The sequence below is a fragment of the Lepidochelys kempii genome, chromosome 28 (assembly GCF_965140265.1).
Source record: "Lepidochelys kempii isolate rLepKem1 chromosome 28, rLepKem1.hap2, whole genome shotgun sequence".
NCBI classification, from domain to species: Eukaryota; Metazoa; Chordata; order Testudines; family Cheloniidae; genus Lepidochelys; species Lepidochelys kempii.
Window position 1 is genome coordinate 1,531,854 of NC_133283.1, and position 70,102 is coordinate 1,601,955.

A 70,102-nucleotide genomic window follows, 5' to 3' on the forward strand; every position below is an offset into this window, starting at 1 on the left:
CCTCCCACCCCTCAGCCTCATGCCTGCCTCGCCCAGGTGGAGCCATAGCTGGTCAGTTTCACCTCGGTCAAACCCTGGGTGCCTGATCAGATGTGCTCCCTGCCCTGAGCCTGCCTTGCGGCCACTGGCCCTCAGGTGCAGACCATTGTGAACGAATACAAGGCAGCCACCCTGGCCATCGCTCGCAGTGCCCAGCAGATCAGCGAGGCACTGCTGGTGCGGATCACCGGCAAGCGGGTCTACAACGACTTGGAGTTTGAGGAGGACCAGAAGGAGCACCGTGCCTGGGTGCAGCAGAAGCTGATGGATATCCACGAGGAGGTCACCAGCATCATGCGGCAAACCTATGAAGTCTTCAAACACGATAGCACCGAGGTAAGGCCAGGGCCGGGCCAGGCAGCTCCCAGCAGGCCGTGCTCTGTCCGCCTCCTGGCGCAGGTCCCAGCATGCAGTGCTTGGTTTTGATTCTGTTAGGAGACCTGTGTGTAAGGACCTGTGTTCTCAGAGACCTTCTTCTGCCACCTGCAACTTCTCCTTCTTCTCCAACAGCTGACCCTGCCCACCCACCTATCTACCTGACTCCATTCACTTGCCTCCCTCCCTCACCACCGCCTCCCCAGCAGCACTGAAGGGTCAGGGCCCAGGTCATAGAGGTATTCTGGGTTCTTTTTCTGCCTTTGAAGCGTCAGAGGTCGGCCACAGCCAGAGATGGGACACAGGGCCGGTGCTCTCTGGTGGTCCAGAGAATCCTCTCTCTAGTTGCCTGGCCAGTGGGTCTAACTCACCTGCTCAGTGCCCTACCAATCACCAGATTTGGGGTCAGGAAGGAATTCCCCCCCAGGTCAGATTGGCAAGGACCTTGGCATTTTTAGCATCCTCTGCAGGATGGGGCATGGATTGCCTGCTGAGATCATCTGGGCATGCCTCACCTAGTCAGTTCCCGGTCGTCACAGGGGCTTTGGACATGGCTGGCTCGTCGGTCTTGCCCGTTTTCTCCCTGTAGGGCCCAACAGTTTAGTCTTACGAAGACTGAGGTACTTTAGTCTAACTCGGTATAAGGGCACTGGGTGAAATGTAGTGAACTGTGATATACAGCAGGCCCTTAGGGCTTAAATTCTGTGGCCCTCAGTTTCTTTCTGCAGCAAGTTGTGGGCATATGGCCTGTCATAAATATAAAGGGAAGGGTAAACCCCTTTAAAATCCCTCCTGGCCAGAGGAAAAATCCTCTCACCTGTAAAGGGTTAAGAAGCTAGGATAACCTCGCTGGCACCTGACCAAAATGACCAATGAGGAGACAAGATACTTTCAAAAGCTGGGGGGAGTAAAAAACAAAGAGTCTGTCTGTGTGATGCTTTTGCCAGGGACAGAACAGGAATGGAGTCTTAGAATTTAGTAAATAATCTAGCTAGATATGCTTTAGATTATGATTTCTTTAAATGGCTGAGAAATTAAGCTGTGCTGAATAGAATGGATATTCCAGTCTGTGTGTCTTTTTGTAACTTATGGTTTTGCCGAGAGGGATTCTCTATGTTTTGAATCTAATTACCCTGTAAGGTATTTACCATCCTGATTTTACAGAGGTGATTCTGTTTTACTTTTTACTTGTATTAAAATCCTTCTTTGCAGAAACTGAATGCTTTTTCATTGTTCTTAAGATCCAAGGGTTTGGGTCTGTGGTCACCTATGCAAATTGGTGAGGATTTTTACCAAACCTTCCCCAGGAAGTGGGGTGCAAGGGTTGGAAGGATTTTGCGGGGGAAAGACGTTTCCAAACAATGCTTTCCTAATAAATAAACCCAGATAAACGTTTGGTGGTGGCAGTGGAAGTCCAAAGGCAAAGGGTAAAATAGTTTGTACCTTGGGGAAGTTTTAACCTAAGCTGGTAAAAGTAAGCTTAGGGGGTCTTTCATGCAGGTCCCCACATCTGTACCCTAGAGTTCAGAGTGGGGAAGGAACCTTGACACGGCCCCTCTGGGCATGGTATGAGGTGACATTAGATTAGGGAGGAGGAGGTTGAGTTGCCCAGCAAATTGTACCAGCATCTAGCTGCTCTATTTTACCCTGCCCCAGTGCCCCAGCATCTGGCACTACTTCCGACAACAAAGTAGGACATTCCCTGGTTGCTTCTACCCAAATGAGTGGCAGTGAAACAGTTAAATCTGGTGTCATTTAATTTAGCACTAGCCTTTGGTGCTAACCCCCACTGAGATGAATGGGAGCAGTTCCCACCTTTCCAAGGTGGACAGACCGAGGAGCTACTTGGGTCACAAAGTGAAGGTCACCTTTGCAGCCAGAAGGGCCAGTGGCCAGAGTCAGGAGCGCAGTTCTGCAGCATTCACTGTCTTTTATCCTGGCTGCCCCTCGCTCTGGTGGCTCCTCCTTGTCTACGCTGCCTTTCTCAGCTGGTTTGTCTCTCCCCTCAGGTGCAGCAGTACTGGATGGCCTACACCATCAAGATGAACAGAATGATGGAAGAGGCCTTCAGGCTCAATGTCAAATGGTCCCTACTGGAACTTTCCAAGGCCATCAATGGAGATGGCAAGACTACACCTAACCCCCTGTTCAGGGTCAAGGTGATCCTGCAGAACAACTACCCAGCGCCATCTGCACAGGTGAGCCCTTCCACTACAGCTTCCAGTCCACTGCAGCCCTCAGACACCCAGCTGAGCCCTGCCCCAAGGTCCCAGCCAGGAATTAGCAGCATGTCGGGGAGGGGTTAAGGCAGGAATTGAAAATGGTTCTAGGTCTGGGGCTTGCTGTGTTCAGTCCTGAATTCGTGTCCCCGCCAAAGCACAGCTTGACCCAGGGCCGGGGAGAGAGTTCAGAGCCAATATTATGCATGCCATCAGGGTCAGAAATGAATGCTGGGAGGCTGGGATTCCCAGCTGCTCAGTCATGCCAGGATAACACATTCACTTCAAGCCTTGTCCAGGACAAGATATTTGACCTCAAAATCACGGCTGTCTGATTACCTTCTTGCTTTTCTTTCTCCCTCAACGGGCAGCTGCGTGGGCTAATCCTACCCCCCCAGGACCCTGGGTAAATCCACAGGTGACAGCTGCCTGCACTGTCATAGCTTCCCTGCTGTTGTTACCCGAGCTAGCTGGAGCGATCAAAGCTAGCTCGGGTCTGTCTACACGTGCTGCAGTCAGACCTCTCCACTGCAGTGTAGACAGACCCTCAGAGCCGGGCAAGCTGACCTTAGTGCCAGAGCAGCACCAAGCAGCTGCAGAAGGGCTTCTGCTGCATGGGGGGTGGCCAGGGGAGAAGGGAGCATGGCTCGATCATCACTGTGGCCTGTCCTAGCTCTTCTTGGCTGGCAGCACGGGCCCGCGATGCCTTTGACCACTACTGTGGCTTTGTTGAGTCTTGTGTTGGAAATATGAGTTGTCATTAATATAAAGGGAAGGGTAACCACCTTTCTGTATACAGTGCTATAAAATCCCTCCTGGCTAGAGGCAAAGTCCTTTTACCTGTAAAGGGTTGAGAAGCTCAGGTAACCTGGCTGGCACCTGACCCAAAATGACCAATGAGGGGACAAGATACTTTCAAATCTGGAGGGGGTGAAAGGCTTTTGTCTGTCTGTGTGATACCTTTGCCAGGAACAGATCAAGGATGCAAGCCCACCAACTCCTGTAAAGTTAGTAAGTAATCTAGCTAGAAAATGCATTAGGTTTTCTTTGTTTTGGCTTGTGAAATTCGCTGTGCTGGAGGAAATGTGTATTCCTGTTTTTGATCCCTGATTCTCTGTGTTTTGAATCTGACTGCCTGTAAGATTATCTTCCATTCTGATCTTACAGAGTTGTTCTCTCTTATCTTTTTTTTTGTTTGTTCTTCTAATAAAGTTCTGGGTTTTTTGGGTCTTAAAAATCCAAGGCTGGTTTGTGCTCATCTTGTTTATTCTCAAGCCTCCCCAGGATAGGGGGTGTAAGGGCTTGGGGGGATATTTTGGGGAAATAGGAACTCCAAGTGGTCCTTTCCCTGTTCTTTGTCTAAATCACTTGGTGGTGGCAGCATACTGTTCAAGGACAAGGTGAAATTTCTGCCTTGGGAAAGTTTTTAACCTAAGGTGGTAAAAATAAGCTTAGGGGGTCTTTCATGAGGGTCCCCACATCTGTACCCCAGAGTTCAGAGTGGGGAGGGAATCCTGACATGAGCCAGTGCAGATCATCCCCAGGAACAAGAGACCCATAAAGGTGGCTTTAAGCCACCTTTGCCCTGGTCTTGCCCCAAGCAGAGCTGTTGGACTGGGGGATTTGGCCTGTAACCTCTAGCTGCTGTGTGTGGGAGCAAGGTGAGGAAGGGGGTAGCAAGATGAAAATCGGAATGGTGGGATTTTCAGGTCCAGGATCTTGCAGCCTGCTTTTGCTTTTGCAGATGTGGGAATGGAATAGATTTTCCAGCGCTCACCCCGTGGATCAGTTTGTGTTCGCTGAGCAGTTGTTGCCTCTCTTCTGGGTTGGGTTCCTCTCTCTACTGGACCTGCTGTTTTGTGTTTCCAGGTGGAGTTTCCCCAACTCTGGCCCAGCTCGTGAATATGGTCAATGACATCAGCAGCCACCTCATCACCAGCATCTCTGTCTTCTGCCACCTGCCGGAGATCCTGACCAAAGGCAGATTCCTCCACGATCCCATCTCGGTTCTCGTGGGTAAGGAGACCGCCCCTGCACTCACACGCTCCCTGTGGGGGCCCTGCAGCTCAGGCTAAAGGAGTCTGCAGCTGCCTTGCCGAGTTGTGCATCCACACTGTCTTGTTCCCTGCAGCCCCACGTTCAGGCACTTCCTGGGTAGACCCGGGCTCTGAGTCTCGCCGCTGTGGGATTGAAAACCCAGTGTAGTGATACCCTCTGTGTTCAGACCACAACGAACCGGCTGCGGTAACTTGGCTGGATCCTTTCTCCCACCCTATCCCTGGAGGAGACGATTCCCCAGCCTGGTATTCAGCTGTCATTCCCCCTTAGCTCAGTTTCCTTGCCACTAACACTGTGGCACTTGGTAGCTGGCTTAGCAGCTACTGCGAGTCACATGTTGAGTCTAGACAGACACTGCCTGAGTATAGCCTGCATCTGTCATGGAACGAGTTCCTGCCTGTGTACACCCAACCCCCTAGAAGTCATTTCCCCTTTCTGTGCCTCAGTTTCCTCCCCTTCTAACATAGGGACAATATTTCCCAGGGACTGGTGAGGCTTTGCAAAACCAGCATGGAAGAGAAGCAAGGGGTTCTGATTGACTAGGACTGGCTGTTTGGGCATCGAAACAGCTGATCACCATTCTATTTGTCCTCCCTCCACACTCAGAGCGTGATGAAGATATCAAGAAAATCCAGGCACTGATCAGTGGTGGTATGCAAGCGAACGCCATGCACCTCCAGGCATACCTGAAGACCTGGGATGTGTACCGTGAGATCTGGGAGGTCAACAAGGACTCCTTCATTAACCGCTACCGGCACCTCAACCCACTCGTGTCTTCCTTCGATGCGGACACTGCTCGGTAAGGGAGGACCTGTGTCCATGGATGCTCGAATCCTGCAATGCCCTTCATTGAACAGACGGGTCTCTTGTACCAGTAAGGATGAGGGCCAAGACCCTTCAGATTCAGGGAAGTCCGCCCTCTTACCCTTCTGAAATGGACAGAGTTCACAAGCTAAGTCGGGCCCGGCCTGTTTAATATTGAATGTGAGACCCCAGGGAAAATCAGAGTCCTGCCGAGAAGGGTGGGTGGGTCGGTAGGGGGCCCCTTGAGGTGCCAGGGAGCAGTGTGGGTGGGTGGGTGGGTAGGTAGGGGGCGCTCTCCCCACAGACAGCACTGATCCCCGTGAGGTGCAGGGAGCAGTGTGGATGGGTGGGTAGGTAGGGGGCGCTCTCCCCACAGACAGCACTGATCCCCGTGAGGTGCAGGGAGCAATGTGGGTGGGTGGGTGGGTCGGTAGGGGGCGCTCTCCCCACAGACAGCACTGATCCCCGTGAGGTGCAGGGAGCAGTGTGGGTGGGTGGGTCGGTAGGGGGCGCTCTCCCCACAGACAGCACTGATCCCCGTGAGGTGCAGGGAGCAGTGTGGGTGGGTGGGTCGGTAGGGGGCGCTCTCCCCACAGACAGCACTGATCCCCGTGAGGTGCAGGGAGCAGTGTGGCTGGGTGGGTCGGTAGGGGGCGCTCTCCCCACAGACAGCACTGATCCCCGTGAGGTGCAGGGAGCAGTGTGGGTGGGTGGGTGGGTCGGTAGGGGGCGCTCTCCCCACAGACAGCACTGATCCCCGTGAGGTGCAGGGAGCAGTGTGGGTGGGTGGGTGGGTCGGTAGGGGGCGCTCTCCCCACAGACAGCACTGATCCCCGTGAGGTGCAGGGAGCAGTGTGGGTGGGTGGGTGGGTCGGTAGGGGGCGCTCTCCCCACAGACAGCACTGATCCCCGTGAGGTGCAGGGAGCAGTGTGGGTGGGTGGGTCGGTAGGGGGCGCTCTCCCCACAGACAGCACTGATCCCCGTGAGGTGCAGGGAGCAGTGTGGGTGGGTGGGTGGGTCGGTAGGGGGCGCTCTCCCCACAGACAGCACTGATCCCCGTGAGGTGCAGGGAGCAGTGTGGGTGGGTGGGTCGGTAGGGGGCGCTCTCCCCACAGACAGCACTGATCCCCGTGAGGTGCAGGGAGCAGTGTGGGTGGGTGGGTTGGTAGGGGGCACTCTCCCCACAGACAGCACTGATCCCCGTGAGGTGCAGGGAGCAGTGTGGGTGGGTGGGTCGGTAGGGGGCGCTCTCCCCACAGACAGCACTGATCCCCGTGAGGTGCAGGGAGCAGTGTCGGTGGGTGGGTGGGTCGGTAGGGGGCGCTCTCCCCACAGACAGCACTGATCCCCGTGAGGTGCAGGGAGCAGTGTGGGTGGGTCGGTCGGTAGGGGGCGCTCTCCCCACAGACAGCACTGATCCCCGTGAGGTGCAGGGAGCAGTGTGGGTGGGTCGGTCGGTCGGTAGGGGGCGCTCTCCCCACAGACAGCACTGATCCCCGTGAGGTGCAGGGAGCAGTGTGGGTGGGTGGGTCGGTAGGGGGCGCTCTCCCCACAGACAGCACTGATCCCCGTGAGGTGCAGGGAGCAGTGTGGGTGGGTGAGTGGGTCGGTAGGGGGCGCTCTCCCCACAGACAGCACTGATCCCCGTGAGGTGCAGGGAGCAGTGTGGGTGGGTGAGTGGGTCGGTAGGGGGCGCTCTCCCCACAGACAGCACTGATCCCCGTGAGGTGCAGGGAGCAGTGTGGGTGGGTGGGTCGGTAGGGGGCGCTCTCCCCACAGACAGCACTGATCCCCGTGAGGTGCAGGGAGCAGTGTGGGTGGGTGGGTCGGTAGGGGGCGCTCTCCCCACAGACAGCACTGATCCCCGTGAGGTGCAGGGAGCAGTGTGGGTGGGTGGGTCGGTAGGGGGCGCTCTCCCCACAGACAGCACTGATCCCCGTGAGGTGCAGGGAGCAGGGTGGGTGGGTGGGTCGGTAGGGGGCGCTCTCCCCACAGACAGCACTGATCCCCGTGAGGTGCAGGGAGCAGTGTGGGTGGGTGGGTCGGTAGGGGGCGCTCTCCCCACAGACAGCACTGATCCCCGTGAGGTGCAGGGAGCAGTGTGGGTGGGTGGGTGGGTCGGTAGGGGGCGCTCTCCCCACAGACAGCACTGATCCCCGTGAGGTGCAGGGAGCAGTGTGGGTGGGTGGGTGGGTCGGTAGGGGGCGCTCTCCCCACAGACAGCACTGATCCCCGTGAGGTGCAGGGAGCAGTGTGGGTGGGTGGGTCGGTAGGGGGCGCTCTCCCCACAGACAGCACTGATCCCCGTGAGGTGCAGGGAGCAGTGTGGGTGGGTGGGTCGGTCGGTAGGGGGCGCTCTCCCCACAGACAGCACTGATCCCCGTGAGGTGCAGGGAGCAGTGTGGGTGGGTGGGTCGGTAGGGGGCGCTCTCCCCACAGACAGCACTGATCCCCGTGAGGTGCAGGGAGCAGTGTGGGTGGGTCGGTCGGTAGGGGGCGCTCTCCCCACAGACAGCACTGATCCCCGTGAGGTGCAGGGAGCAGTGTGGGTGGGTGGGTCGGTCGGTAGGGGGCGCTCTCCCCACAGACAGCACTGATCCCCGTGAGGTGCAGGGAGCAGGGTGGATGGGTGGGTCGGTAGGGGGCGCTCTCCCCACAGACAGCACTGATCCCCGTGAGGTGCAGGGAGCAGTGTGGGTGGGTGGGTCGGTCGGTAGGGGGCGCTCTCCCCACAGACAGCACTGATCCCCGTGAGGTGCAGGGAGCAGTGTGGGTGGGTGGGTCGGTCGGTAGGGGGCGCTCTCCCCACAGACAGCACTGATCCCCGTGAGGTGCAGGGAGCAGTGTGGGTGGGTGGGTCGGTCGGTAGGGGGCGCTCTCCCCACAGACAGCACTGATCCCCGTGAGGTGCAGGGAGCAGTGTGGGTGGGTGGGTCGGTCGGTAGGGGGCGCTCTCCCCACAGACAGCACTGATCCCCGTGAGGTGCAGGGAGCAGTGTGGGTGGGTGGGTCGGTAGGGGGCGCTCTCCCCACAGACAGCACTGATCCCCGTGAGGTGCAGGGAGCAGTGTGGATGGGTGAGTGGGTCGGTAGGGGGCGCTCTCCCCACAGACAGCACTGATCCCCGTGAGGTGCAGGGAGCAGTGTGGGTGGGTGAGTGGGTCGGTAGGGGGCGCTCTCCCCACAGACAGCACTGATCCCCGTGAGGTGCAGGGAGCAGTGTGGGTGGGTGGGTCGGTAGGGGGCGCTCTCCCCACAGACAGCACTGATCCCCGTGAGGTGCAGGGAGCAGTGTGGGTGGGTGGGTCGGTAGGGGGCGCTCTCCCCACAGACAGCACTGATCCCCGTGAGGTGCAGGGAGCAGGGTGGGTGGGTGGGTCGGTAGGGGGCGCTCTCCCCACAGACAGCACTGATCCCCGTGAGGTGCAGGGAGCAGGGTGGGTGGGTCGGTAGGGGGCGCTCTCCCCACAGACAGCACTGATCCCCGTGAGGTGCAGGGAGCAGTGTGGGTGGGTGGGTGGGTCGGTAGGGGGCGCTCTCCCCACAGACAGCACTGATCCCCGTGAGGTGCAGGGAGCAGTGTGGGTGGGTGAGTGGGTCGGTAGGGGGCGCTCTCCCCACAGACAGCACTGATCCCCGTGAGGTGCAGGGAGCAGTGTGGGTGGGTGGGTCGGTCGGTAGGGGGCGCTCTCCCCACAGACAGCACTGATCCCCGTGAGGTGCAGGGAGCAGGGTGGATGGGTGGGTCGGTAGGGGGCGCTCTCCCCACAGACAGCACTGATCCCCGTGAGGTGCAGGGAGCAGTGTGGGTGGGTGGGTCGGTCGGTAGGGGGCGCTCTCCCCACAGACAGCACTGATCCCCGTGAGGTGCAGGGAGCAGTGTGGGTGGGTGGGTCGGTCGGTAGGGGGCGCTCTCCCCACAGACAGCACTGATCCCCGTGAGGTGCAGGGAGCAGTGTCGGTGGGTGGGTCGGTAGGGGGCGCTCTCCCCACAGACAGCACTGATCCCCGTGAGGTGCAGGGAGCAGTGTGGGTGGGTGAGTGGGTCGGTAGGGGGCGCTCTCCCCACAGACAGCACTGATCCCCGTGAGGTGCAGGGAGCAGTGTGGGTGGGTGGGTCGGTAGGGGGCGCTCTCCCCACAGACAGCACTGATCCCCGTGAGGTGCAGGGAGCAGTGTGGGTGGGTGAGTGGGTCGGTAGGGGGCGCTCTCCCCACAGACAGCACTGATCCCCGTGAGGTGCAGGGAGCAGTGTGGGTGGGTGGGTCGGTAGGGGGCGCTCTCCCCACAGACAGCACTGATCCCCGTGAGGTGCAGGGAGCAGTGTGGGTGGGTGGGTCGGTAGGGGGCGCTCTCCCCACAGACAGCACTGATCCCCGTGAGGTGCAGGGTGCAGGGTGCAGGGTGCAGGGAGCAGTGTGGGTGGGTGGGTCGGTAGGGGGCGCTCTCCCCACAGACAGCACTGATCCCCGTGAGGTGCAGGGAGCAGTGTGGGTGGGTGGGTCGGTAGGGGGCGCTCTCCCCACAGACAGCACTGATCCCCGTGAGGTGCAGGGAGCAGGGTGGGTCGGTAGGGGGCGCTCTCCCCACAGACAGCACTGATCCCCGTGAGGTGCAGGGAGCAGTGTGGGTGGGTGGGTGAGTGGGTCGGTAGGGGGCGCTCTCCCCACAGACAGCACTGATCCCCGTGAGGTGCAGGGAGCAGTGTGGGTGGGTGGGTCGGTAGGGGGCGCTCTCCCCACAGACAGCACTGATCCCCGTGAGGTGCAGGGAGCAGTGTGGGTGGGTGGGTCGGTAGGGGGCGCTCTCCCCACAGACAGCACTGATCCCCGTGAGGTGCAGGGTGCAGGGTGCAGGGAGCAGTGTGGGTGGGTGGGTCGGTAGGGGGCGCTCTCCCCACAGACAGCACTGATCCCCGTGAGGTGCAGGGAGCAGTGTGGGTGGGTCGGTCGGTAGGGGGCGCTCTCCCCACAGACAGCACTGATCCCCGTGAGGTGCAGGGAGCAATGTGGGTGGGTGGGTCGGTAGGGGGCGCTCTCCCCACAGACAGCACTGATCCCCGTGAGGTGCAGGGAGCAGTGTGGGTGGGTGGGTCGGTCGGTAGGGGGCGCTCTCCCCACAGACAGCACTGATCCCCGTGAGGTGCAGGGAGCAGTGTGGGTGGGTGGGTCGGTAGGGGGCGCTCTCCCCACAGACAGCACTGATCCCCGTGAGGTGCAGGGAGCAGGGTGGGTCGGTAGGGGGCGCTCTCCCCACAGACAGCACTGATCCCCGTGAGGAGCAGGGTGGGTGGGTCGCGAGGCACCGGAGAGCCAGAGCGTCAGCTTGCGGGAGCGGCGAGCCCCAGCCATGGAGGAGCCGGCATGGCGCAGGGGGGCAGCATGCAAAGGCCGTGGTGCCGCCAGCGGGGAGCAGCCGCACCCCCCGCCCCTCCTGCCCAGGCTGAGGCCCGGCTTTCCCCCTCCTACCCCCCCGGGGGCTCCTGTGGCGGATGCATGCGGGCGGTGGCCCCCGTGCGCCCCCCGGCTCCTCCCTCGCCGCGCTCGGGTTCTGCGGCTTCCGGGCACGCTGCCGGGGAGGGGCTGTGCGCGCAGCAGCCCGGTGGCGTGTCTGCCTCCGGGTGGAGCCAGCGTCTGACCGGCATGGGGGGGCAGTCAGGGAGCAGGGGGAGGGTTGGATGGGTCGGGAGTTCTGGGGGTCCTGTCAGGGGGCAGGGGTGTAGATAAGGGTTGGGGCAGCCAGGGGACAGGTAGGGGGGAGAGTCCTAGGAGGACAGTTAGGGTGGGGGGTCCCAGGAGGGGACAGTCAGGGGACAAGGAGCGGGGGGGTTGGGGGTTCTGAGGGGGGCAGTCGGGGGGGTGGGAAGTGGGAGGGAGTGGATGAAGGCAGGACTAGGGCAGGGCTTTCCCCCTCCCCCGTCCTCTTTTTTGATTGTTGAAATATGGTAACCCCAGGTGAGGGGGGAGCCGGGGGGCGCACGGGGTCCGGCGTCCACATGCATCCACTGCAGCCTGCAGGAGCCCCTGGTGGGGGGCACCAAGCTGCAGGAGGGGCGGGGGGTGCGGCTGCTCCCCATTAGTGGTGCCGCCGCCTTTGCAGGGCTGCTGCCCCCCTGCGCCTCGCCGGCTCCTCCATGGCTGGGGCTCGCCGCCACTGCAAGCAGGACGCTCTGGCTCTCCCAGTGCCTCTGGAAGGCAGCTCCTCCCTGCTGAGCTGCTGCATTGGACCAACCCAGCAAGACCAGTGAGTGGACTTGGGGTGGGGGCCACTGGGGTGGGGTGGAGAGGGCTCGTAGGGGGGCTGTGCACCCTCCAGGGGGTGGGGAGGGGGGAACCTGGTCTGGGGAGCAGCCCCTGGGCACAACTGGCCCCTGGGCAGGCTGGCCCTGGGGTCTATAAAGGCTCATTGGGATTTGCCCCTTGAACCTATGTGCGGGGGGGGGGGGGGAAGGGGGTTGCAAGGTGGAAGTTTCGCCTAGCTCTGCTGAGCCCCTCTGCAGGGCTTTTCCTTCACAGGAGTGTGTTGTCAGCCCTGGATTACCAACTGGGAGACAACCAGAGACCTCTTTCTAATAGCCGTTGACTTGCGGGGGGCGGGGGGGGGTTGTGATGGAGGCTTTACGGAGTAGGAAGCTACTGTACCATCTCAGCTTGTTTGCTTTTCTTCTTCAATAGCCTTAGCCCAAGGCAAAGCAGACAGACGCTCTCTAAGGATAGAAAACCGCTTGTTTCATACTAAATCTACAAAAATGTGGTCAAAAACCCTCCTTATTTAGAATAATAAGGAAACTGACCCTTGAAATTATTAGTAATAAAGCATTCAGGGAAGCTCCAAATTATTAATCAATTGTTTATAAAATACATTTCATATTGAACTTGCTTTCAGGCAAAAACCAAAGCTCTCTCAGCTTTCTGCATTTCAAACATTAATTATCCTATGTTTACCTAGCTTCCAATATGGGGCTTAAAATAGATCTTTGAATTAAAAAATGTGTCTAACAATTGTGTAACTGTGTCAAATATTTTTCTCTTTAGAGGAGGATTAACCTTTTGATCTAGGGAGATCATAGAATATCAGGGTTGGAAGGGACCTCAGGAGGTCATCTAGTCCAACCCCCTGCTCAAAGCAGGACCAATTCCCAATTTTTGCCCCAGATCCCTAAATGGCCCCCTCAAGGATTGAGCTCACACCCCTGGGTTTAGCAGGCTACTGCTCAAACCGCTGAGCTATCCCTCCTGAAGCCAACCATTGCTGTGCTACATTTACTGTCTCTGCACAACATCATTGCTTTGCTACTCTACTATTATCTGAGAAATTTTTCACCAGCAATTATCAGTAATGAGATTCTTTTTGCTTATAATTTTCAAATTCCCAGATGATGAGAACAGACTCCCGACTTCTTTAATATGGAGATTGTCTGTGGTCATCAATGATCAGTAATGAGATTCTCTTTGCTTATAATTTTCAAATGTTCAAATTCCTGAGTGATGGGAACAGACTCCCAGCTGCTTTAGCATGAAGAGTCTCCGAGAAGGGCTAGAGCACCCAGACCCCATGGCCAGCAGCGGTAAGGCACAACAGCAGTGACACCCAGTGGCCAGTCGGGGTAAGGCACACCCTGTGTTCTCAGGAACAGCAGTGACACCTGGTGGCCAGTCGCGGTGATACAGAAAGAGACTAGTTGTGACAAGCTGCGGCCATCAGGGGCAGGCGCCAGCTTCTTCCCGGTGGGGAGGTGAGGTGGAGTAGGCAGATGCTCCCCCCGCCATGAGTCCCGGTCACTCTCTGTGGCCCTCAGTGAAGTGTCAGCCCCGCCTCCTCCCCTCTGAGGCCCTGCCCAGGTCCCAGGCCAGAAGGCAGAGCTGGACAGGGCGGGGCAGCTGTCGCGCTAGCTGGTGCCATGATGACAGGGATTCTGGCACTGAACCTAGGGTGACCAGCTATCCCGATTTTATAGGGACAGTCCTGATTTTTGGGTCTCTTTCTTCTATAGGCGCCTATTGCCTGCCCCCACCCACCCCCTGTCCTGATTTCTCACATTTGCTGTCTGGTCACCATAACGGAACCGCTCACGAGTCCCGTCTGGCAGTGTCCTTGATAAAGGAGGAGCAGGCCCCGGGGCCACATAATTTCCAGTCTCTGTCCCTGGTTGGACTCTAAAGGCGCGCGTAGCAAGACAACAATATGTTCTGGTCACTGTTCCCCGTTGGATTGTAAAGGCACGCGCACCGTGGCTACATAACTTCCGGTCACTGTTCCCGGATGGACATTGAAGGAAACCTTACAGGGACAATATAACTTCCGGTCGCTGTTCCCTGTTGGACTGTAAAAAGGCACTCTCCAGGGCAACATGACGTCTGGTCACTGTTCCCGGGTGGACCTTAAAGGTGCGCGCACAAGGGGAAAATAAGTTCCGGTCACTGTTTCCGGTGGGATTTTTAAGGTGCGCGCACAAGGGAAAACATAACTTCTGGTCACAGTTCCCGGAAGGACTCCAAAGGAGCGCGCACAGGATCAACGTATCTTCTGGTCACAGTTCCCGGAAGAAGAACAGGAGGACTTGTGGCACCTTTATTAGAGCATGAGCTTTCCTGAGCTACAGCTCACTTCATGGGATGCATCCCGTGGAAACTGCAGCAGGCTTTATATACACACAGAGACCATGAACCAAAACCTCCTCCCACCCCACTGTCCTGCTGGTAATAGCTTATCCAAAGTGATCATCAGGTTGGGCCATTTCCAGCACAAATCCAGGTTTTCTCACCCTGAACCCCCCACACACAAATTCACTCTCCTGCTGGTGATAGCCCATCCAAACTGACCACTCTTTACACAATGTGCATGACAATCAAGTTGGGCTATTTCCTGCACAAATCCAGGTTTTCTCACATCCCCCCCACCCCCATACACACACAAACTCACTCTCCTGCTGGTAATAGCTCATCCAAACTGACCACTCTTCAAGTTTAAATCCAAGTTAAACCAGAACATCTGGGGGAGGGGTAGGAAAAAACAAGAGGAAACAGGCTACCTTGCATAATGACTTAGCCACTCCCAGTCTCTATTTAAGCCTAAATTAATAGTATCCAATTTGCAAATGAATTCCAATTCAGCAGTTTCTCGCTGGAGTCTGGATTTGAAGTTTTTTTGTTTTAAGATAGCGACCTTCATGTCTGTGATTGCGTGACCAGAGAGATTGAAGTGTTCTCCGACTGGTTTATGAATGTTATAATTCTTGACATCTGATTTGTGTCCATTTATTCTTTTACGTAGAGACTGTCCAGTTTGACCAATGTATATGGCAGAGGGGCATTGCTGGCACATGATGGCATATATCACATTGGTGGATGTGCAGGTGAACGAGCCTCTGATAGTGTGGCTGATGTTATTAGGCCCTGTGATGGTGTCCCCTGAATAGATATGTGGGCACAATTGGCAACGGACTTTGTTGCAAGGATAAGTTCCTGGGTTAGTGGTTCTGTTGTGTGGTATGTGGTTGCTGGTGAGTATTTGCTTCAGGTTGCGGGGCTGTCTGTAGGCAAGGACTGGCCTGTCTCCCAAGATTTGTGAGAGTGTTGGGTCATCCTTTAGGATAGGTTGTAGATCCTTAATAATGCGTTGGAGGGGTTTTAGTTGGGGGCTGAAGGTGACGGCTAGCGGTGTTCTGTTATTTTCTTTGTTAGGCCTGTCCTGTAGTAGGTAATTGGATACTATTGGATACAAATTGGATACTATTAATTTAGGCTTAAATAGAGACTGGGAGTGGCTAAGTCATTATGCAAGGTAGCCTGTTTCCTCTTGTTTTTTCCTACCCCCCCCCCCAGATGTTCTGGTTTAACTTGGATTTAAACTTGAAGAGTGGTCAGTTTGGATGAGCTATTACCAGCAGGAGAGTGAGTTTGTGTGTGTATGGGGGTGGGGGGGATGTGAGAAAACCTGGATTTGTGCAGGAAATAGCCCAACTTGATTGTCATGCACATTGTGTAGAGAGTTGTCACTTTGGATGGGCTATCACCAGCAGGAGAGTGAATTTGTGGGGGGGGGGGGTGGAGGGTGAGAAAACCTGGATTTGTGCTGGAAATGGCCCACCTGATGATCACTTTAGATAAGCTATTACCAGCAGGACAGTGGGGTGGGAGGAGGTTTTGTTTCATATTCTCTGTGTATATATAAAGCCTGCTGCAGTTTCCACGATATGCATCTGAGGAAGTGAGCTGTAGCTCACGAAAGCTTATGCTCTAATAAATTGGTTAGTCTCTAAGGTGCCACAAGTCCTCCTTTTCTTTTTGTGAATACAGACTAACACGGCTGTTACTCTGAAACCTGTTCCCGGAAGGATTCCAAAGGACTGCGCACAGGATCAACATAACTTCCGGTCACTGTCCCCAATTGGACATTGAAGGAGACCCGGTTGGACTAAAAAGGAGCTCTCCAGGGCAACATAACTTCCGGTCACTGTACCCGGACGGACTCCAAAGGAGCGCACAAGGGGAAACATGACTTCCGGTCACTGTTCCCAGTGGGATTTTAAAGGTGAGCGCACAAGGGGAAATATAACTTCCGGTCACTGTTCCTGGTGGTAGTTTAAAGGTGCACGCACAAGGGGAAATATAACTTCCGGTCACTGTACCCGGACGGACTCCAAAGGAGCGCACAAGGGGAAATATAACTTCCGGTCACTGTTCCCGGTGGGAGGTTAAAGGTGCGCGCACAAGGGGAAATATAACTTCCGGTCACTGTTCCCGGTGGGATTTTAAAGGTGCGCGCACAAGGGGAAATATAACTTCCGGTCACTGTTCCCGGTGGGATTTTAAAGGTGTGCGCACAAGGGGAAACATAACTTCCGGTCACTGTTCTCGATTGGAGTATAAAATAGTGAGTGAGTTTGTGTGTGTGTGTGTGTGTGTGCGCGCGCGCGGGGGAGGGGGGTGGAGGGTGAGAAAACCTGGATTTGTGCTGGACATGGCCCACCTTGATTACCATGCACATTGTAGGGAAAGTGGTCACTTTGGATGAGCTATTACCAGCAGGAGAGTGAGTTTGTGTGTGTATGGGGGGGGGGCGGAGGGTGAGAAAACCTGGATTTGTGCTGGAAATGGCCCAACCTGATGATCACTTTGGATAAGCTATTACCAGCAGGACAGTGGGGTGGGAGGAGGTATTGTTTCACATTCTCTGTGTATATATAAAGTCTGCTGCAGTTTCCACGGCATGCAACCGATGAAGTGAGCTGTAGCTCACGAAAGCTCATGCTCAAATAAATTGGTTAGTCTCTAAGGTGCCACAAGTCCTCCTTTTCTTTTTATAAAATAGCGGTTACCGGGACAATGTAATTTCTGCTTACTGTTTCCGGTCAGGCCGCGCCTGCTGGGGCCCTGCCCTGCCCGCAGTGCTGTCGACCCCGGTGAGCGTGGCTGGGGCAGGTTCCCGCCTGGGAGCAGCCACCGCCTGGGCAGGGCCCTGCTCCAGGGCACCAGGGTTGGCACCAGCCCAGCCAGACCCTCCCTGGCCCCGGCGTGTAAAGGCCCCGGCCTGGCCCTCCGTGCCCGCGGCGTGAACAAGCTTCCAGAGCTACCCCGGGGGAGCAGGGACAAGCAGCCTACAAAGGGGGGCGGAGGGATTGCGGTCAAGGGGGTTCACCATCCGCATGGCTCCCTGCGCGCCCCCTGCCCCCCCCCGGCGGCCCCTGCCCGCCCCCTGCCCACCCGCCCGCCGGCCCCTGCGCGCCCTCTGCAAATAACACTTCCTTGTCTACTTTCTTCACACCAGTCGTGCATTTATAGACCTCTATTATATTCCCACTTAGTCGTCTCTTTTCCAAGCTGAAAAGTCCTAGTCTTAGTAATCTCTGCTTATACGGAAGCCGTTCTATACCCCTCATCATTTTTTTTGCCCTTTTCTGTACCTTTTCCAATTCCAATAGATCTTTTTTGAGATGGGGCAACCACACCTGCTTGTAGTATTCAAGATGTGGACGTACCATGGATTTATATAGAGGCAATAGGATATTTTCGGTCTTATTATCTATCCCTCTCTTAATGATTCCAAACATTCTGTTCGCTTTTTTGACGCTGCTGCACACTGAGTGGATATTTTCAGAGAACTCTCCACAGCGACTCCAAGATCTCATTCTTCAGTGGTATCAACTAAGTTTTAGGTGTATAGTTGTGATTATGTTTTCCAATGTGCATTACTTTGCATTTATCAACATTGAATTTCATCTGCCATTTTGTTGCCCAGTTTTTGAGAGATCCTTTTGTAGCTCTTTGTAGTCTGCCCCTTCTGCAGATTTGCCATCACTTGGAGAATTTACCCAGCCCTGGTTGCTAAATACTTCTTTTCTCCCCAGGGAAAATTTGTATGGAAATTAGCTTTGGATTTTCTGGAGGTTGCTTTTGGGGGGGGGGGTAGGGGAGGTTTGGTCAAAATTTTTAGTGGAAGTTGTTGTCCTCAAACTGTAATCCGAAGGTTTTTTGGCCAACAGTCTTTGAAAAACCACAACATTTTCAGCTGCAAACTGAGCAAATGAGAACGGTTTTGGCCCAAATCATCCAAACCCAGAAAATCTTCTGAGGAAAACTGCTCAGAACCAGACATTTCTGGAAAAAAAATGAAAAATGTTCTCTTTTCAGATTCTAATTTTCAAAATGAAAACAGAAAACAAAAAGCAATGTTTTTAGAAGAAAGTTAACATGTCCCACAAACTTCCATTTTGTTGAAAACAAATTTAAAAAAAAAAAAAAAGTTTGAATGGAAAATGTCCAGCCAGGCATAGCCTTTCCATTGGATTTGGATGTCTCTTTTAAAAAGCGACTCTTTAGCTCAGGTACAACTTCTTGGGCTCAGTTCAGGACTTTCTGGGTGAGATTTTGATGTGTGGGTTGGACAGGGGGACAGAGTAGGTGATTGTAGGGGTGTTAACTTCCAGGAATCACGAAATCACATCAGTGCTGTTAGCAGCATCCTGCCACTGATACAAATATCTTTGTGTGGAATCACAAATGCTGGGCACATCTGGGGCACAGATGTCCTTGGGCACAGCTGGCACACGGCTGTTTGCTGGCCAAAGGTGCACGAAGGACGTGAGAGTCGTACCCCAGCTTCTCCCAGGAGCCCGTGCATGCGGAGAAACCCTTCAGCTTCAGCTCCAGTTTCCTTGGGACAAGAGAGCCACTTAGAGGAGAGACTGGCCAGTAAAGACGAAGGGGGCACGGCCAGAGCGCCGTCCCCAGGCAGGCATGCGCAACCAGCTGCCCAATTGAAGGAAGGGCCTTGCAAGGGCCCCATTGTGACAGCACTCCATATATGTGAACATATGCTAATGAGTGTGAATATGACGTAACTGGAATATTCTCCATGCAAAAGGTCTCTTGTAAGGTATCGTTACAAAGTTTATAATCTATTGAGCGTGGTCATCCTATTTGTATAAATGTATCACTCTTGTGTCTGAATCTAGAAATATGAACTATAACTCTGAGGTCCCATTGCAAATATGCAAAGTGTGGGCCATTAATGGTGGCTTGGAATCGTGATGTTTCCCATTAACCAGGACAACTGACTGTAGATGGCTCTGTCTACTTGTAAGTCTTCCTGTATACCTGTGTGCTGGCAAGTGGGTAATAAAGTCTTACAGTGACATGTGATTGTGTCACCGGAACTGGAATCCATCTTTAACCTGGTGCTTTTCCACCTATAGGGAGGGGTGGAAACCCAGAGAGGGACAAAGAATTCCTGCCTTGTGCAAAATATATATAAGGGAGTGGAACAGAACAAAGAGGGCTACAGTCATGAGAAATCGTCTAGCTACCACCTGAGCTGGAACAAAGACTGGAGCAGGGGAAAGGACTGGACCCAGACTAGGAAGGCATCCAGTCTGTGAAAGAAGCTCATTGAAACATCTCTAAGGGTGAGATTTTATCTGTATTCAGCTTCTTACTGTATTAGGCTTAGACTTGCGTGTTTTATTTTATTTTGCTTGGTAATTTACAGTACTTTGTTCTGTCTGTTATTACGTGAGGTAGAAAATTAACCACGGGTTGTGTTTGGATCAGAACAGCCTGAGACTCCTTTATTGTAATACAAGCATGCAGGGAGACACAGCTAGCCAGGAGCTGCTCTGCCTGGTTCAGGAAAATTTAACAACGTATAAAGGGTTATGTTCATGCTCAAAGGAAGCATACTTCCCCGTTAGTATTTTTCCTACTTAGCAATACAGCAAAGATCATCTTTTCCTTACATGGCAAACACAAGCTTTTCCTGTTCTTAATAGTTGGTTCTTTTGCGGTTGGTGGTTGTAATATGGCTAGCTGTTGCAGCTACATGTTGCAATTGCATTACTCAGAGCCCCTCCCCCCCAGCCCCCTCCCCCCCCCCGTGCTCTTGTCACATACACAGTCAGACTGGTGAAAGTTTGGCTAGCTTGACCAAAGTCTAGGCCCACGCAATTTTGCCTCCACGATCCCCACTTTTGTTCTTTTTATAGCACAACTATTACTCTTAAACCTTTATTTTTATTAAATCTTGTATTTCTGGTTCTAAATGAAAGGGATCGACCTTATAAACCTTAGCTGGATACATTAATAATGCATGTTTAGTACGAACATGAAAGGCGTTCCCATTATTACAGTTTTCACAACAACAACACATTCTCAAACTACACAACAAAAATACAAGCATTAATGCTCCATTGTAACACTACACTGGGGTTATTTTATAGCCTTAGTTACATGATGCAACACATTATAATCAGTACCTAAGGTAGACACTTTATAGGCTGTATGAAAAGCATGTTTTTCAATTTGATATATATTTTGAAGGACATGAATTTGACCTTGCAATTCAGAAATTTTTCGGATCTTTGGTAGGAGCGAAAGTAGATTTTGAAGTCGATCAGGTACTAAAATGGTCCAGTTAAAAGATATTTTAAATTTAAAAGCTACCTGCCGGAACTTGTCTGCAGGCCAATAAATAATGTGATTTCCTGCAGCAGTGGAGAGATTGAAATGCAGGTCTTACAAGGTGGTGGCCTTAACATTTACACAGCTATTATTAGCTTGAAAAAGCAGGTGTCCTATCAGGGTAGTTTCTTGTCCAATACCTTCCCAGCAAACACTGTCATAAACAGTGGTAACTTCCCCTGGCTTCAGCTTTTGTATACACAAAAGGGCCAAAATGGTCATTGATTTCCTATTCTTATTTAAACGTTGGGTGTTATTCCAGGAGCACTGACAGCAAATTGTCCAGGCATACCAGGTGGTTTAATTTCCCAGATGTCACAGTGAATAATCCAGTCCCACATGCATCCTCCCCACAGACCTGGCAGGATTTGGTGTGTGGGAACCCACCCCCCCGACTGGCCCATATGCTTGGAAGGAGCTCTGCAGGTACTTGCAACTCCACCCTGAAAATTGTCAAGTATGTCTCCATGGCCACAGATTAGATGGTCCTCCTGAAGCACTAGTAAGGGCAGTGGGCCAAGCCTGATGCTCAAGATGACTCCGAATGGCCATGAGCTGGTCATCCAGGAAATCCTGAATTTCTGAACATGCTAGATCCCACCGCAATTCTTTTCCCGCCTTAGTGACATTTAACACCATCTTTGTTAGCAATTCCTGGGTCATGGAACTAAGGGTGGAAATAACATGTAATTTACCAAATTCAGCCTGCACCCGGGTTAACTGAGCTCCCGTAGCCTTTTCCAGCTGCCCCAATTTCTTATCATGTTATTGACCTTTATAAATATTCCAAATCGCTGCTGAACGATTTGCACCAGCCCATAGGCGTCCAGCCAAATTTCTTTTCCTTCTAGAGGAAACCCATGCCCTCTGCTGTGCTAACTGAAGAGCAGCCCCCTTGGGAGCAATTTGGATACATGGAAGTAATTTGAAAGCTGGATAAGGGCAGGATAAATTTTACAGTTCCTAGGGTAGCATTAATTTCTGTTAGCTGGTATCCTGAATAGTACTGTACCACATCTGTTGGTGAAAAAAATTTTGATATACTTTTGTGAGGCATTAATATTAAGAGCATAGGAAGGGGTATATTGCAATATGGTACAGGTTAAATTATTTCAATACAGGTAAAATTTCCGGTGACAGAGCACACTTTTTTTTGAGTATGAGTTTGATTATTTACGAACTGGGTGAATAAACAACAATAAGGGCCCATTGCCGCTGATACGCTGCAAAGCCCCGGAATGGCCATCCTATCAACTTCCTCATAGAACCCATCAACCTCAAATTCAGAGTCCTGGGGCTTGTGTGTTGGGGTATTATAGTCTTCTATTTTTACTGACCCATTTGTTCTCCACTTAATTGTTTGCTCATATGACATTTTATACCTGGGAAAATAAATGTTTTAAACAATATTTAAATAGATCACTAAGATGTGAAGGTCTTGGCCTTTCTTGGTCTGAACCTTGGTCTGGGTTTCATCAGAATATATGGTGCTCTCGGTTTCTGGATATATTGGAGGGGACATAGTGGTGATGGGGGAAATGGCAGGGGTAGTGGCAGCAAAACGCTTTTGATATTTATCATCTGAAAGCCAAGTAGGGGGAGCAGTACACGCAGAAGGTACTTGTTCAGAAATACAAGGCACATCCTGTGGAATAAACCCCAATATCCAATCAGTACCACATTCCCAAGAGGGGGACCCCCAATTTCCTCCCTGCCAGTGTATAATGCTTCCTTTCTTTCACCAGGGCCAGTTTTTAATGTCCTTTGTAGTCAGGAACTCCTGGGCCTTGGCAGGTTCAGCGGAGCGAGCATTTCTTTCTTCTTTCCTGGAACAGTCGTGGTTCAGTGTCATACAGGGGAGAGGTTGCCAGCACATCACCCTGTAGTGCTTTGGTTTCTGCAGCAAATGCTGAAGGCACGATAATTCTATCAGTGGACAAGGGAGAGGTAACTAGCACTTCACCTTGTCCTTTCCCTCCTGCTGGCCTTGTTGTTTTGCAGAAGCTGTGAGCACTGTCCTTGGGCGGGGGCCAGCATTTTCTCTTTGGACTGAGCTTGCCAGCTACAGTGTTGAGTTTACTCGTTCTTGATTCTTTTCTTCTTCTTTTCCCCTTCTCAGCCTTTTGTAACCTACAAAGGAAACTTCCATTCTCCACTCACACACCTTTTCCCAAAAATTAACATATGCACATTACATTGCCCATTATACAGCATTTTAGTCTTATTATTTAATTCATGCCACATACACCCTTCTGTGAAATGTCTTTATTACAGAGCTTTGGAGCAACAGTTCAGCACAAGCACACCCACTTCTGAGGAGTCCACTCGGTACAACCTCTGGTGTCTAATAGCTTTCCTCCTTCCCCAGCCCTCTGGCTTGAGATCCAGGGTAGCCAGAAGGATCGCATGTGCAATACAGGGAGTGGGCTAACTTTTCATGTCTTTGCTTCCAAAGTCTGTTGGTTTGCAATTTTAACAACAATTTTCCCAATTAAAAGGTCTGGCCATACTATGCTACCAACATACTGTACCCGTTTGTACTGATAAGTCTCAGTAATTTTTCTTTTCCCTTGCTTTAGCCCATGCACTAAACCCCTAGTATTTCGTGATAGTCGCCAAAACGTTTTGTATTCAAGTTGAATAAAACAAGTATCTGCGTTTTTGGTCTGAGCCTTCCATTTGGTTTTGAACTAGACTGTCCTGTGGAAAATTAAACACAACAGTCCTAGCCATGCCGCAAAACAAAACACCACACGACAGGACATAAAACATAAAACACAATTTTCATCATGCCAGTAAATTCATGATATGTTGGATTGTTCCTCAGCTGAAATTAGCTTTTTCTGATTTTCTGAAAGACAAAAGAACATATTTCTACCCCTTTTGGGGGCAATTAGTTATTGCTTAAAATATTTTTCTTTTATACAAATATCCGTTCTGAGTGCAGGCTAAACAGAGGAATGACCCCCATTTTTCCTGTGTTTGTTTCATAGGCAGGCTAGTTTCAGTAGCTTTTATCAGTTAGGTAATTTGCATGAGCACACACATGCTTTTTTGCTTGCTTTTGGATCCAGAGCCATTTACAATTAAAAACTTGTACTTAATTTTTTTTTTAGCGTTCTGATTGCCTTTTACTTTTAACGCTTGCTTTCAAAATACACAGTGATCTAAAGAGAAACCAGCACCTATTATAGCCCCTTGGAGCCTAATCGGATTTTAACTAAGTAGCACTGTGTAATTGCATTCCTTTTATACATTTGGGGCGGCTAAGTTGATGTTCTTTTAGCTAATTTGACTAAATTGTTCGTAGTCAAATGATTTCAGTTAGATAGCCTTTTGCCTGGACCATTTACAGACACTCCCTTGGAAAATGGCCCATTTTGCCTTCAGAATGGCTGCAAAGAAACCAAAACTTCTTTTACAAAATTCAACTTCTTAAATCCCTCCAGCACCTACAGAGTAAACATTTCACTTTCTTTCCTGTTTTTTTAGCTGTTGCCTGCCTGCTGGCCTGGGTCTGATCTTGCTTTTCTCGCTAAACCATTTCTTCTGCTTTTTAGATCATGTTGTCGCACTCCTGCACAGTTCGTTAATATAAGTTTTAAGATCTTTTAATCACTTGAGATTTCATGTTACCCAAACCAGCACTGGATCACATGCGTGGAGTGAGACTCCCCGAGTCCTCCCCTCCACCAACCTGGACTTCTACAACTGGGAGTATACCCACTTGCTCCTGAGCCCGGAACCTTGCTAAACCTTTCCCCGGTTCTCAGACCTACTGCGGCTGAGGGTGGGCACACATTCATTCAATCCTTAACATGTAATACCAACCATGCCAGACCAAGCAAATCTGAAATACCAAGGGCAAATACCAACTGTGCCTCAGTTGATCAGGCTCAGACCTCAGGATCTTAAGAGCAGAGATGAAGAGAACACACCATGTAATTAAATTTAAAGCTTATTAATAAAATAATAAAAGGAACAGCCACTTCATGCAAAGAAAAAAGAAAGGTTTCAGAGTAACAGCCGTGTTAGTCTGTATTCGCAAAAAGAAAAGGAGTACTTTATATATAAAGTCTGCTGCAGTTTCCACGATATGCATCTGATGAAGTGAGCTGTAGCTCACGAAAGCTTATGCTCTAATAAATTGGTTAGTCTCTAAGGTGCCACAAGTACTCCTTTTCTTTTTGAGAAAAAAGAAAGGTACCTTCAGTGGGAATTGTTTAGATGGATCATCATGCTTGTAAGAATTCCAATTCTCTAAGTACTTACAAGTCCCAGGACTATAATACACATACATAGAATAAGCAGGTGTGCCCTTCGGCTGAGCGGGAATAGTTCTGAACTGATTTCCACCATTTTCCAATCACATAGGGTGTCCTGTCCACCGGGATTAGCGGCTTATACAGCTAAAATTACCAGACCCTTCAGGGAAAGGTTGTCACTCTTTTTCATTCTTGCTGGGTCTGGAGGTTGGGCTCAACCCCCCCCCCATTGCATTCAGGACTCCCTCACTCAGAAAGTGAGGGCCCTAGTGCAGCTGAAGCTGGCTCAAGCCTCAGACCCAGTCAGCAGCATTCACCTCTCATACATCACTCGCATTTATTCATTCCCATAGCTACATAAAGCTTCATTCAGAATGGAATGGCTCTTTGTAATTTTGGGTCATCGTTGGTACGCCAATCCCATTTTTCGAAGAACTTGCAAGTAACAGGACTGTAATTTAAGTACATGTAACGCATAGGCATGCCTTTTGGCAGGACAGGGAGCCTTTTTGAGCCGCCGGCCCCCATCCTTCCTTTTGTGGCAAGTTGTGCCGGTCTCCCACGGGGGACACTCACACCGGAAAGGTTTTGTTAAGGATATCCACGATCCTCCTACACCTCCCTTCAGCAAAGAGCATCAGCTAGTCTCAGAGAGAATGGGGCCGCTTACTCTGTTGCTTCGGGCAAGCTGATCAGACCAGTCAGTGGCTCGTGGTCCGCCGTTGGATGGGGAGGGGAGCGGAAAGAGGTTACAGGGTCATCCTAAAACAGAGAAGCGTAGGTCACACACTCACCGGGGCCCCCTGGACCATGCTGGATCCACCAATTGAGGTGGAAAATTAACCTCACATTGTGTGTGGATTAGAACAGCCTGAGACTCCTTTATTGTAATACAAGCATGCAGGGAGCAACAGCTAGTCAGGAGCTGCTCTGCCTGATACAGGAAAATTTAACAACATATAAAGGCTTACGTTCATGCTCAAAGCAAGCATACTTTCCCGTTAGTATTTTTCCTACTTAGCAGTACAGCAAAGATCATCTTTTCCTTACATGGCAAACACAACCTTTCCCTGTTCTTAACAGTTTGTTCTTTTGCGGTTAGTGGTTGCAATACGGCTAGCTGTTGCAGCTACATGTTTCAATTGCATTACTCTGAGCCCCTTCCCCCCCCCCCCCCGTCCTCTTGTCACATACACAGTTAGACTGGTGAAAGTTTGGCTAGCTTGACCAAAGTCTAGGCCCACGCAATTTTGCCTCCACACTTGGAACCACTTAAATCCTACTTTTTGTACTTAATAAAATCACTTTTTACTTACTAATTAACCCAGAGTAAGTATTAATACCTGGCAGGGGGGCAACTGTGCATCTCTCTCTAACAGTGTTACAGAGGGCGAACAATTTAGGAGTTTACCCTGTATAAGCTTTATACAGGGTAAAACGGATTTATTTGGGGTTTGGACCCCATTGGGAGCTGGGTGTCTGAGTACTGGAGACAGGAGCATTTCTTAAGTTGGTTTCAGTTAAGCCTGCAGTTTGTGGGGGATGTGGTTCAGACTTGGCTCTGTGTTTGCAGCAGGCAAGCGGGTCTGCCTCAAACAAGGCAAGGTTCTGAAGTCCCAAGCTGGCAGGGAAAACGGTCTCAGAGGTAGTCTAGGCACATCAGGTGGCAGTCCCAAAGGGGTTTCTGTGATCCAACCCCTCACCCATAACCACAGCACAGTGTGTCCCAGCCATGGCCACGATGCACCCCCTCTGGGCCCTGGGAGGCAGGGAATAGCCACAGTGCAGAGCTCTCTCACCAGGCCCCCAATCTTCCACATAGCAAGATAGCTATATCATACACTTGGTGGGGAAGTTTACATGACTGGAGCACTGTCATGGATGGGTATAAACTGTTCAGGAAGGACAGGTACGGTGGGGAAAGGTGGGGGTCTTGCATTGTATGTGAGAGAGCGGTATGCTTGCTCAGAGCTCCGGTATGAACTGGAGAACTGTTGAGAGTCTTTGGGTTAAGTTTAGAGGCGAGAGCAACCAGGGTGATGTCACGGTGGGCGTCTGCTATTGACCACCAGATCAGAAGGAAGAGGTAGACAAGGCTTTCTTCGGAAGCCTAGTGACAGATGATTTTTTTGCCTCAGTCTTCACAGACAAGGGCAGCTCCCAGACTGCTGCATTGGGCAACACAGTATGGGGAGGGGGTGAGCAGCCCTCAGTGGCGAAAGAACAGGTTAAGGGCTATTTAGAAAAGCTGGACGTGCACAAGTCCATGGGGCTAGGTGCTGAGGGAGTTCACTAATGTGATTGCAGAGCCATTGGCCATTGTCTTTGAAAATTCATGGCAACTGAGGGAGGTCCCGGAGGATTGGAAAAAGGCAAATGTAGTGCCCATCTTTTTGAAAGGAAAGAAAGAGAACCCGGGGAACTACAGCCCCACTTCCGTCCCCAGCAAAATCATGGAGCAGGTCCTCAAGGAATCCATTTTAAAGCACTTGGAGGAGAGGAAGGTGTCATGGAGGGTGGGGGAGTCTGGGGCTTGCACCCCTCTTCCTGGGAATCACTGTGACTCCTAGCCAGCCAGTAAAGCGGAAGGTTTATTGGACGACAGGAACACAGTCTAAAACAGAGCTTGTGGGTACAACCAGGACCCCTCAGTCAAGTCCTTCTGGGGGCAGGGAGCTCAGACCCCAGCCCTGGGGTTCCCTGCGTTCCACCACCCAGCACCAAACTGAAACCAAAACCCCCCAGCAGGCTCCCTCCTGCAGCCTTTGTCCAGTTTCCCGGGCAGAGGTGTTACCTCCCTCTCCCCCTCCTGGCTCAGGTGACAGGCTCTCAGGTCTCCCATCCCCAGTGAAACTCCCCTGCCACATTCCCAGGTCAACACTCCCCCCTCCCTGCTGCATCACATCTCTCCCCCCTTCGAGACTGAGCTGAGCGGGGTCACTCTGACCAGTGACCTGGGGAAGTTCGGGGCCCCCTCTCCAGGACAGCGCATCTGCTATCAGGTTGGCACTTCCCTTCACGTGGACCACGTCCATGTCGTAATCCCGCAGGAGCAGGCTCCATCTCAGGAGTTTGGCGTTGGCTCCTTTCATCTGGTGCAGCCAGGTCAGGGGAGAGTGGTCGGTGTAGACGGTGACGTGTCGCCCGAAGAGATAGGGCTCTAGTTTCTTGAGGGCCCACACCATGGCCAGGCACTCCTTCTCGATGGTCGCGTAGTTCTGCTCCCTGGGTAGCAACTTCTTGCTCAAGTACATGATGGGGTGTCTCTCCCCCTTTTCATCCTCCTGCATTAACACCGCCCCCCAGTCCGGTGTCTGCGGCATCGGTGAACGCCATAAAGGGCTTGTCAAAGTCTGGGTTTGCCAGAAGTGGGCCACTGACCAGAGTCTCCTTCAGTGCCCGGAAAGCCTCCTGGCACTGCTCGGTCCAGACCAACTTGTCTGGCTTCCCCTTCTTGCATAGCTCAGTGATGGGGGTAGCTATGGCGATAAAGTGGGGCACAAACCTTTGATAGTATCCTGCCAACCCAATAAAGGCTTGGACGTGCTTTTTGGTGTGGGGAGTGAGCCAGTCTCTGATCACCCCCACCTTAGCTGGTTCCGGCTTTAGGCGGCCACTCCCCACCCGATGGCCCAGGTAAGATACTTCCGCCATCCCCACCTTGCACTTCTCTGCTTTTATGGTCAGCTCAGCCTCCTGGAGTCGGTCCAGCACTTGTCTAACCTGGGACACGTGGTCCTCCCAGGTCTGGCTAAAGACACAGATTTCATCAATATACGCCATGGCAAAACTCTCCATCCCCCTCAGTAGCTGATCCACCAGATTCTCCCTGGCCAGGCCTATGAGTTCAGCAAGTCTCTCTCAGAAGATCAGGACATACTCCACCACTGACTCTCCACTGGGAGTGGCCTTCCCCTCCCATTTGTCTCTCATCAGGTCCAGGGGGGGCCCCTTACCCTCCTTCCATATAACAGTTCGAAAGGCGAAAATCCGGTAGACTCCTGGGTACCTCCCTATACGCGAACAGCAGGTGAGGTAAGTACTTGTTCCAGTCCTTTGGGTGCTGGTTCATAAAGGTTTTCAGCGTCATCTTTAGCGTCCCATTGGTTCAGCCCATTGGACTGGGGGTGATAAGCTGAGGCCCAGTTGTGCCGGACTCCACATTTCTCCCACAAGCACCAGAGCAGGACCAACATGAAGTTGGATCCTTGGTCTGTCAAGACTTCCTTGGGGAACCCCACTCGGCTGAAAATGGTCAGGAGCGCATCTGCCATGGTGTCTGCTTCAATGGAAGCTAAGGGCACTGCCTTGGGGTAGCGGGTGGTGAAATCTACCACCACCAGAATGTATTTCTTCCCTAACCGGGTTGTCTTGCTGAGAGGCCCCACGATGTCCATGGCCACCTTCTGGAAAGGCTCCTCTATGATGTGCAAAAGTCTCAAAGCCGCTTTCCCCTTGTCCCGGGCCTTTCCCACCCTCTGACAGGGGTCACAGGATCGGCAATACTGCCGGACCGTGGTAAAGACCCCGGGCCAGTAAAAGTTCTGTAGCAACCTCTGCTGGGTGCGCCGGATTCCCTGGTGCCCTGCGAGGGGGATGTCATGGGCCAGGGACAGGAGCCTGCGGCGATACTTCTGGGGGACCACCAGCTGCCTCCTAATCCCGCAGGACTCCACTTCCCCCTGGAGGAGCCCATTCTCGGTACAGGAACCCCTTCTCCCACAGGAACCTCTCCTGGCAGCCTCTCCTCATGGTCCGTACCACACTGAGGTCAGCCAGGTCCCTGAGCTTCCGCGAGGAGGGATCTCTCTGCAACTCGGCCTGGAACTCAGCGGCTGGGGAAGGGATGGGGACCGGTTCCCTCTCACTGGCTGGGTCTGAGGCCACAGCCTCTCTGAGCCATGCCTCTCGGTGCTTCCTCCCCACTACGGTAGGGTCCTGTGCCTCTGGTGTGGTGCCCTCCCCAAGGTCAGGGCGCAGTGCCCCTTGCCGGCTCTGGCTATGGGTCACCACCAGGGTGTTCTGGGGATTGCTTGGCCAGTCCTCCAGGTCCCCCCAATCAAAACCTCAGTGGGCAAATGGTGGTGCACCCCCACGTCCTTGGGACCCTCCTTGGCCCCCCATTTCAGGTGTACCCTTGCCACGGGCACCTTGAATGGAGTCCCGCCCACCCCCGTCAGGGTCAGGTAGGTGTTGGGCACCAGCTGATCTGGGGCCACCACCTCGGGCCGGGCCAGCATCACCTCTGCACCCGTATCCCAGTATCCATTGACCTTCCTCCCATCCCGTCTGCCCCTCGTCCAGCTGGGTCCCTGCCCAGTTAACCCTGGGTAGGTTGTATCTGTTCAGTCTGTCCCTGAGCCTGGGGCACTGGGTCCGTACGTGGCCTCTCTGGCCACAGTGATAGCAGCTCAGGTCACGTTGGTCCCCTCGAGCAGGTCGGATGGTCCTGACACCAGGCATTCCTCTTGGCAGGGGGTTCTCCATATTTCCCCACTGGGAGGTCCCATGGTGATTCTCTCTCTGCATCGTGGGGGGCCTGTTCTTTTGGGACTCCTCCCAGCTACCCCCTGACCGACTGTTCACAAACTCGTCGGCCAGCTACCCTCCCTGCATGCTGTGGGTTCTCTAGCTTTTTGTCCACCAACCATAGCCTCAGGTCAGAAGGGCACTGTTCATACAGTTGCTCCAGTACAATTAGATCAAGCAGGTCCTACTTAGCTTGGGCCCTAGCTGTCCACTTGCGGGCATATCCCTGCATTCAGTTGACCAGTATGTGACCTCAGGTGTTTTACACTGACTCCGGAACCTTTTCCGGTACATCTCAGGGGCCAGTCCAAACTCATGGAGCAGGGCCTTTTTGAACAGTTCGTAGTCCCCTGCCTCCGCCCATCATTCGGCTGTACACCTCCATGGCTTTGGGGTCCAGTAAGGAGGTGAGAAACTGGAGCCTGTCTGCAGGGTCAACCTGTGCATCTTGCAGGCATTCTCAAAGGCCATCAGGAAGCTATCTATGTCCTCCCCCTCCTTCTGCTGGGCCAGGAAGCACTTATCAAAGCTCCTTGCAGTCTTGGGACCCCCCTCACTCACCGCAGCCAGCACCCCACTGCTCCTCAGCCTGGCCAGCTCCAGCTCATGCTGACGTTGCCTCATGCCTCTCCTTCTCCTCTCGCTCATGCTAACATTGCCTCTCCTGCTCCTCCTGCTCATGCTAACGTCACTTTTCATGATCCTCCAGCTCCCGCATTTTCATCTCCCTCTCCCATTCCAGCCGCCTCCGCTCCAGGGCTGGGGAGCTCCGCCGGGAGGATCCCCTGCTGGCTGCCGGGGTCAAGGTGCCCTCGGTATTCCCTGGGCTTCCCTCAACCCCTCTCCTAGGCGTAGGTAGGAAGGGTCTTGGGATGTCCTCGGCAGCAGTCTGACCCCTCCCTGCCCGGTCAGGCCCCAGGGCCCACACTGCTCTGGGCAGCTTTCCACGGTTTCCAGGAAGAACCCCTAGGGGGCCAGTCCTTCTTGAGGTCACCATCTCTTTGCCAGGGTCGAGCTGCAGACTTCTCCGCCCCGGGACCACTCGCTGCAATCATAGAATCATAGAATATCAGGGTTGGAAGGGACCCCAGAAGGTCATCTAGTCCAACCCCCTGCTCGAAGCAGGACCAATTCCCAGTTAAATCATCCCAGCCAGGACTTTGTCAAGCCTGACCTTAAAAACCTCTAAGGAAGGAGATTCTACCACCTCCCTAGGTAACGCATTCCAGTGTTTCACCACCCTCTTAGTGAAAAAGTTTTTCCTAATATCCAACCTAAATCTCCCCCACTGCAACTTGAGACCATTACTCCTCGTTCTGTCATCTGCTACCATTGAGAACAGTCTAGAGCCATCCTCTTTGGAACCCCCTTTCACGTAGTTGAAAGCAGCTATCAAATCCCCCCTCATTCTTCTCTTCTGCAGACTAAACAATCCCAGCTCCCTCAGCCTCTCCTCATAACTCATGTGTTCCAGTCCCCTAATCATTTTTGTTGCCCTTCGCTGGACTCTCTCCAATTTATCCACATCCTTCTTGTAGTGTGGGGCCCAAAACTGGACACAGTACTCCAGATGAGGCCTCACCAATGTCGAATAGAGGGGAACGATCACGTCCCTCGATCTGCTCGCTATGCCCCTACTTATACATCCCAAAATGCCATTGGCCTTCTTGGCAACAAGGGCACACTGCTGACTCATATCCAGCTTCTCGTCCACTGTCACCCCTAGGTCCTTTTCCGCAGAACTGCTGCCTAGCCATTCGGTCCCTAGTCTGTAGCTGTGCATTGGGTTCTTCCGTCCTAAGTGCAGGACCCTGCACTTATCCTTATTGAACCTCATCAGATTTCTTTTGGCCCAATCCTCCAATTTGTCTAGGTCCTTCTGTATCCTATCCCTCCCCTCCAGCGTATCTACCACTCCTCCCAGTTTAGTATCATCCGCAAATTTGCTGAGAGTGCAATCCACACCATCCTCCAGATCATTTATGAAGATATTGAACAAAACCGGCCCCAGGACCGACCCTTGGGGCACTCCACTTGATACCGGCTGCCAACTAGACATGGAGCCATTGATCACTACCCGTTGAGCCCGACAATCTAGCCAGCTTTCTACCCACCTTATAGTGCACTTTATAATCCCCCGGGGGACCCTGTTACTGCAAAAGTCCTTCTCTCTGGACACACACTCCCAGGGGTTAACTGCCCCCTGAAACCGTCTCTCTCTGAATCTTCAGCATGCCTGGTCCCCATCAATCCCCCTTTGTTTTACTGCTCCCCAGTCACTTACTGCAGGAAGCACCGTTCATGGGGTGCAGTACATCCCACCACTCCCACCAGTTGTCACAGAGTGTGGGGGAGTCCGGGGCCTGCACCCCTCTTCCTGGGATTCACTGTGACTCTCAGGCAGCCAGTAAAACAGAAGATTTATTGGACAATAGGAACACAGTCTAAAACAGAGCTTGTGGGTACAACCGGGACCCCTCAGTCAAGTCCTTCTTGGGGCAGGGAGCTTAGACCCCAGCCCTGGGGTTCCCTGCGTTCCTCCACCCAGCCCCAAACTGAAACCAACCCCCCCACCCCACCCCAGAAGGCTCCCTCCTGCAGCCTTTGTCCAGTTTCCCAGACAGAGGTGTTACCTCCCCCTCCTCCTCCTGGTTCAGGTTACAGGCTCTCAGGTCTCCCATCCCCAGTGAAACTCCCCTGCCACATTCCCAGGTCAACACTCCCCCCTCCCTGCTGCCACAGAAGGTGATTAGGAACAGTCAACATGGATTCACCAAGGGCAAGTCATGCCTGACCAACCTGATTGCCTTCTCCGATAAGATAACTGGCTCTGAGGATATGGGGAAAATGGTGGATGTGATAGATCTTGACTTTAGCAAAGCTTTTGAACTGTCTCCCACAGTATTCTTGCCAGCAAGTTAAAGAAGTATGGATTGGATGAATGGATTATAAGGTGGATAGAAAGCTGGCTAGATTGTTGGGCTCAAAGGGTAGTGATCAACAGCTTGATGTCTAGTTGGCAGCCGGTATCAAGTGAAGTGCCCCAGGGGTCGGTCCTGGGGCCAGTTTTGTTCAATATCTTCATTAATGATCTGGAGGATGGTGTGGATTGCACTCTCAGCAAGTTTGCAGATGACACTAAACTGGGAGGAGTGGTAGATACGCTGGAGGGTAGGGATAGGATACAGAGGACCTAGACAAATTGGAGGATTGGGCCAAAAGAAATGTGATGAGATTCAAGAAGGACAAGGGCAGAGTCCTGCACTTAGGACGGAAGAATCCCAGGCACCGCTACAGACTGGGGACCGACTGGCTAAGCAGCAGTTCTTCAGAAAAAGACCTAGGGATTACAGTAGACGAGAAGCTGGATATGAGTCAGCAGTGTGCCCTTGTTGCCAAGAAGGCCAACGGCATAGTAGGAGCATCACCAGCAGATCGAGGGAAGTGATTATTCCCCTCTATTCAGCACTGGTGAGGCCACACCTGGAGTACTGCGTCCAGTTTTGGTTCCCCCACAACAGAAGGGATGTGGACAAATTGGAGAGAGTCCAGCGGAGGGCAATGAAAATGATCAGTGGGCTGGGGCACATGCCTCATGAGGAGAGGCTGAGGGAACTGGGCTTGTTTAGTTTGCGGAAGCAAAGAATGAGGGGGGATTTGATAGCTGCTTTCAACTACCTGAAGCGGGGTCCCAAAGAGGATGGAGCTCGGCAGTTCTCAGTGGTGGCAGGTGACAGAAAAAGGAGTAATGGTCTCAAGTTGCAGTGGGGGAGGCCTAAGTTGGATATTAGGAAAAACTATTTCATGAGGAGGTGGGGGTGAAGCACTGGAATGGGTTCCCTAGGGAGGTGGTGGAATCTCCTTCCTTAGAAGTTTTTAAGGTCAGGCTTGACAAAGCCCTGGCTGGGATGATTTAGTTGGGGTTGGTCCTGCTTTGAGCAGGGGGTTGGACTAGATACCTCCTGAGGTCTCTTCCGACCCTGATCTTCTAGGATTAGATTAGATTAGTTTTCAATTGGTTGGTCACTTGGGAGCCATGATTTCTATTCCTACCACTGAGCAGCTGGGTGACCTGAGGTGAGTCTCTTCCCTCTCCTGTGACTTAGTTTCCCCTCCCACCCTGTGTTTAGACCGGAGGACTTTGGGGCATGCACTGTCTCTCACTGTGGGTCGCCAGTGCCCAGCATAACATAGAGACCTAAAGGAATGGCTGGGGATGTCAGGCAGAGAGGCAGGCATGAACCCAGGGTCTGAGATAGAAGGTGACTCTTTTAGAGTGATCCTGAGTTCAGCCCATCCCCGCTGGGGTACCTGGGGTGCAGGCATTGATCCCCTTTGAGCCATCTCATGACACCCTCCCAAATCTCCACTGCACTAGTGCCCCAGGCTGCTCTCCAGGCCCTCGGGCCGGCCCCAGACTGAGTGTCCCCCACACTCATGTTTTGATGGTGTGCACCGTCCAGATGGTGGTCTTGGTCAGGCTGTACTTGACATTGGAGTCTAACTCATCCACGCTGGCCAAGTCCAGGCACCTTGGCCACCGCAGGGTATATTCCTTCCAGCTGTTGGGAGATACACATGGGATCACCATCCCACCCCTAAGAGCGCAGGCAGGCACGGACCCCACCAGAGACCTCCTCTGCCTTTCCCAGGTGTAGCTGGAGGCTTCCAAAGGGGCAAAGAGATCCCCTCCAGCTCAGCTTCCGATCACAAATAAGAGTGTCTCTAGCTTTTGTAGTTACAGAGGAACCATCCAGAATAGGCAGCCAGTGTGACCAACTCAGCACTGCTGCCTGAGTCTGCAGAGAGCCTGAGCCCATTGCTGTGATGGGGGAGCTGCCCTGAGTGTGACTGATGCAGTGATACTGCCTGAGTCTGCAGAGAGCCTAAGCCTGTTGCTGTGAGAAGGGGGGAAGCTGCTCTGAGTGTGAATGAGTGACACTTCCTGAGTCTGTAGAGAGCCTGAGCCCATTGCTGTGAGATGTGGGGGATCTGCCCTGGGTGTAACTGATGCAGTGATACTGCCTGAGTGTGCAGAGAGCCTGAGCCCATTGCTGTGAGAACTTACCAGAATGCAACTGACACAGCAATGCTGCCAGGATACTCTGAGAGCCTGAGCCCATTGCTCTGAAGTGTGGGGGGGGGACCTGCCCCAGGTGTGACTGATGCAGGGACTTTGCCTGAGTCTGCCAAGAGCCTGAGCCCATTGCTCCAAGAACTGCCCCTATTCCCTTCAAATGTCTTAAGAGGCTAGTTTAAATACAGTCTTGCAAACCCCAAGAGTTCATAGACCATGCACCAGCCCCCACCATCACAAGATTGGCTTCAAAATAATGAGATTTCACTAAATAATACTATGGGGTCTACTCTATGGCCCCAGGCCCTGTACGTGGGGGTCACAGTTCTCAGCTGCTCTCCCCACACACAATGTCTGGAGAGTGATGTGGCTTTTTAAATGGAAGCTGAGTTTTTCCCCATCATAACCCCAGGACTCCAGGAGCTGGGGCTTGCAGAGAAGCCCTGAGCTGCTGATGCCACAGGGTTAACTCTTCCATTGTCTCCCCAGAGCAGGCATGGGAGACTGATGGGCACTGGGGATGGTAAGGCCTACCCAGGGCAGGGGGGGCGGGGGCAGAGGTATGGTTTTAGATGAGTCTCACCCAGCATACTCTCTTGACTGGCCTTCTGCCAGTGGCTGGATCCTGCCCACCCCTCCCAGGTGGAGACCAAAGGATAAGACCCTGCCCTTCCAGCGTTCACTGATGGGAGGCGTGATAGCAGCCGACAAGGGGGACTGGATGTGGCACAGCCTGGCTTATCCTGATATGGGGGGTGGATAGGTTTGGATCAGGGTCCCTATGAGCCTCTGGAGAGTGCTCTGGACTCCTGGGTTCTCTCCCCAGCTCTGGGAGGGGAGTGGGGTCTAATGGTTAGAGCAGGGGGGACTGGGAGCCCAAAGGGGGAGGCAGGGGAAGGGAGTGAAAGCAGAACTGACTCTAATCATTGTCCTCCCCCGGACAGTGCTTATGGCTTCACCAGCCTGACCCGGCCCCCCTTCCCCAGCCCTGCCACCCCTGCCTGGCTCACTGGTAGGCTGCCTGCTGCCCCTTCAGCTCCTCTTGCCGGTGCTGCAGCAGCAGTGGACGCTGGGTGTCCTCAGCAGTGGGTTTGGCTGGAGGGCGAAGCAGGAGCCGGTGGCCTGGCCGGGCGTGAGTCACACGACAGGCCCACCCTCCTGTGTGCGCGGTGGAGGGGGAGGATGAGAAACGGCGCCTCCTGCTGCTCCCTCAGGGAACCAGGGGGTGCTCTGGGGGCTCCCTCCCCCACCACACAGCCCTGCCACAGTCTAGACTGCTTTCTCGAATGGGAGTATACAGGGTGGGGGGGAGGGTAATGAGAAGGGAGGAGAGGTGCAGATGGAGTGCCAGATGCTGACAGGACAGATGTGGACAGATGTCCATGTGGGAAACTTCATGAAGGACAGATGTTGACAGCTGTGCATGCGGCAAACCAGGCCAGGGCCGTCCCTACCAAGGATGGTACCCTGCACTGCCTGAAAACCTGCTCCCCCCCCACCCCAAACCCCCCTGTGGCAGATCTAGGCTGCACTCAAGACCTGCGGGGAGCTGTGGGGGGGCCACTCAGGCCCAGAGCATCCTGGGGGATTAGCGGGGGGGGGCCTGGCACCGGCAGCAGGAAATGGAATGACCCGGCCCCAGCCCGTTCTGCTCCCCCCGTCCCAGCCGTGTCGCTCAGGGGAGGGGGATTGGGGGAAGGGGTCCAACTCCCCCCCGGCACTCACTGGCAGTGGGAAGCGGAGTGACACAGCGGGGAGCCAGCGGAGTGGAGCGGGCTGGGGTGCTCTGCTTCCCGCCACTGCCAGTGAGTGCAGGGATAGGCCTGACCCCTGCTGCTAGCGCCAGCCCCCCATCCCCCGCTAATCCCCTGGGTCCATCGCTGGGTGTGGGGGCTTGGGAGAAGGGGTGGAAAATGAGGGCGGGGTGGGGGTGGGAAGAGGTGAGGCAGGGGTGGATGGAGTTGTCCCGGCCCCACACCCCCATAGGAATGCACAGGGGGGCCAGCTGTGGGATGGGGACGGCTGCTGGCGCTGCTGCACACAAAGCACGTGGCTGCTTAGGGCACCATGAAATTTGGGGCAATTTGGTGGTCCAAAATTTGTGGTGCCCTATGCAGCGGCATATTCTGCATATGCCTAAGGACAGCCCTGAACCAGGCCCAGGCCAGATGTGGACAGCTGTGCACACAGCAAACCTCATGAAATATAGATGTGAATAGCTGAGCATGGAGCAGATTAGCCCCAAGGTACAAGTTGATAGATCTTGCATGTGGCAGACCTTACCAAGGCCAGATGCAGACAGACGTGCAGAGTGCAAACCGGTAGCGAGGCCAGATGTGCATGAATATGTTGCACCACGCTGGTCCCAGGACAGACCCTCAAGGGAACCCGCTATTTACCTCTCCCCACTGTGAAAACTGCCCATTCATTCCTACTCCAGTGTCTAGCTGCTTACCAGTTACTGATCTAAGCTAGGATCCATGAACATTCATGGAAGACATGGCGACATCCTGGCGATCAAGTCAAGAGGGAATTTCCCCTCCTCGGGATCACCATGTTCGGCGGGCCCTGGGGCTCGCCCCCGATCAGCTGCTGGGTGGGCGGGAGGTGCTCGGGTTATGGGGCGCAGAGAGGAGGGAGCGATGGACATGCAGGGCCTGTGATCCTTGTGTGAAGCGGGGGAATTGGCTTTGAGAACCTACCTGCCCCTTCTCGCAGCTCCACGGTGCGGTACCCCTCGATCCATTGGTAACGGGGGAAGCAGTATGTGTCCCTCTCGGGCAACATCACCTGGACACAGCTGCAGAGCCAGCTGTCCGAGGGGAAGAAGGAATAGGACTCCTTGTGCAGTCGGATCAGCACCTTGATTATCACTACAAAAGGTTTTTTCCCCCCAACTCTCCTGCTGGTAATAGCTCACCTTAAGTGATCACTCTCGTTACAGTGTGTATGGTAACACCCATTGTTTCATGTTCTTTATGTATATAAATCTCCCCACTGTATTTTCCACTGAATGCATCCGATGAAGTGAGCTGTAGCTCACGAAAGCTTATGCGCAAATAAATTTGTTAGTCTCTAAGGTGCCACAAGTCCTCCTTTTCTTTTTGCAAATACAGACTAACACGGCTGCTACTCTGAAACCTAAGTTTGTAAGGACATTGAAAGTGTTAAGATCAGCTTAGAAGGCATTTTGCTTTTATTTCATTTGATTAAATCTGACTTGTTATGCTTTCATAGAATAGCAGGGTTGGAAGGGACCTCAGGTCATCTAGTCCAACCCCCTGCTCAAAGCAGGACCAATCCCCAATTTTTGCCCCAGATCCCTAAATGGCTTCCTCAAGGATTGAGCTCACAACCCTGGGTTTAGCAGGCCAATTCTCAAATCAATGAGCTATCCCTCCCCTGTTGTTTGACTTATAATCACTTAAAATCTATCTTTGTAGTTAATAAATCTGTTTGTTTATTCTACCGGAAGCAGTGCGGTTGGTTTGAAACATGTCAGAGACGCCCCTTGGGATAACAAGCCTGGTACGTATCAATTTCTTTGTTAAATTGACAAACTCATATTAGGTTGCAGCGTCCAGAAGGCATAACTGGACACTGCAAGACAGCGGTTCCTATGGTTGTGTCTGGGACATAGGCGGCGAGTTATATGGGCCTGGGCTACACCAATATTCAGAGCACTGGGGCCCGGATCCACCAATATTGGGAGTCAGGAGTCAATATTGGGAGCCCCGCCCACCACCCCTGCATTCCTCCCCTGGAGCGCCCCTGTGTGACAAAGTGGAAATGTTCTTAATGTTTTCTCTGAATACTGTGTGGGTGCCTCAGTTTCCCCTATGCCCTTCTTAAGTATCTAGGTGGTGGGATAAGGGGGTGTGATTGTGGCAGAGCCCGAGAGGGCAGGTGTGATGCTGTCTACACAGAGAATGGCCAACACCCTGTCTCCTGGCCACTTCCCTGCAAGGTGCCAGCTGAAGGGGTTAGAGAACAAAGAGATCAGGTGGCCAGAGGAGGGGCTAGAGGAGGTTTTAGTTTGGAGCTGTCTGGGGAGATGGGGGAAGGCCCAGAACCCTGGGTCTGGGCTCCCCGCCTCCCGAAGCTGGACCTGACTGAGGGGTTCTGTTTTCTGTACCTACAAGCTCGGTTTTAGACCACGTTCCTGTTGTCTAATAAACCTTGTGTTTTACTGGTTGGCTGAGAGTCCCAGGGAATCGCAGGAAGTGCGGGGTGCAGGGCCCTGACTGCCCCACACTCCTTGACACTTTGCACCCTGGGCAGTAGCTAGATGCTGTTCCCTGCCCCCTCCTGTAGCCAGGGCCACAAGCCCCCCCGCCCAAGGAAGCCCTGAGTGCCCGGAGCCTCAGGGCAGCCACGCCGCATCAACCCAGCCTGTTCTGGGGAAAAGCTGCAGCATCTCTTGATTCAGAGACACTTTTTATATGCCCCATGCTACTCCACTGCCTGGAACCTGCATGGGGCAAATCAAAAGCATCTTTGAATCAAGAGTTGCTTTTCCCCAGAGCAGCCACAGCTACTGCGGTAGTGGCTGGGGTCCCTGGGCCCTTTTAAATCACCTGGGTAATTGCCCCTTTGCCCCCCCCCCATCAGCAGGCCTGGCCGATGTGGAGAGGGGGGCTCCTACCCCGGAACTCACTGCTGCTGGCGGGGAGAGGGCTGGTGGGAGTCCTCTTCTGGCCCCAGACCCAGGGCAGCCTGTCTGCACCCCAAACTCCTCATCCCCAGTCTCACCCCAGAGCCCACACCCCTAGCCAGAGCCCTCACCCCCAAACCCCAACCCTCTGCCCCAGCTCTGAGCCCCCTCCTGCACCCTGAACCCCTCATCCCAGCTCCACTCTGCATCCCTCACCCCAACCCTCTGCCCTAGCCCTAAGCCCTTCCCACACCCCAAGCCCCTCAGGCCCAGCCAGAGTCCTCAAGCCGCCACACCCCAACCCTCTGCCCCAGCCCTGAGCCCCTCCCACACCTCAAACCCCTCGGCCCCAGCCAGAACTGTCACCTCCACACCACAACCCCCTTCCCCAATCCTGAGCCCCCCTCAAACCCAGAGCCACTTCCTGCACCTTAAACCCCTCATCCCTAGTCCCACCCTAGATCCTGCACCCGCAGGCCAGATCCATAACCCCCTCTCACACTCCAAGCCCCTGCCCCAGCCCAGAGCCCCCTCCCACACCCTGAACCCCTCATTCCTGGCCCCACCTGCCAGCCCTCACCCACACACCCCAACCTCTGCCCCAGCCCGAGCCCCTCCTGCACCCCAAACCTCTCAGCCCCAGCCAGAGCCCTCACCCCCTGCACCTCAACCTTCTGCCCTAGCCCTGAGCCACTTCCACACCTCAGAGCCCTCATGCCCCCACCCTCCACCCCATATTGTGAAATATAGGGAAACTGTTAAACACTTACTGTTTCCAGTCCATTTTTACATTATTTCTAAAACTATATATTGGCTTACAAGGCAGGTAGAGGGGCTGGGGGGCAGGACTTAGACCCATTCTAGGCACCACCAAAAATTATACAAACCTGGTGCCCATGGTCTGGGACCAGAGATATTGACTAGTGTTATTCGCTTGCAAGTACCTGGGAGCAGCTGACATGCTAGAGGCCGTGTGTGACCAGCCCAGGAGTGTGTGTGGGGGGGGGTTGTTTCTCACAGCAGAGCAGGGTCAGGCTGGCTCCCAGAGTCAAGGACTGGCGTGATCTAGCAGATCACCGGTCCGGATAACACCAGAGGGGAATGTCACAGTGGCACAGCGAGCAGGGTGTGTGCGGCTTGTTACTCCAAGTGACGTTCGCACTTCAAGCACTGATATTTGTGACTTTAAGTGAGTCTTAAGTGCAGCGGCTAAGAACAGCCAGGAGGAGGAAACAGTTTTGTTATTTTCTGTCTGTTTATTTTGGGTGAGGGAAATAATCACAAGAAAGCAGAAAAATGACTCCCAGGGAGTCAGGTACCAAACTAGAGCTGGTCAGACTGGAAGTGGCAGAGAAGGAAGAGGACCACGAGTTTCAAATAAAAACAACAAAGAGTCCAGTGGCACCTTAAAGACTAGCAGATTTATTTGAGCATAAGCTTTCATGGGTAAAAACCCCACTTCTTCAGACGCATCCATGTTCTTCAGAGTTTCAGATGTGGCAGGCAGAAATGAGGCTCAAAGAAGAGAAGGCTGCACACAGAAGGGCTATGGAAGAAAAAGAGGAGCAAGAGGGAAGAAAGAGAAAGAAAGACAAAACACCAGCTGGACCTGCTAGAGAAGCAGAACCAGACCCCCCCTGACCCCAACGACTCCCATCACTCCAAAAATCCACAAACGGGAACACTGATGTCCTACGTACAGTGAAGAGGATGATCTTGCTGAATATCTGACTACCTTCAAAAGGCCGTGTGTAATACATGAAATCCCTGATGATAAGAGACTCCTACCCTGATTGCGAAATTAACTGGTAAAGCTCAAAATGTGTTCAATGGAGTGTCTGTTGAAGATGTTTTAGACTATTGTAAATTTAAAGATACAGTTTTGGGACGTTTTCAGATCACCCCTGAAACATACAGAGTTAAGTTTAGGACTCTTAAGGGGGACATTGGGATGAGTAATGGGGAATATGAGAACAAAACGAAAGGTTTGTTGGGCAAATGGGTGAGGGGTAAAGAGGTGGCAAGTTTTGAGGGAATGTTGGATCTTGTTGCTCAAGAGCATTTCCTAGGCACAAGTCAGGCTGACGCGAAGCAGTGTCTATGGGACAAAGGTGTCGAGTCTGTGGAGGATTTGGCTTTTTTATCTCATGCCTTGGAACAGACTCCAGCGTCTATTGAGGGCAGGCCGCAGAAAGAGGGGTTTAAAACTGGTGGGGAAGGAGGATCCCATTTTGCCCCTGGGAAAAGAGAAGGGGGTTGGGAGCCTAAACGTTCCTCTAACCCTCATCCCAAATCTCCGGTAAAAGCAGACGAGCCCAGGAGGTGCGATCAGTGTAATTCCACTGATCCCCTGGGGAAAAAATGCCCTGGGCTAGGGGGAAGCAGACAACCAATAGCTCATGTTAGTTCTGTTGTCCTCAGCACAGAAACCCGCCAAGCAATTGAAACCGACCGTATTGGCTCTGGGAGGTTAGCCTCTGCAGAGCCAGATATGGAGCATGTTACGGCTGTCCAAATTGACGGCAGGGAATACTTGGGCAGAGGGATACAGGGGCCCAGATCTCTCTGGTTAAGCAGAGTGTGGTCCCAAAGGCCAGTACGTTGCCTGGCCAAATGGCAGAGATTGTGGGGGTGGGCGAAAGCAGATTCCTTGTACCACTAGCTAAAATCCATGTGGGGTGGGAAGGTTTGGAAAGTGTTCTGACTGGGGGGTCATAGAACACCTTCTGCTCCTTGGGAATGATTTTTTCCATGTAGCTCAGGTTAAAGTATTTGCCTGCAGCAGGAGGGAGTGGGACCCCCGAGGGAAAGGGGAAGGTCTCAGGAACTGCTGAGAGAATGGGAGAGTCTCCTTGATTCTTCTGCAGCCGAGGGAAGCCACATGCTTCCAGGTGGGAGGGCGGTTGAGACCAACTCCGGCACTGCAGCGGGAGGCACCACCATATCAGGAAGGGATGGGGGCGTAACGCCTGCCAGGGAGAGCCCAGAGACGGGGCAGGGGATCTCAGAAACCACCAAGGTCGGTGAGGATTCCTGTGACTCTCTAACACAGGGAAGCAGGGTGTCATGGAGTCCCCAGGCGATGCTCTGGAAGGGCTCCCTACGAAGCCAGGCAGGACTCTGGGGAAGTCTCGTTTCTGTGAGCAGACTGTCTGCAGGACACCCAGCTCACACAGCTTCCACCTTCCTGGGTCTGACCTCGGAGCATTCAGCCTCCTCTGCCCCTCTGTGCGCTTCCCACGGCGAGGCCGCTCAGGCGGGGTCCTGGGGAAGCCAGAGGGTCCTGCCCCCCAACTCCGCAGCCAACCAGTAAAACAGAAGGTTTATTAGACGACAGGAACATGGTCTAAAACAGAGCTTGTAGGTGCAGAGAACAGGACCCCTCAGCTGGGTCCATTTTGGGGGCAGTGAGCCAGACAACCACGTCTGCCCTTCACTCCACGTCCCCAGCCAGTCCCAAAATTAAACTCTCTCCTGCCCCTCCTCCTCTGGGCTTTGTCCCTTCCCGGGGCCAGGAGGGCACCTGATTCCTTTGTTCTCCAACCCTTTAGCTCTCACTTTGCAGGGGGGAAGGGCCCAGGCCACCAGTGGCCAGGAAACAGGGTGTCGACCATTCTCCGTGTCCTGACCCCTGCACACACCTGCCCTCTAGGGCTCTGCAACGATCATACATCCTTATCCCACCACCTAGATACTTAAGAACTGCCTAGGGGACACTGAGGCACCCCACAATATTCAGAGGAAACATTAAGAACAGTCCCGCTTCGTCACCTCGGGTGCTTCCAAGAATGGGAGGGGCTGAGACGAGCTCCTTTCCAGCAGAAGGCAACATGCCCGCAGGGGCAGGGGCAGGAGAGGCGTGGTCTGTAATTAAGGAAACTGTCCCAGTTGCTAGCTGGCAGAGTATTGCAGCTGAACAAGAGATAGATCTCTTCTTATGGAGCACAGAGAAATGCATCCTAGGAGGGGGCCCAGAGGAGGAAATGGGGGAAGGAATAGTGGGGGTACGGGAATGTCTCCTCACTAGTCACTTAGGGCAGGATGACCAGGGCACTAGGAGGAGGCTAGGTCAGCGTCTGTGCACCCAGGCACTCAGCCTGTGACCCAGGGTTGGAGAGGGAACTGTGTCACTGACCTCCTGGAGGGCAGCAGTCACACCGCTGACTTCTCAGGGACAGAGAAAGGGGTGTCAGGGGGTACCCCAATCCAGGTCCCAGTTTTTCGGGATGCTATTTCTGATAAGTTTTTGGCAAATAACTGTCTTTACATCTAGATGCAGCTCCAACGCCTGTGACAACAGAGGAGTTGGGAGCAGGAAATTGCCAGGTGGTAGTTTGTGAGAACACAAATGGCCTAGCTGACAGAGAAGGGAGTGTTTTCCCCCAGGCTGGTGAGAGACAGGGAGCCGTTATAGGAGAGCTGCTGGGAAAAGGTGCATCTGATCAAAGGCTACACACACCTAGCCCAGAGAGCACCGATCACAGCCCTCTAGGGGGCAGGGGAGGACTCAGTGCTGGGAGAAGGAGACACAAGGTAACCCCAAAAAGGGAGCTGGATTTTTCTACTTATGCACAGTCCTGGGGTTGGGAGACTGCTCCCCAAAGGGCCAGCCAACATGCAGGATCCCCCTGAACCCTTATCTTGCCAGCTCCTGTGTGATCATTGTTGCAACCAAGGTCCTATAGTTGACCTCCTTTGTACAAGATTTGGTGCAACTAAGGTGTCTATGAAAAGGTTGTAATTTCCTGGTTATGATTATGCCGTCTGTGCGTGTCATTTTTGTATTTGAAGTTATGAATATTGGCTATGTACTTGTATCGCAATGTGTTTGAGTCTAAGTAGCATCAGTGAAGCACTTGCTCAGCTTCTTGAGAAAGTATCAGAGGGTTGCCATGTTAGTCTGTATCCACAAAAACAGTGAGGAGTCCGGTGGCACCTTAAAGACTAACAGATTTATTTGGGCATAACCCACTTCTTCAGATGCATGGAGTGAAAATTACAGAAACAGGCATAAATATATGTTGGCACATGAAGAGAAGGGAGTTACCTTGCAAGTGGACAACCAATGTTGAAGGCCAATTTAGTTAGGATGGGTGTGGTACACTCCCAATAATACTCCCAATACACTGCATTTGCTCCAATCCCTCAGACAGAGACAAACACCTACAAGATCTCTATCAAGCATACTTAAAACTACAATACCCACCTGGGGAAGTGAGGAACCAGACTGACAGAGCGAGACGAGTACCCAGAAGTCCAGACTGGACTGGCTACAGAGTACCCAGAAGTCCAGACTGGACAGTTGGGCTACTCAATAACATTGAAAAGTTGGGCTCAGGACAGGCCCAACAAGGAAAATAACAGAACACCATGAGCCATCACGTACAACCCCCAGCTAAAACCTCTCCATCACATTATCAAACGATCTACAACCTACCCTGGAAAATGATCCCCCACTCTCACAGGCTTTGGGAGACAGGCCAGTCCTCGCTTACAGCCAGTCCCCCAACCTGAAGCAAATACTCACCAGCAATACACACCACCGAAACACTAACCCAGGAACCAAATCCTGCAACAAATCCCAGTGCCTACTCTGTCCCAATATCTACTCTAGCGACACCATCATAGGATCCAACCACACCATCAGGGGCTCGTTCACCTGCACATCTACCAATGTGATCTATGCCATTATGTGCCAGCAATGCCCCTCTGCCATGTACATTGGCCAAACCAGAGAGTCTCTATGTAAAAGGATAAATGGACACAAATCAGACGTCAGGAATACCAACATACAAAAGCCAGTAGGAGAACACTTCAATCTCCCTGGACACTCAATAACATTGAAAAGTAACCATCCTTCAACAAAACACTTCAAAAACAGACTTCAAAGAGAAACTGCTGAGCTACAATTCATTTGCAAACTTAACACCATCACTTTGGGCTTGAATAGGGGCTGGGAGTGGTTGGCTCACTACAAAAGCAATTTTCTCTCTCTTGGTATTGACATCTCCACATCAATTATTGTGGCCAATTTGGAGACACTCCAGAGGAGAGCAACAAGAGGTTTAGAAAACGTGATCTACAAGAAAAGGTTAAAAAAATTGACATGTTTAGTCTTGAGAAGAGATGGCTGATGGGGGACCTGACAAGAGTCTTTAAAAATGTAAAAGGCTGCCATAAAGAGATCGGGATCAATTGTTCTCCACGGCCACCGAAGGCAGGACAAGAAGGAACCAGCTTAATCTGCAGCAAGGGACATAGAGGTTAGACATTAGGAGAAACTTTCCAACTAGAAGGCCACTTGAGCTCTGGAACAAGTTCCCAAGTTAGGTTGTAGAACTGGAGGTTTCTAAGAACAGGTTGGACAGACGGCTGTCAGGGATGGTCTAAGGATACTTGGTCCTGCCTCAGTGCCGGGGGCTGGATTAGATGACCTCTTGAGATCCCTTTCAGTCCTACATTGTTATGAAGTAGGGCATGGTTATCTAAGCAGGGAGGTCATTTGTTTGCCCTTTATTAAATTCTCACCGAAAGTGCAAGACCGACAAAGCAATTAACGAGCCTGTCTCCCACACTTTGCTCTTTCAAGACAAAAGGAATGTAAACAAGCAAGTCTATCGTTCTGAGCCAACGAGCCACCCACTCTGTGGCTGGTTGCCAGACTTGTGCTGCAGCTCAGAGAAGCTGGACATAGAAAATTAGGAGGTTGGATGCACTGAAGTCAGGGCTTAGGGTTCAAGGAAAGGGTTTGGGGCTAGGATTTAGGGGTAGGGTTTAGGTTTCCTGGGTTAGCAGTTTGACTGTATGTTCAGGATTTGAGGGTCGGATTTTAAGGTCTTGTTTAGATTTAAGGGAGAGGGTTTAGTGTTTGGAGTTAGTATTAGTGTGACAAAGTTCCTCCTCTGCCTTGATGGTTCTGCTCTTTCTGGAGGATTTGCTCACCTCAGAGGTTCACGGCAGTCCTCCGATTGGCTCCTTTTGTTAGTGGCACAAACCTGCCATTCACTTGGCTAACCTCATCACTGGCCAGGATAGGGAAAAGGAGGAGAACAATCCCCGCAGTCTCTGCTGGCCCACCTAATGGGTCAGGGGACAGGCCAGGGACCTTCCCCTCTGGTGGGACCCACAGTCCAGATCAACTCCTCTTGTATCAAATAGGGAGTTGGGGTGATGGGGGGAAGGTGGGCCCGCCCTCTACTCCAGGTTCCAGCCCAGGGCCCTGTCAATTGGAGCTGTCTACTGTCAAAGTTTGACTCAGACTCACAATTTATCAGACCACTCTGTTTTATTAGCAAAGCTGCTCTGCTAATACATTTAGAAGTGAGCCCCCCGAGTGGGGCTTGTGTCTTTTAATTTATACAGTTTTTTGGAGAACAAGTTACAGAGAAGTTACAGACAAAAGAAGAAAAAGATTTTAGTCACCACCCTTCGAGATCCCTGAGACCAGTCATGTATCTTCAATTACCTGCCACCCTTAACAATCTCCTTTAACAGCTTCCAGTTAACTTAACTAATTGCCCTTCACGCCTTCCATTCTGATGCCTGCTTCTTAGACATGCTGGCTCTATCTTAATTGCTTCTCCATTCAAAAGCTAACTGTCCCAACGTGTGCTCCCTCAGATACTTTGTAACATGTTTTGGCATGCCCTCTCATATACAATGTATCCAGCATGTCCCCTTATACAACGTTATACTTCCACACTACAGTGTCTCTTGTAACACCTGTGTGACAGCTACAACTCCCTGGGTTACTTCCCCATGGCCTCCTCCCAACACCTTCTTTATCCTCACCACAGGACCTTCCTCCTGATGTCTAATAACGCTTGAACTCCTCAGTCCTCCAGCAATACGCCTGCTCACTCTCAGCTTCTTGCGCCTCTTGCTCCCAGTTCCTCGCACGCACCTCAGTAACTGAGGTGAGGTCCTTTTTAAACCAGGTGCCCTGATTAGCCTGCCTGTCCTAATTCATCAGAGGGGTAGCCGTGTTAGTCTGGATCTGTAAAAGCGGCCACTACATGCATCTGACGAAGTGAGTATTCACCCACAAAAGCTCATGCTCCAATACCTCTGCCTGTCCTAATTGATTCTGGTAGCTTCTTGATTGACTCCAGGTGTTGTAATTAGCCTGCCTTAATTGGTTTCAGCAACTTCCTGATTGTTCTGGAACTGCCCCTGTTACCTTACCCGGGGAAAAGGGACCTGCTTAACCTGGGACCCAGACCTCTCCCTTGGATCGCTCTCCTGTTGCCCTCTGGCCTGGAGGGAGAGGGCTGCTGCTGGTGATACTAGGCCCTGAGCTCTGCTCCAGCTGCTCCCCCGGCTGGGTCAGACCCCCCCCCTTCTCTGCTACCTGGTTGCTGGCTGACCGTGGGACACCCCCACCCTTGGTTGCTGCTGCTCCAACTACAGCCCTTTGGGGGGGGCTGCTGGCCTACTCCCCAGAGGAGGGGAGTGAGGGACCCCAGCCCCAGCCGTTGCTGCTGTGGACACCACCACCTGAGAGGGGTCCTTCCCAGGGCCGGTACAAGCAGGTTTCACGCCCTGGGTGAAACTTCCACTCTGCGCTGCCCACACCCCTCCCCCACAGCAGCAGCTCCCCACCCCAGCTCACCTCTGCTCCGCCTCCTCCCTGAGCATGCCGCTGCTTCTCCCGCCTCCCAGGCTTGTGGTGCCAATCAGCTGTTTGGCGCGCAAACCTGGGAGGGAGAGAAGTCGAGCGGGGCGGTGCTCAGGGGAGGAGGCGGAGCAGAGGTGAGCTAGGGCAGGTAGCGGTTTCCCTGTGCACGGCCCGCCTGGAGCCGCCGCCGCCGCCAGTCACGCCCCGCCTGGAGCCGCCGCCGCCGCCAGTCACGCCCCGCCTGGAGCCGCCACCGCTGGAGCCTCAAGGAGGGAGACCAAGAGGACCATTTGCCGCTGTGGGAGCGAGCGGACACTCTGCAGACCACTGTGGAGGGGGCCATCAAGGACTGAGTAACTTTCGAACTGTGCTCTTGTGGTGAGCGTCTTGTCTGTTTTTGTGGGGACTTCGGGGGTGTGGTGTGGAGCCTGCCCCCAGTCCATCTGGGTCCCCCCAACCACCACCACCACTGCTGCCCCCTCCACCACCCCCACTGGCACTTTACCTTGTGCCTCAGTTCCTGCCTCTGGGACTCAGCTGCTTGCTTGGCCTGCCACACCCGTTTCCACTGTTGGGGCCTGAGGCAGCAGCCAGCCTAAACATTGACTTTGTCGCAAGCACACGTGGGCACACGTGCCCCCACCCCGGACTGCCCACCCTACCCCTGCAGCAGTCTCCCCCTCTCCCCTTGTAGCCTTTGCTTCCCCCTTTTTTTGCCCAGCCTCTCACCAGCTCCAGTTTGTTTGCCTGCCCTGCCCTTTCCCCTCAGCAGCCTTTGTTTGTTTGCCCTGCCCCAGTCCTGAAGCTAGCCCCTTGGTTTCTCTGCCCCACTCCCAGTGTGGTTGTCTCCCTCCCCCTGCGGCCCCACCCTTGCCCTGACTAGCGCCCTCCTCGTGTGCCCATGCCCCCTCCCATGCACTTATGCCCCTCCCCATTTTAGTTTGAACCCCTGTCACACTGTACTCTGCCAATGCTGTTATATCCCCCCCTTCCCCTAGTGCATCCTGAGTCTGTGACCAACCACACCCCCCCACGTCCTTGATTGCCCCCCCTCCCTTTGGCGTCCTCCTCCCCTGCCTGCAGCCTAGCGGGGAGGAATGGTCAATCTGCTTTCCCTTTCCCCTCCTCTTTCTGGTGTTTTCCCCTCACTGCTTATTATGGCGGGGGACAAGGCGAGTGGGACCCTTCCAGCAGCCCCAGCTGCCCCTCTCCGGCCTGCCCCCTGTCACCCCCCCCCAGCCTCTACTTCAACTGCCGCTGCCAAACCACCTGCCACCGCCCCTGCTGGGGCGCCAGCAGCGGTGGGCAACGGGGTGACCTCTGCTGCTGCCATGTCCCTCGCTCCCACAGATTCTGGGGGAGCCCCCCCAGCCGGCGGGAAGGGCCAGGGCAAGAAGAAGGGGAAGGACCCCACCAGAAAGACCAGGCCCTCCATGGCAGGAGCTGCCCCCACTGCTCAGGCCCCGCCACCGGCCACGGCATCCCTACCAGCTGCTCCCTCCACCAGCTCTGCGGGTGCCCCTCCTCCGGCCCCCAGGGCGTGCGCCCAGATGGTGGCAGTCCCCCCGCCTGCAGCTACATCATCTCTCCTGCCCACCATCTCCGCTACTGTCTATAGCGGCCGGGGCCCCTTCTCCACCATGACCAGGAAGCACGGCATCCGTTGCCTCCTGGTGCCCGCCTCGCCCCACGTGGAGACCTACGTGCGGGTGTTGGCGAGGGCGGTGGGGCCCACGGCCATCATGGTGGCCTCCAAAATGTATGGAAAGGTCATCTTCTTCTTCGCATCGGAGGCCGCCTTCCAGGAGGCAGTGGAGAAGGGTCTGGCGGTGGGGGGAGGGTTCGTCCCCTTGGAGCCATAGGAGAACCTGGGCGTCCATCTGGTCCTGACCTCTGTCCCTTCTTTTCTTCCCAATGTCGCCCTATTCCCTGCTCTCTCCACCCTGGGGAAACCCATCTCCATCATCAGCCCTCTCCCGTTGGGCTGCAAAGACCCCACCCTCCAGCCCGTCCTCTCGTTCTGCTGGCAGGTGCAGCTTCAACTGCCCCTGGTGGCACGTGACAGAGAGGCGCTCGAGGGGTCCTTCCTGGTCCCCTACCAGGGGTCCCATTACTGGGTGCATTATTCAATGGGGGAGGCCCGGTGCTACCTCTGCCGGGTGATGGGGCACATCCAGGGGGACTGCCCCTTGGCCCGGCAGGGAGGAGGGTCCAGGACCCCCAAGCCCTGGCAAGGCGCTGGCCCCGTCATCGCCGGCGCCCCTGGCTGCCTGGCGCCCGGAGCCACCTCTCCTCCGTCCCAGTCCACCACTGCTCCCACTCAGGCCCAAGGGGCACTTCCCCCACTATGCCCAGATGAGCGGGAGAGCCCCGCCTCCGCTACATGCAATCTGACGGGGCCTGTGGAGGAGGGTGTGGCAGGGACACCGCCGGGCATGGGAGAGGGCCTGCCCCAGGGAGAATCTTCCCTTCCTCATGCCACCCCACCTTTACCTCCCTGAGTACCCATGCCAGTGGCCCTGCCCCCCAGCCCTACCCTTGTTAGCCAGCCCCCAGATGATGCCATGGAGGGCTGGGCCCCAGTGCAGGGCAAGCAGAAGGCTTGAGCTCTGTGTGAGGCAGCAGGGAGGGGGGAGTGTTGACCTGGGAATGTGGCAGGGGAGTTTCACTGGGGATGGGAGACCTGCGAGCCTGTCACCTGAGCCAGGAGGGGGCGGGGGAGGTGACACCTCTGCCCTGGAAACTTGACAAAGGCTGCAGGAGGGAGCCTGCTGGGGGGGGTTAGTTTCAGTTTGGGGCTGGGTGGTGGAACGCAGGGAACCCCAGGGCTGGGGTCTAAGCTCCCTGCTCCCCCAGAAGGACGTGACCAAGGGGTCCTGGTTGTACCCACAAGCTCTGCTTGAGACTGTGTTCCTATTGTTCAATAAATCTTCTGTTTTACTGGCTGGCTGAGAGTCACGGTGAATCCCAGGAAGAGGGGTGCAGGGCCTGGACTCCCGCACACTCCATGACACTCTGCTCCTCCCATCCGATGCGGAGGCCCCCCGGAAGACCAGGAAGGGGGGCACCTATGCCAGGCCATCTGCGTTGCCCCCGGCTGTGTTCCACCCACCGGTGCCAGCTGGGGAAGATGTGGCAGCATGGGAGGGCAGTACCACCTCTCCACTGGAGTCTCTTCCCTCAGAGGCCCCCCATGGAGCCCTTCCTCCCCCCTTAACAGTTGCAGCTTCTGCGAGCCCCGAGGAGAGCGTCGCTTTGGGTGCCGGTGCAGAGAACCCCAGATGGTGGAAGGTGATCTCCCCTCCATTTATGAGGAGATCGAGACCCTGGGTCTGACCCCAGTCACCCAGGGGGAGGACGACCCTTTGCCAGCAGGCCTCAATCTAAGCGACCTCACCCCGGCCCCCTTTCCCCATGCTCCCTCCCCCTAATCACTGCTTCCGCTCCTGTCTCCGAGCCCACTGCAGCAACAGCCGGTGCCATGCGGCCAGGACCCGAGCCCCATGGGATGTCCCTCATAGGTGTGAAGCAACCGACCTCCTTCCCTGGAGCGGACCCCACTGAAGACTGTCCACCTCCTGATGCCGTGACTGCCACACCAGCCATAGAACCTGAGCCCAGCCTCATTGAGGGTCCCCTTCCCACCCCCCCAGATCCCTGAGCCAAACCGAGAGGGGCCACCTCCCAGCAGCCCAGCTACTGGGGCTCAGGATCCTGCCTCTGTCCCTCTCCATGACTCTGCTTCTGACCCCTGCCCCTAATCTTGATCCCTGCCCTGCCCCTGATGCCAACCCTGTCCTTATCCCCTCCACCTCCCATGATACCATTGCTGACCCTGGGGCCGACTCCTTCCATTTCCCAGAGGATGACCCCGAGGGAGCGGCCTTTGTATTTCCCTGTCCCAACCCACCAGGGGCTGCTATCTTCCCTCCACCGCCTCCTATTGAGCCCATCGGGCGCCATGTCGGGGGTCCACCCCTTGCCTGCCCGTCTCAGTGGGCCACAGGGCTGAGTCAGAGGCCAGGGACCCCGCTCCACCACAGGACGCGAGAGGAGCTGCGGGAGTTCCTTGAAGATGTCTGCGGCTCCCGTAACAAGGTGCAGCTCACTCTCCAGCGCTGGGGGATTTTCATTGAATCCTCTGGGCCACGAGGGCCCTCATGCAGGAGGGTAAAAGGACAGGGAAGCAGGCCGCTGCGGCCTACCAGCGGGGCTGCCTCTTCCGTGACTCCTTACTCACCTACGGGGTAGGTCACGGTTTCCTGCGCAGCCTGACGGGGCTGTGAGTGACCCTGCCGGTGAGGATCCCCCCAGGGCTGGTGCAAGGATGTTTCGTGCCCTAGGCGAAACTTCCACTTTGCACCCGCCTCAAGCCCTGCGGCAGCTCCCCTCCCCCTTCCTCCGCCCTGAGGTGTCCCACCTGCGGCAGCTCCCCGCCGCCCCTCCCTCCCCTCGGCCAAGGGAGCCGTGCGGCAGCTCTCCACTTCAACTCACCTCTGCTCCGCCTACTCCCCTGAGCACACTGCCACTGCTCCACGTCTCCGCCTCCCAGGCTTGCAGCGCCAAACAGCTGTTTGGAGCTGCAAGCCTGGGAGGGAGAGAAGCAGAGCAGGGTAATGTGCTCAGGGGAGGAGGCAGAACAGAGGTGAGCGGGGGGGGAGGGGTTCCTCTGCATGGCGCTGACCCCCTGTTACTTGCTGCAGGCGGCCCTCCCCACCCCCGCCGCCCCAGCTCACCTCCACTCCACCGCCTCCCCAGAGCACGCTTTTGGCCTCCCCCAACCACTTGGTGCCCTAGGCGACCACCTAGTTTGCCTAGTGGTTGCACTGGCCCTGGATCCCTCCCAACCCTCCTTGTGGCACCGCTCATCTTTGCGACATTGAATACTTGGGGCTGTAGGATGGGTCTCCGCAGGAGCCAGGTGCTCTCCTTCCTCTGGGAGCGGGGGTACTCTGTGGTTTTCCTACAGGAGATCAATACGGATCCAGCCGCCAAAGACCGCTGACGGCTGGAATGGGGGGACAGGGTCTACTTTAGCCATCTCATGGTTCGTACAGCTGGAGTGGTGACCCTATTCTCCCCTGACCTTCGGCCCAAGGTGCTGGGGGTCGCCAAGGCTTTGTCAGGCCACCTGCTGCACCTCCGGGTGTGTATGGAGGGGCTCGTGGTCAACCTCATTAACATCTATGCCCTGATATCGGGCCCGGATCGGCTGCGATTCTATCAGCAGGCGTCCGCCTTCCTCAGCACCTTGGATCCTTGCAAGTGCCTGATCCTGGGCAGGGACTTTAACACCACCCTCGAGGAGCAGGACCACTTGGGGACCGAGCAGTGCCCAGCCACTGCAGACATCCTCCGGGAGATAGTCGATCATCACTCCCTGGTGGACATCTGGCGCGACCAGCACCCGGACAACATCTCAACGTTTACTTTTGTTCGGGTGGAGGTCCATCAGTCGCACCACTCCCAGTTGGACCACATCTACTTATCACGTTTCCACCTTTCATGGGCCCACTCCTCAGCATCCAGCTGGCCCCGTTCTCTGATCATCATTTGGCTGCTGTGACAGCCTCTCTCTGCACGGAGGGGCCGGGGCCAGCCTATTGGCATTTCAACAACAGCTTGTTGGAGGATGTGGGCTTCATGGTGTCCTTCCAGGAGTTCTAGCTGGCCTGGTGAGGGCAGTGGCGTGCCCTTCCTTCAGCGCGGCAGTGGTGGGACCTGGGGAAGGTGTGCGCCCAGCTCTTCTGCCGTGACTACACCCAGGGCACTAGCCGATGGAGGGATGCAGCGATAGAGCAGTTGGAGCGGGAGGTCTTAGAGCTGGAGAGGTGTCTGGCCGCCAGCACTGAGGATCCGCCCCTCTGCGAAGCGTGCCGGGAGAAGAGGGAGGAGCTCCAGGCCCTCAAAGATCATTGGGCCCGGGGCACCTTTGTTCGATCCCACATCCACCTCCTTTGGAAAATGGATCATGGCTCCTGCTTCTTCTACACCCTGGAGAAAAGGAGGGGGGCCAAGAAACACGTCACCTGTCTTCTGGCAGAGGACGGCACCCCCCTCACGGATCCGGCGGAGATGTGCGGGAGGGCTAGGACCAGAATTCTATGCAGGCTTTTTCTCCCCGGATCTGACTGATCCTAACACTTGCAGAGTGCTCTGGGAGGAGCTCCCTATGGTCAGTGCAGGTGACCGAGACCAGCTAGAGCTGCCTCTCACTCTGGCCGAGTTCAAAGAAGCCCTCTGCCACATGCCCACCAATAAATCTCCAGGCATGGATGGGCTGACCGTGGAGTTCCACTGCATGTTCTGGGACTTCCTTGGCCCAGACCTAGTCACCATCTGGACTGAGTCCCTGCAGAACGGGGTCCTTCCTCTCTAATGCAGGCAAGCCGTGCTTGCCTTATTGCCTAAGACGGGGGACCTCCATGACTTACAGAATTGGCGTCCCATCTTGCTCCCCAGCATGGACTGCAAAGTTGTAGTGAAGGCCATCTCGCTGTGGCTGGGGTCTGTGCTGGCGGACGTGGTCCACCCAGACCAGATCTACACCTATACCATCCCGGGCTGTACCATCTTTGACAACCTGTATCTGGTCCGGGATCTCTTGGAGCTTGGGTGTAGGGATGGTCTGTCGTTCGCCCTCCTGTCCCTGGATCAGGAGAATGCATTTGACAGGGTGGACCATGGGTATCTCCTGGGCACTCTGCGATCATTAGGCTTCGGACCCCAGTTTGTGGGCTTTCTCCAGGTGCTGTACGCTTCTGCAGAGTGTCCGGTCAGGCTCAACTGGACCCTGATCGAGCTGGTCAGCTTCGAGCGGGGAGTACGGCAGGGGTGCCCCCTCTTGGGCCAGCTGTATGCTCTGGCGATCGAGCCCTTCCTCTGTCTCCTCCATCAGGGGTGGAGCTGCAAGAGCTGGAGCTGCGGCTTGTCCTGTCGGTGTATGCGGACAACATGCTCCTCGTGGTCCAGGATCCGGGTGACTTGGTGGAGGCTTGCCAGGCCATCTACTGGGCAGCCTCCTCTGCCCAGGGCAAATGGGTCCAGAGCTCTGGCCTGGTGGTCAGGGACAGGTGGCAGGAGAGCTCCCTCCCACGTGTGCTTCAGGCCATCCGGTGGAGCGCAGGTCCACTGCTCTATCTCGGCATTTACCTTTCTGCCACACATCCGTCTCTGCAGGAGAACTGGCACGGTTTAGAGGGCAGGGTGACAGAGGGGCTCCGGAAATGGACAGGACTCCTCCGGTGCCTCTCCCTCCGAGGGAGAGCACTGGTGCTTAATCAACTAGTCCTGTCCATGCTCTGGTACCGCCTCAACACCCTAGTCCCAGCCCCGTGCTTCCTGGCCAACCTCTGGACATCGATTCTGGAGTTCTTCTGGTCAGGACTGCACTGGGTCCCTGCAGGGGTTCTCCAACTACCCCTGGAGGAGGGAGGGCAGGGCCTGAAGTGTCTACACACTCAGGTCCATGTCTTCCACCTCCAGAATCTGCAGAGGCTCCTTTATGGTGCAGGTAGTCCGGCGTGGAGCATACTAGCGCACGCCTTCCTGCGCCGCTTCCAAGGGCTCCAATACGACCAGCAGCTCCTTTATCTCCATCCGAGAGGTCTTCCTCAAGACCTCTCTGGGCTGCCAGTCTTCTACTAGGACCTCCTCCAGACCTGGAAACTGTTCTCAGCAACCAGATCCATGGCGGCCACTGTGGGGGCAGATCTCCTCATGGAGCCCCTGCTACACAACCCTCAGCTCTGTGTGCAGGTGGCGGAGTCCCCCTTGGTGAGTCAGAGGCTGGTCCTGGCAGAAGTCACAAGAGGCAGCGACCTCCTGGACTACGACCGGGGAGACTGGCTCAGCGCTTGGGGCTCTTCCGGCCTCATATTCCCCAGCGCATACTTCAGCAGGTGGGGGCTGCTTTGCTGCCCACTGCTCGGGTTTACCTTGACAGGGTCCTGAGAGAGGGCATGCCCACCCACCCTCTACCCCAGGCCCTCCGGACCTTTTCGTCGGGCCCCTGCCCTGTGGACCCAACTGGCCCTCCTGCCCCTTCACCATGAGCCAGCTGCACGATCTGCAGCCGGTCTGCTTCCAGACTGTGCCAAGGAAACATCTATACACACTTGTGCTCCATACCCTTCATCTCCTCACCCTCACATACTGCCCCGACACAAAGTGGTGGGACCTCCTATCACCTTTATAGGGTGAGGAACCCTGGTGGGCCAGTCTTTTTCTCCACCTTGGTCCCAAGGCCCGCCGGGGATATCAGTTGGCGGCTCCTTCACGGGGCCGTGAGCACGGGTGTGTACTTGGTGCAGCTCACCCCATCCCAGCCACCTGCCCCTTTTGCGGCATGAGGGAAACCCTGGCGCACATTTACATGGAGTGCGCCAGGCTACAGCCCCTATTCTGGCTCCTCTTAGACATCTTGTTAAGATTTTGATTGCACTTTTCCCCTCACCTCTTCATCTATGCAATTCCTGCGCTGGCCACATCTGTGGCCCCACAAAGCTACGGGACCTCCTGGTCAACATCCTTCTGGCCCTGGCTAAAATGGCCATCTATAAAACCAGGAAGAGGAAGTTGGCCGACGGAGACTCCTGTGACTGTGGGGCCTATTTCCGATCCTCCATCCGTTCACGCATTCGGGCAGAGTTCCTCTGGGCGGCATCCACTGATTCCCTTGACGCCTTCGAGGAACAGTGGGCACTGTCCAGGGTTCTCTGCTCGGTGTCCCCATCGGGTTCCCTTTGTTTGACCCTTTGACTGCACTCCTGTCCCTGTTATTTCATTAGGTGTCCCCTGAAATCACTTGGTTTCCAGGTCCTGTGGATCCCCCCTTTAGCAGATCCCAATAGGATCACTCTCCTGTAGCCATCTGGCCTGACCATGGGATGGTGTTCCAAGAAGGAGGAGTGCTAGGCAGACGGGCTCCACCTAACGAAGAGAGGGAAGAGCATCTTCGCAAGCAGGCTGGCTAACCTAGTGAGGAGGGCTTTAAACTAGGTTCACTGGGGGAAGGAGACCAAAGCCCTGAGGTAAGTGGGGATGTGGGATACTGGGAGGATGCAGGAGTAGGAGAGTTGAATTGATTCCTTGAGGACCTGTTCCATGATTTTTCCAGGGACTGAGATGAGGCTGACTGGCCTTTAGTTCCTGGGATCCTCCTTCTTCCCATTTTTAAAGATGGGCACTACATTAGCCTTTTTCCAGTCGTCCGGGACTTCCCCCGATCAGGAACAGTCAGCATGGATTCACCAAGTCCTGCCTGACTAATCTCATCTGACTACCTACCCAGGGTTTTCCGACACCAAAGCAGTGGTAACGTATCAGTTTCTCTCCACGCGGTGTCACGACTAAATCAATGGGACACAGCTCCTCCATCTGATAAATGATTGGTACAAGCAAGAGTGTGTGACACTTTGTACCTTGGGGGAGCATCCTACACCCCCACATTCATCTTTATAAAATGATTGTGTGATATCCAATGCAAAGTTTGTCATGTCGGGTGTCTTCAGAAGGCCTATGTTGCACTGAGCATAGTTGTTATAGTGAGGTTATAGTAATTGTTACGGTAATGTTATAGGTTATAATTTCATGTATGTAGTTATGAGGCTGAAAATGTGTCCTCATGGCTTAAAGCAAGCCCAGGCAAAAACTCCCCAAGAGCAGAGAGGCAGTTCACACCTCATCTGGGCATGTATGGGACAAACCCACCCCAGCCTCTCAGGAACAAAGGACGCTGGCCTAGGCAGCAACAAAGGGATCTGTTGGACTCTTGAGTGAGTCACCCCCCTTCCTTTGGTCAGGTTGGGACTGCGATGAGGTAATGTTCACCTGACACTGAAGCGGGGAGCAAAGTCAAGAGGGAGGAAAGGACATGATAAAAGGGAGATGTGTTTGCCTTGCTCTTCCTCTCTCTTCCACCTCCATCTACGGACACCAGCTGAAGCACTGATCACAGGGGATAGCCTGGCTGCAGAGCAACCAGCCAGCCCGTGGTGAGAAGCATCTAAGTTTGTACGGGCACTGAAAGTGTTAAGATCAGCTTAGAATGTGTTTTGCTTTTATTTCATATGACCAAATCTGACTTATGTTTTGACTTATAATAATTTAAAATCTGTTTGTGTATTCTATCTGAAGCAGTGCATTTGGTCTGAAGCATGTCAGCGTCTCCCCTTGGGAGAACAATCCTGGTACATATCAATTTCTTTGTTAAATTGACAAACTCATATAAGCTTGCAGCATCCAGCGGGCATAACGGGGCTCTGCAAGATGGAAGTTCCTAGGGTTGGTAGTGTCATTCGGTTGCACAATCCAAGAAGCCGTTTACATGTCAGAGGTCGTGCGTGAACAGCCCAGGAGTGGGGGTTCTCACAGCAGAGCAGGGTAAGGCCGGCTCCCAGAGTCGAGGATTTGAGTGGCCTAGCAGATCCGGATAACACCAAAGGGGAATGTCACAGAGTGCTTTTACCTAAAACTACTTTTTATTAGGTCTCAAGGGCGCTCTCTCTCTCTCTCTCTCTCTCTCTCTCTCTGTAGCAGTAAGGTGAGAGCATTCCCAACATTTCTATTTACCTGAAGTCTTAAATGGTTTAGAGGAATCAGCAACCAGCTTTCTGGGGACCCTCCTTCTGTCCAGTTGCTGGGGAGTTTAAATGCCCAATCCTTGTCCAAAGAAAAGCTTCCTCGGACTGCTCCAAAGTCTGTTCTTTCGCCTAGTCTTTTAGAGCTAACTTAAACGAAGCACAGACCTCATAAGGATTCCTAGTGGGTTGTCATAGTAAACCTGGTGGATCACCAATTCTCCTAATTTCAGCAAATTACTCGTTATCTCTTAGCTTTGTGGCACTTGGTTTTCAGCCAACAGTGGCTGGACACACAAGATGGCTGACTGTAGTCCTGCCAGGTTCTGGGGTTACCAGCAGGAATGTCAAATCAGGGGGGTTACAAGCTCCCTTCAGTGAGTCCACTCAAGTTGGAGAACCTGAGAGAGACTTTTACCCCCAAAGGGAGCAGTGCACCCTGCCAGCTCCAGCATGGGAAGCAACTCTCGGGCAGTGTTGTGAAAGCAGTCCTGTTTATTAGATGTCTGGAACCCAGCTCACTTGGGTCATGAGAAGCCAGCAGCAAGTTACAGCCTGGTCCATTTTGGTTGGTCCAGAGCCCTCTTTTGTGTCCCAGTTCAGGAGAGTCTCCAACTTCCAGCAGCCCACACTTAACAACTCCTCACCTGGCCACTTCTCAGCCCTTTGCTCTTGTTCCCTGGCAAACCCATCTGGCTTCCTGTGGAGCAGTGGATCATCCATAGTCGTTTGTTGCTAGGTACCAGGCAATTGTAGTGGCTGTTGTCTTCTCAGACTCTCTCCATGGACATGGAGGTAGGCAGGTATCCATCACACCCTACAGGGTTTACTGTGCAGAGAGTCAACAACCTTTTCCCACCACCAAGTTAACTATGCAGCACATTGGGAGAACTGACACACAGATGGCATTCAGATAAACTATCACAGAAAATGCCCACTCCATCACACAAGCCCTTTCCGGTTTGTCAGTTTCCCCTGCTTATTCATCACAGGATCACGTTCACCCTCTTAGCTACAGCATCACACTGTGGTCTCATGTTTAGTCGGTGTCTACCAAGACCAACCTGCTCTGCTCATGAATTGTACACCAGTTGCACCTCAAGTCGCCAACCAAGACAATGAGCCACCATGGGGCACTGCTCAGACAGCTGACGAACAGGACAGACTCATCCCCAAGACATTCTCAAGCTCAATGAGGAGCAAAGAAATGAGAGCAGGATGCCCAAGTTGAAACGGGAATTGTTTGGGGGAAGTTTTCTGTCCTGTGTCATACAGGAGGTCAGAGTAGATGATCACAATAGTCCCTGCTGGCCTTGGGATCTATGAATCTAAGACGTGGAAAACCTACGGGTGCCTCTGTTTCTGATGCGCCTTAAAGAGGCCATGGTTTTGAGCAGAACATGTCCCTTTGGGAAAATCAACTTTCTTAAGGTATCTTCAATCAACTCTTCAGGACCCTTAACCTGGACCCCCATATTCTCAAACAACTTTTGCAAATATTGGATGCAATGACGGAAGTGCAGGCCAACTTCACCCAGCAATGTGTCTCCGTGCAGAATAAACCAATTCACAAGGGGACGGAGACCATGGTTCAGTGTGGCCACATCACCTGATAGAGGGATGAGCAGCTGAACCAAGACACCATCCCAGGCAAGGGGGTGGGGAATGGAAGGAAATGATAAGGAGGCGTGTACGGGAAATGATTTCCTGATAAGGAGACTTGGCACCTTGTTACTCAGAAATGACAACACCTGTCCACGGGATTTGCCTTGAGTACAACAGGCAATTCAACACCCGCTCCTTCACTGGTGTGAAACCCGGAGGTAAGGGAGTCCTTTGAGACTGCTATGAAACTGGGGGTTTATGGAGGCCCTGGGCAGATCCCCAGCTGGTGTCAATGGGATTCTCTCTATCGAAGTCAGTGGGGCTGGATCCCCAGCAGGTGTGATTCACCATTGCTCCATCGGGTTGGGTGTATGTTCTCAGGATCATAGGTGTGCGCAGCACATTCCATTAGGATGTGCACCCAGGGTGCCCCACCCTAGCCCCACCCCCATCCACTCCCTCCCACTTCCTGCCCCCTGACTGCCCCCCTCAGAACCCCCAACTGCCCCTGCTCCTTGTCCCCTGACTGCCCCCTCCAGAGACCCCCCCCACCCTCTAATCACCCCTCAGGACTCCACCAAGTATCCAACTCCCTGTCCCGACTGCCCTGCCCCCTAGCCACTCCCCTTCCCCTTGACAGGCCCTCTGGGACTCCCACACCCTGTCCAATGCCTCCGTTCCCCATCCCCTGACTGCCCCAGAGACCCTTTGGCCCGTATCCAAACCCCCCCAGCCCGGCCCCACCGCTCAGAACAGAGTCCCCACCAAATTCCTCCCTGTCAGGGTTCCCTCCCCACTCTGAATTCTTGTGTACAGATGTGGGGACCCGATGAAAGACCCCCTAAGCTTATTCTACCAGCTTAGGTTAAAAACTCCCCAAGTACAAATTCTCCCTTGTACCTTGGGTTAAGTAACGCTGCCACTACCAAGTGATTTTAACAAAGAACCAGGGAAAAGGACCACTTGGAGTTCCTCTTCCCCCAGCAACCCCCACAAGCCCTTATACCCCCTTTCCTGGGAGGCTTGAGATTAATATCCTAACCAATTGGTTACAAAATGACCAAAGACCCAAACGCCTGGGTCTTGGAACAATGGAAAAATCAGTCAGGTTCTGAGAAGAAGGATTTTATTTAAAGAAAAGGTAAAAGAATCCCCTCTGTAAAATCAGGGTGGTAAATATTTTACAGGGTAATGAGATTCAAAACACAGAGGATTCCCCTCTAGGCAAAATTTTAAAGTTACAAAAAAATGGGATAAACCTCCCTCTAGCAAAGGGAAAATTCACAAGTTGAAAACAAAAGATAATCTAACACACCTTGCTGTATTTACTTACTCTTTTTGTAATATCAGAGACACGTACAGGATGGTTTATTGGAGAAGGAGTTTTTTTGACCTGATGCTTCTCTGCTTTCCCCAGAGACCACACCAAACAAAGCCTCCCCGCCACCCCGCCCAGCCCAAGATTTGAAAGTATCTTCTTTCCCCATTGGTCCCTTTGGTCAGGTGCCAACCATGTTATTTGAGCTTCTTAACCCTTTACAGGTAAGAAGGAATTCGAGACTACCATTAGCTGTATGGTTATGACACACCCCCTGGACATCCCCTTGACCAGTGACATGATGGCACTTACGGGACAGGCACAAAGAGACCAACCGAGCTGGAGCGCAGCCGAGGAAAAGCACTATGACTGATGTAAGTCAACAAAGGTCACATTTAGTGCTGGGGAGGCAGCGATTGGCTGGGCAGGCCCGGCTGGGCAGGGGGGGCCAAGCGGGATCATGGTAGCAGCGTGGGGTTCACTGTGTGACACAATTACAACAACTTTGTGCAGCTGCTGGGGAAGTTTGCACAGGCAACAAATATATCCTGCATTGGCGGGAGGGTGGGCAGGCAGGGGAACCCTGTCACCAGGGGTGGCAGATTTGTAGAAACTTTGCTGGTGCCCAGAACCTGCCCCCCGCCCAAACACTGCCTCAACAAACTCCACCCCCCACCTGCCCAAGGCTCTGGGAGGGAGTTTGGGTGGGGGAGATCTGGAGTGCAGGTCCTAGGCTGGGGCAGGGGATTGGGGTGCAGGCTCTGGGAGGGAGTTTGGGGATGGGAGGGGGTGCAGAGGTGAGGGGGCGAGGACTGTGGGGTGTGGTTGCAGATGAGGGGTTTGAGTGTGGGAGGGGTGAGAGTAGGGGTATAGGGGGTGAGGGCTCTGGCTGGGGCTGGAGATGAGGGGTTTGGGGTGTTGGAGAGGCTTAGGGCTGGGGCAGAGGGTTAGGGTGTGGGGGGATGAGGGCTCTGTCTGGGGCTGGAGATGAGGGGTTTGGGGTGTTGGAGAGGCTCAGGGCTGGGGCAGAGGGTTAGGGTGTGGGGGGGTGAGGGCTCTGGCTGGGGCTGGAGATGAGGGGTTTGGGGTGTTAGAGAGGCTCAGGGCTGGGGCAGAGGGTTAGGGTGTGGGGGGGTGAGGGCTCTGTCTGGGGCTGGAGATGAGGGGTTTGGGGTGTTGGAGAGGCTCAGGGCTGGGGCAGAGGGTTAGGGTGTGGGGGGGTGAGGGCTCTGGCTGGGGCTGGGAATGAGGGGTTTGTGGTGTTGGAGAGGCTCAGGGCTGGGGCAGAGGGTTAGGGTGTGGGGGGGTGAGGGCTCTGTCTGGGGCTGGAGATGAGGGGTTTGGGGTGTTGGAGAGGCTCAGGGCTGGGGCAGAGGGTTGGGGTGAGGGGGGGTGAGGGCTCTGTCTGGGGCTGGAGATGAGGGGTTTGGGGTGTTGGAGAGGCTCAGGGCTGGGGCAGAGGGTTAGGGTGTGGGGGGGGGTGAGGGCTCTGGCTGGGGATGGAGATGAGGGGTTTGGGGTGTTAGAGAGGCTCAGGGCTGGGGCAGAGGGTTAGGGTGTGGGGGGGTGAGGGCTCTGGCTGGGGCTGGAGATGAGGGGTTTGGGGTGTTAGAGAGGCTCAGGGCTGGGGCAGAGGGTTGGGGTGAGGGGGGATGAGGGCTCTGTCTGGGGCTGGAGATGAGGGGTTTGGGGTGTTGGAGAGGCTCAGGGCTGGGGCAGAGGGTTAGGGTGTGGGGGGGTGAGGGCTCTGGCTGGGGCTGGGAATGAGGGGTTTGGGGTGTTGGAGAGGCTCAGGGCTGGGGCAGAGGGTTAGGGTGTGGGGGGGTGAGGGCTCTGTCTGGGGCTGGAGATGAGGGGTTTGGGGTGTTGGAGAGGCTCAGGGCTGGGGCAGAGGGTTAGGGTGTGGGGGGGTGAGGGCTCTGGCTGGGGCTGGGAATGAGGGGTTTGGGGTGTTGGAGAGGCTCAGTGCTGGGGCAGAGGGTTAGGGTGTGGGGGGGTGAGGGCTCTGGCTGGGGCTGGAGATGAGGGGTTTGGGGTGTTGGAGAGGCTCAGGGCTGGGGCAGAGGGTTAGGGTGTGGGGGGGTGAGGGCTCTGGCTGGGGCTGGAGATGAGGGGTTTGGGGTGTTAGAGAGGCTCAGGGCTGGGGCAGAGGGTTAGGGTGTGGGGGGGTGAGGGCTCTGGCTGGGGATGGAGATGAGGGGTTTGGGGTGTTGGAGAGGCTCAGGGCAGGGGCAGAGGGTTAGGGTGTGGGGGGGGTGAGGGCTCTGGCTGGGGCTGGAGATGAGGGGTTTGTGGTGTTGGAGGGGGCTCAGGGCAGGGGCAGAGGGTTGGGGTGAGGGGGGATGAGGGCTCTGTCTGTGGCTGGAGATGAGGGGTTTGGGGTGTTAGAGAGGCTCAGGGCTGGGGCAGAGGGTTGGGGTGAGGGGGGGTGAGGGCTCTGGCTGGGGATGGAGATGAGGGGTTTGGGGTGTTAGAGAGGCTCAGGGCTGGGGCAGAGGGTTGGGGTGAGGGGGGGTGAGGGCTCTGGCTGGGGATGGAGATGAGGGGTTTGGGGTGTTAGAGAGGCTCAGGGCTGGGGCAGAGGGTTAGGGTGTGGGGGGGTGAGGGCTCTGGCTGGGGATGGAGATGAGGGGTTTGGGGTGTTGGAGAGGCTCAGGGCAGGGGCAGAGGGTTAGGGTGTGGGGGGGGGTGAGGGCTCTGGCTGGGGCTGGAGATGAGGGGTTTGTGGTGTTGGAGGGGGCTCAGGGCAGGGGCAGAGGGTTAGGGTGTGGGGGGGTGAGGGCTCTGGCTGGGGATGGAGATGAGGGGTTTGTGGTGTTGGAGGGGGCTCAGGGCAGGGGCAGAGGGTTGGGGTGAGGGGGGATGAGGGCTCTGTCTGTGGCTGGAGATGAGGGGTTTGGGGTGTTAGAGAGGCTCAGGGCTGGGGCAGAGGGTTAGGGTGTGGGGGGGTGAGGGCTCTGGCTGGGGATGGAGATGAGGGGTTTGGGGTGTTAGAGAGGCTCAGGGCTGGGGCAGAGGGTTAGGGTGTGGGGGGGTGAGGGCTCTGGCTGGGGATGGAGATGAGGGGTTTGGGGTGTTAGAGAGGCTCAGGGCTGGGGCAGAGGGTTAGGGTGTGGGGGGGTGAGGGCTCTGGCTGGGGCTGGAGATGAGGGGTTTGTGGTGTTGGAGGGGGCTCAGGGCAGGGGCAGAGGGTTGGGGTGAGGGGGGATGAGGGCTCTGTCTGTGGCTGGAGATGAGGGGTTTGGGGTGTTGGAGAGGCTTAGGGCTAGGGATGAGGATGGGGGTTGGACTAGATGACCTTCTGGGGTCCCTTCCAACCCTGATATTCTATGATTCTATGATTGAGGGTGCGGTGGGGGGTGAAAGCTCTGGCTGGGGGTGCGGGCTCTGGGGTGGGGCAGGGCTAGGGATGAGTTTGGGGTGCAGGCAGGCTGCTGCGGGACAGGGGCCAGAGAGGAGGACTCCCCCCCCCCCAGCCCTTTCCCTGCCGGCAGCAGCGAGCTCTGGGGGAGGAGCCTCCCTTTCCCACCCCCCAGCAGCACACTCACCCCCCCCCACTGTCACTGCATGTGCTCCTAGGGCCTCTCTCAGGTCCAGGAATCTCCCTGGCCTCCCCCGTGGTGGGTGCCGGGGGAGCTGGGTGCGTCTCCTCCCCTGCTGTTGCCCTGCCTGTAGCCTCACCGGGGGTGGGGGGTGGGGCTGCCCCTTGCCTAGCACGGCGCAGGAGCGGTGACTGCGGGTGGGGGCCCCCGTGCTGGTGGAGGGTCCCGCTGGAAAAGGGAAGGGTCTGAGGTGGCAGGGCAGGCTCCGTCGGCCCGGGCTGGCGAGACGGGGGCACGAGGACCCTGGGGCAGCGGTTGCTGCAGGGAGGCAGCAGGGCCCGGGGAGGTGTGTGGGGGCAGCAAGAGGGGGCTGGGGCAGGTGCGGGGGTGGAGAGGCTGGGCTGACTCCACTCACCCCGCGCTGCTGGGACCAGCAGGGCAGCAGCAGTGTAAACGTGGCTCCCATCACGGCCTGCAACTGCTGCAGCCTCCAGCCGGGAAGGGGGAGAAGCAGCCTTTGCAGCCGGGGCTCAGGGCGTCCCTGGGCACATCCCCTGCGCACACCTCGGCTCCGGATGCCGGCGAGCATTTGGCTGTGGAGATGCTGTGGCCTGTTCCTGCGGGGGGCACTCAGTGGTGGGTGTCTGGGTGAGGGGTTCTCCATCATGGGGCAGCTGGAGGGGTGGCGCCTCTGGGTGTTATATGGCTGTGCTGTTCTCTATGTTAGGGGGATACATGTAGTTGTAGCTCAGAGCTAGTGACTGGTTCCTCTCCTCAATTTCCCGGGAGATCTCTGCTAGGCGATCCTGGAAGGCAGCCATGAGCTGCTTTGGCCCGTGTTCGGTAAAGTGCTCCTCAGGGTATGTCCCCAGGGGTCTCTGGAAGGGAACAGGGAGAGTGGTGAATACAGAGGCATCAAAATCACTGACCCCCCTCCAGGATCTACTCCAGGGCTGCATTCTTATTACTCCAAGGCTGGAGTAGAGAAGAGAGGTTTTCTCGGGGGATTGAGATAGCAAAGGCAAGGGCTGGGGCACTGACTGGTGGAGCTTTGCACGCGAGAGAAACAGACACTGAAGCAGCACAGAGCCAAGGAGACAGCCAGAACAAGCTTTGGGGGTGTGGCTCCGGACAAAGCCGAGAGAGAGAGAAAGTTTTTGGGCTGAGTGCTAGTTGGAACGAGGCTTGGAACTGTGAGCAAGGTAATTTCCTCCTGTTCTTTGAGTCCTCCAGACTTTGCAAATAAAGACAATTCCAGCAAAGAAACACCTGGCTCCATCACCAATGTCTCCTCGCGATGGAAACAATCCACACCAGCCCCTGAGTAATCATTTTCCACCCAAACTTTTCTCTTCTTTTTGAGAAAAAATGGATGTTTGGGGACACCAAAATATTTTCTGAATTATCCCTTTTGCCAAAGAGTTAATTTAAAAATAATACTAAAAAAAAAATGTGACCCATTTCGAGTTTGCAACCCATTTTCAGTTCCAAATGGCTTTTTGTGTCGAACGTTCTGAAACGTCCACGCACAAAAATGCTCAGAATCGAAAGGAAATGTTGCTTTCGGGTTGAACAACAGGTTGGGCTTGACCCCAAAACGATTCATTTTCAACTTCTCGAAATCACCGACAATGGCAGCGCTATTGTAGCCATGTTGGTCCCAGGATATCAGAGAGACAAGATGCCGGAGGGAATATCTTTTATTGGACCAACTTTCCTTGGTGAAAGAGCTCGAAAGTTTGTCTCTCTCACCGACAGAAGTTGGTCCAAGAAGAGATATTCCCTCTCCCACCTTGTCTAACAAACCAAAAAAGTCACAGATTCACCCACCTCTGTCATTGGAGATTTTTAAGAGCAGGTTGATCAGACACCTGTCAAGGATGGTCTAGATCATAGAACCATAGAAGATCAGGGTTGGAAGAGACCTCAGGAGGTATCTACTCCAACCCCCTGCTCAAAGCAGGACCAACCCCAACTACAGCATAGATAATACTTACACTTGCCTTGAGTGCAGGGGACTGGACTAGGTGACTGTTCCAGGTCCCTTCCAGTCTTACACTTCTACAATTCTAACTGCAGGGTCCAAAATTTTGGTTAAACGGCTTGGGTCAGAAATGTTTAACAATGCTCAGGGAGAGCTGGGTCTATGGAGAGAACTGGAGAGTACTTTATGTCTGAACAGTGGTCGAACCCGTCTCCATAGGGAAAGACCTCTCCCCACCTCTTCTGACAGGCCCCAGGCCTCTAAACAATGATCACATGCATGTCACTTTGGGGACATTTCCTCCCTGTCGGCACAGTGGCTGTCCACCCCCACCATGTCCCGAGAGGGTAACAGAAAAGGGGCTGAAATGCTGGGTCCATGTCCTCAAATCAGCAGCAGGTCCAATGGACCTCCTGCTGATTGACACCAGCTGAGGATCTGGCCCCATTGACTCCAATAGAGAGATGCCCATTGACACCAGCCGGGAGCTGGCCCCATTGACTCCAATAGAGAGACGCCCATTGACACCGGCTGGGATCTGGCCCCACTGACTCCAGTGGAGAGACGCCCTTTGACACCAGGTGAGGTCTGGCCCCTCTGTGGGTGTTTCAGAGGCAGTGAAGGACACACACCCCTAATCCAATACTGAAGGATTCAGAGGGGGGGTTCCCCTCCCGAAAGACACCCCCCACCCCAGATCCAGGGTCCCCCCCCTTGTCCACCAGCCCCAGCAGCCCTGCTCTCACCATGTCCCGATCCTCATTACGCAGCACCCAGAGGACAGAGAGGATCAGGCTGGTGGTGTTCATCTCAGGGATGGTGTCCAGGAACTCCTTCAGGGTCACCTTGGCCTTGTTCTGGGGTGGCGGCTTCCGCATGGATGATGGGTAATTGGGCATGAAGACTGCCAGCTCGAACTGGGGCCAGGAAAGGGAAGCCAGAGGTTAGATCCCACCTGGGAGCTTGACTGGCAAGGTCATGAGAGAATCCAGGAGTCCAGAACAGGAGCCGCAGGACCAGCTGCCCAGGGGGTCCTGGGACCCTGCCCAACACCCAGCCTGACCCAGGCCCCATTCAGTAAGCTGCAGAGGCAGTTCAGAGCCATGGCTGGGACTCTGACCTGCAGTCCAGTCCCAGCGACTCCATGATCTCCCTCTGTGCCACCAGGCCAGGCACCAAGGCACTCCATGCCTCAATTTCCCCATCTGTACAAGGGAGGTGACCATTCTTCCCATTGTCTGTTTTGTCTATTTAGAGGGTGAGCTCTTTGAGTCAGGGACCATCTCTCACTATGTCACCGTGCAGCGCCTGGCACAATGGGGGACCTGATCTCAGTGTGGTGGGGGGTTCTGTGCAGTGTGCACAAGGGGGGACCCTGATCTGAGATGGGGTCTGTGCAGCACCCAGCATGACTGGGCCCCGATCTCTCCCATGGCTTTTCATTTTGATTCATTTTGTTGAAAAAATGAAAAAATTACAAAGGAAATGAAAATTTTCTTTAAAAAAAATTGTCAGAGGGAGGGAGGGGATGGAACATGTGCAAGATGCTTGACAAAGCCAGGAATAGAACCCAGGAGTCCTGGCTCCCAGCCCCCCTGTGCTAACCCACCAGACTGCACTCCCCTCCCAGAGCTGGGGAGAGAGCCCAGGAGTCCTGGCTCCCAGCAACTCCACCTGGGCTAGAGTGGACTTTAAGCCACAGTAACTCCTGGGCATGAGCCACCAAGTCTCAGACCCCAAAGTATGGGGCGTATCCAATGGGCCCCAAAGGGCAGGAGGGGACAGACTGGGGCCCAAGGGCAGGGACACTGGTGTAAGGAAAGGAAAGGGGGAGAAGGAAAGAGACACCCCCTCCAAGAGGGGGACAGGGCGGGCGGCCCTCACCCACCTGCCCGGCGTTGACCGCAGCGTGATAGGCGGAGCAGGTGAAGATCACCATGGTCAGGTACTTGGTCAGCTCGGCCGCGGTGCCCAGAGTCGAGGGGACGCCTGCCGGGGAGGGATGGACTGGTGAGCATGGGACTGGGGCCCCCTCCCCTGCCCCTGGCTGGGAGCCTCCCGTCTCCGCTCCCCCTGCCAGGGGTGATGCTGGGCCAGTGCAATACCAGCCTCACTACTGCGAGTGCACGTGTAACACCGACAGACTCGGCGGGCGGGATCGAACCGGGGGCCTCCGGAGCTTAGTGCATGAGCCTCTACCGCGTGAGCTAAAAGCCACGTGGAGGCGTGCGGGCGACCCACGGCTGTCGCACGGCAGGCGTCACGCCTAGGCCGTGGCTGATGTTTTCACGAGCGCCTTGGGGTTTGGAGACTCCTTAACGGGGGCTGGTTCTTGGGGGTGGGAGGGAGGACCCCTCAGCGGTGCCTGTGACCCCAGGCCCAGAGATCGCTGCCCGCTAGCTGCCCCCGCCCTCTCACCCGATGCCTGTCGGCCGAGGAATCCCTTGGTGAATATCTCGCCCACCCACGCCTGCAGCT

General features: G+C 54.6%; 1 protein-coding gene and 1 long non-coding RNA gene across 5 annotated transcripts in view; one reads left to right on the top strand and one right to left on the bottom strand.

Annotated features, from left to right (window-relative positions):
• Positions 1-11,386: 11,386 nt before the first annotated feature.
• LOC140904267 (uncharacterized) lies at positions 11,387-48,618 on the top strand. Of its 4 annotated transcripts, none has more exons than XR_012156471.1 (4): positions 11,387-11,739; positions 19,193-19,402; positions 38,803-38,852; positions 41,465-48,618. It is a non-coding gene; the product is annotated as an uncharacterized lncRNA (long non-coding RNA). The 4 variants fall into 4 exon arrangements; XR_012156469.1 differs by lacking the exon at positions 11,387-11,739 and adding an exon at positions 16,298-16,371 and having other exon boundaries at positions 38,800-38,852; XR_012156468.1 differs by lacking the exon at positions 11,387-11,739 and adding an exon at positions 16,298-16,371.
• A 17,486-nt stretch (positions 48,619-66,104) lies between these two features.
• The window catches only part of LOC140904262 (hydroperoxide isomerase ALOXE3-like), a 16,109-nt gene continuing 12,111 nt past the window's right edge, over positions 66,105-70,102 (bottom strand). The window contains exons 11-14 of the mRNA XM_073326757.1: positions 70,043-70,102; positions 69,513-69,613; positions 68,371-68,541; positions 66,105-66,518 (exon numbers count right to left, since the gene is read on the bottom strand). The exon at positions 70,043-70,102 is cut by the window's right edge and continues 62 nt beyond it. Coding sequence (XP_073182858.1) covers positions 66,339-66,518; positions 68,371-68,541; positions 69,513-69,613; positions 70,043-70,102 — 512 coding nt within the window. The 3' untranslated portion in view covers positions 66,105-66,338. The remainder of the gene's footprint in view (positions 66,519-68,370; positions 68,542-69,512; positions 69,614-70,042) is intronic.